The 72,089-nt window shown below is 44.2% G+C and overlaps 1 protein-coding gene and 1 long non-coding RNA gene across 4 annotated transcripts; one reads left to right on the top strand and one right to left on the bottom strand.

The window, feature by feature from the left end:
- Positions 1-19,555: 19,555 nt before the first annotated feature.
- On the bottom strand, positions 19,556-63,999 carry Fgf9 (fibroblast growth factor 9). Of its 2 annotated transcripts, none has more exons than XM_039093009.2 (3): positions 63,606-63,999; positions 51,504-51,607; positions 19,556-22,413 (listed from the first exon to the last, which is right to left on the bottom strand). In XM_039093009.2, the coding sequence occupies exons 1-3, from the start codon at positions 63,751-63,753 to the stop codon at positions 22,168-22,170; spliced, it is 498 nt and encodes a 165-aa protein (XP_038948937.1). In that variant the 5' UTR covers positions 63,754-63,999; the 3' UTR covers positions 19,556-22,167. The 2 variants fall into 2 exon arrangements, with proteins under 2 accessions (XP_038948937.1, NP_037084.1); NM_012952.2 differs by lacking the exon at positions 63,606-63,999 and adding an exon at positions 61,765-62,193 and having other exon boundaries at positions 21,886-22,413.
- LOC102550095 (uncharacterized) lies at positions 62,993-65,601 on the top strand. 2 transcript variants are annotated; one of them, XR_005493976.2, is made up of 2 exons: positions 62,993-63,130; positions 65,278-65,601. It is a non-coding gene; the product is annotated as an uncharacterized LOC102550095 (long non-coding RNA). The 2 variants fall into 2 exon arrangements; XR_596146.4 differs by lacking the exon at positions 62,993-63,130 and adding an exon at positions 63,159-63,294.
- Positions 65,602-72,089: the final 6,488 nt, after the last annotated feature.

Here is a 72,089-nt window from a genome sequence, read left to right as displayed (position 1 = left end):
AGAGGACTTAGGCAGTACCCCACGAGCAAACTTGAGCCTTGGAACCGCAGGTAGGACCAACTTTTCCCCTGCAAGAAACCTGCCTGGTGAACTCAGGACACACAGAGGCTAAATTCCTCTAGGACCGGGCACTTCCTGTGTTTACCGGAAGTCCCACACCCGCGGATCCCAGCCTGCAGCAGCTCTCTGCTCCCAAACCCTGTGGGAGAGAGACCTCACCGCCTGATCAGGTGGGCACTCCTGAGGCTGCAGAGCGGAGGAGACCACCAACACTGCTTTTCCCCTGCAAGAAACCTGCCTAGTGAACTCAAGACACAGGCCCACAGGAACAGCTGAAGACCTGTAGAGAGGAAAAACTACACGCCCGAAAGCAGAACACTCTGTCCCCATAACTGGCTGAAAGAAAACAGGAAAACAGGTCTACAGCACTCCTGACACACAGGCTTATAGGACAGTCTAGCCACGGTCAGAAATAGCAGAACAAAGTAACACTAGAGATAATCTGATGGCGAGAGGCAAGCGCAGGAACCCAAGCAACAGAAACCAAGACTACATGGCATCATCGGAGCCCAATTCTCCCACCAAAGCAAACACGGAATATCCAAACACACCAGAAAAGCAAGATCTAGTTTCAAAATCATATTTGATCATGATGCTGGAGGACTTCAAGAAAGACATAAAGAACTCCCTTAGAGAACAAGTAGAAGCCTACAGAGAGGAATCGCAAAAATCCCTGAAAGAATTCCAGGAAAACACAATCAAACAGTTGAAGGAATTAAAAATGGAAATAGGGGCTGGGGATTTAGCTCAGTGGTTAGAGTGCTTACCTAGGAAGCGTAAGGCCCTGGGTTCGGTCCCCAGCTCCGAAAAAAAAAAGAACCAAAAAAAAAAAAAAAATAAAAATGGAAATAGAAGCAATCAAGAAAGAACACATGGAAACAACCCTGGACATAGAAAATCAAAAGAAAAGACAAGGAGCTGTAGATACAAGCTTCACCAACAGAATACAAGAGATGGAAGAGAGAATCTCGGGAGCAGAAGATTCCATAGAAATCATTGACTCAACTGTCAAAGATAATGTAAAGCAGAAAAAGCTACTGGTCCAAAACATAGGAAATCCAGGACTCAATGAGAAGATCAAACCTAAGGATAATAGGTATAGAAGAGAGTGAAGACTCCCAGCTCAAAGGACCAGTAAATATCTTCAACAAAATCATAGAAGAAAACTTTCCTAACCTAAAAAAAGAGATACCCATAGGCATACAAGAAGCCTACAGAACTCCAAATAGATTGGACCAGAAAAGAAACACCTCCCGTCACATAATAGTCAAAACACCAAACACACAAAATAAAGAAAGAATATTAAAAGCAGTAAGGGAAAAAGGTCAAGTAACATATAAAGGCAGACCTATCAGAATCACACCAGACTTTTCGCCAGAAACTATGAAGGCCAGAAGATCCTGGACAGATGTCATACAGACCCTAAGAGAACACAAATGCCAGCCCAGGTTACTGTATCCTGCAAAACTCTCAATTAACATAGATGGAGAAACCAAGATATTCCATGACAAAACCAAATTTACACAATATCTTTCTACAAATCCAGCACTACAAAGGATAATAAAGGGTAAAGCCCAACATAAGGAGGCAAGCTATACCCTAGAAGAAGCAAGAAACTAATCATCTTGGCAACAAAACAAAGAGAAGAAAAGCACACAAACATAACCTCATATCCAAATATGAATATAACAGGAAGCAATAATCACTATTCCTTAATATCTCTCAACATCAATGGCCTCAACTCCCCAATAAAAAGACATAGATTAACAAACTGGATATGCAATGAGGACCCTGCATTCTGCTGCCTACAGGAAACACACCTCAGAGACAAAGACAGACACTACCTCAGAGTGAAAGGCTGGAAAACAACTTTCCAAGCAAATGGTCGGAAGAAGCAAGCTGGAGTAGCCATTCTAATATCAAATAAAATCAATTTTCAATTAAAAGTCATCAAAAAAGATAAGGAAGGACACTTCATATTCATCAAAGGAAAAATCCACCAAGATGAACTCTCAATCCTCATCTTTGGTTGGTTTATATACAAGTGTGCAATTTCTAGGCTTGAAAGTAAAATGATGCTATCTGGTGCTGGATAGAGGAGCCTTATTTTTTATTATGGCAGCTTGCTATTTTTGTAACATGGTGATTTGGTTGAACACAATAAAGTACAGTAGTAACTGATCTCCCCTTCTTCCTGGATGAGTGAGGAGATGATTAAATGTTGATGTCAGCATCCTTGAGCATATTCAGATGAGCTTCTGTTGAAAAGGATGCTGTGTTTGATTGTGGTCCGAAGCTTTGAAGCACTACTTGGCATCTTCTTCCTTGGAGGTCTCACTGTTTAAACATAACAGATTTGATAGCTTGTTGGTAAGGTGAGGTCCAGCTTGTCTCCACTAGGTCATCTTCATGTGAATCCGGTGGTTATACGGTTTTGTTCTAGGGATATTTCATTTTTTTAATAACGGTTTTAGCTGACATTCATGGAGAGAATGAATCCTTAGAACTGTGCCACTAGTGAAAGGAAATCCTGTCTAGAGTATGTTTCTTTACAAAGCTGTGTCACACCATCCTTTGGGCCCTCTGCTGGAAAAGTAGAATCAAGTCTCAAATAATGCCTTTTAAATTGTATCCTCTAGTATTATAGATGTAGGACAGTACTGTATCATACCTCTGTGGATGTAAAATAGCTTGTACCTGCTTTATGATACGTAGTAGTGACCGTGCTTTATCAGAGCTGTTTTTAATGATGTTGCTCAGAATGTTTTCTTTCCAGATGATGATTGAGAAGCTAATTTAAAAAAAAATGGTGCCAGATACCACAAGAGTAACAGAACTGTGCTGTTTTCTCGGGTTTTGTTTTTTTACTTTTTTTTTTTAATGGAGTGTGCTGGATGTCTCTACAGTTTTGTTCAGATGACTGCAGAACCTGGAAAAGCTGTTGCTGCTGTTGATGCATAACACACTATTATTATTGGTCTTTTTATATAAATATAAATATATATATACAGATATATAATTTGAATTTTTTGAAACTTTAGCTGTGCTGTCAACTTTGGAAAAAAGTATCCCCGTTTACTGTGTTGAGTTGGCACTGTACAGAAATTAACAGCCATATTGGTCTAGAAATGTTGAACTTAAGTTTTTTCCATTTGTACAGGGGTAACACACTGTATTAAATATGTAAGGTCTTAAAAAAAAAGAGATCTTTAGTTATTGCTTCTATCTCACTGGATACCCCATCCCCCATCCCCCTGCTTCTATGAGGGTGTTCTCCCACCCACTCACCTATCCCTTCCTGCCTCCCTGCCCTGACATTTCCCTACACTGGGGTACCAAGCCTTGGTAGGACTAAGGGCTTCTTCTCCCATTGGTGCCCAACAAGACCATCCTCTGCTACAGAATATGGATTTTAAAATACATCTTTGTTGTCTGAATCTGAAGGCTTTTGTGATAATTCTAACATTTATAAAGAAAACCTAAATATTTTGAACTGAGACTAGAAAAAGAGCACCTAATATACTTAGTAGTTGAATAATTAATACTTGTCTTTTTCCTTTGCCACCTCATTCATGTCAATGTGTACTTGAAATAACTGATATTCTAAAATGAAAAAAAAAAAAGAGATCCCTTGAACTCATTCCTCTTTCTAACTGAAGTTTAGATCCTTCCACAACATCTTCCCCATCACTCCACCCTAAGTCCCTGACAATCACATTCTGTTCCCTACTTGGGAATTGACTATGTCAATGTCACTTGTTATTTCTCTCTCTTGTGAGCCCAGAGCAGCTGGATGTTCTACCACATGTGGGGCTCCTTTAAATGCTCAGTTAAGGATCTTCCTTCTCATATTTCCATTGTCTTGGCAGCCCTTTCTACCCTGGGCTCAACTGCATGGGCAAAGACAAGTCTCAAAGGCAGTTTGTGCTCCAAGGCCTGGCTACCAACAGATGAGTAAGGGAAAGGCCGTCCATTCATAGACAGCCTTCCCTTGGGGAGTCCAGTGATAAACTTTAACAGGTAGGGGTGTCCTCGGGAGTCCTGAACTATCTTCCTGAGCATACCTTCTCTGTATAGAGGAAGGAATTAGAAATAAATAATAAAGAGAATAGAGAGCATTTAGAATTGTGACCAGAAGGGAGAGGAGGCCATGTTACTGGGACAAAGCCAATGTAGATTGGACACCTGGGCTGGATCGTGGGACTGTGTCACATCCCAGTGTAAATTAAACTAAATTGAGTCATTCCTCTTTTCTAAGTTTTTTTTTCAATTAAGAGGAAAAAAGAAAGAACTAATTATAGTATTGCAAGCCTTTAATCCCAACACTAGGGAGGCAGGGCCAGTAAGATCTCTGTGAATTCAAGGCCAGCCATCCTAGTCAACATAGCTGGTGACTGTTGCCATGACAGAGATGCCCCTGAGCATGGCAACAGGAGGAAGCTCTGGAAGAAAGGAAAGTAAGAAAGCTGAGACTAGGCCATTGCATCTCCTGTCTGGGATGGGACGAAGGCTAACAATACTGTGCCCACACTGACAGAGGACACCACTTACAAATGACACCCTGTATTCTACATCTGACCACCAGGGCAATCAGGAGTGGCACCCAGAAACCCATTTTGATCCAGATAAGTTGCTAGATGGGACTTGCCCTGTGGAGGAGGCTTAGTAGGTAGCATGCCTCTGACATTGAAAAAAAAAAAAGTAGGGCCATCTCTGGAAACCAAGGCCAAGCCAGATGTTGTATGAACTAGCTAATTTATTATCTATAGAACAGAGAAAATCATGGTCCTCCCTCTCAAGACACTTTGAGGGCTCCAATGTCAGGTGTATACGGATAGTGGCCATCTGATGTGTAGTAATGACAGGCCACGTGCTATTCAAAATGCAAAACCGTCATTTACCTGATCTGAAAAGCAACCTCTACAGAACTAAGGGAAGAAGATAGCAAGATAAGATATTGAGGGAGGTAATTCCATCCCCAGCCTCAAAATTAGAAGAAACGAAGGAGCTGAGATTCAAATCTAGGTGACCTGATTACACACCTGCTTTTTAAATGCTGTGCCAAAGCACCTGGTAGAAAAGGAATGCTTAGCAAATGGGCAGAGATGACATTTTATAACAATAACTATCCTTAAACACTGGTACCCCCGGATCTTCACCAGTCAACATCCCAAAGGCAAATGGACATTCTCTGCCCAGATTAGCAGCAACACAAATGATTCTTATCTTAATGGGCTCAGATCTTTTTAAGTAGCCCCCAGCACACCTGAACAGGTAGTTAATAAAGCCCACCATCTCCAGTTGATACTAAGTACAACACTGCACACTGCATAGCACAAAACAGCACGATCCATTCCTTTGAAGTAAGGTCTTTATTCTCGGTTGTAGAAGCAAAACCGAAGCTTTGAGCACACTGCCTCACTTTTGCACATAACTTGTTTGAAGAGTGTTTTGTACTTTTAAGTCTTATCTTAAATACAAAGACCTCCAGTCTGGAAGTCACTGTGTCACCTATCCCTCGTCACCTATATAGCAAGTGTCTGAATTCTTGCATTTGCTTCAAATGCTTAATGCCTAAGTAACTGATTGAACGGTTTATAATTTGTTCCTACACTTGTTACATGGCCCTTAATATAGTTCCTTGAGTATGCTCAGAACCATGGGGTGTGGTTCCCGATTTAGCCTCCTGACTGTCACGTGCTTCTGAGATAAAAACAGCTAGCCGGGCATTTTGAAACGTAACTGCTGTCCTGAACTAAAAATATGGAACTATTACAAAGCACTTCAGAGAGATGCCCTACTTGGTGTTTCATGGGTGGTTTCTTTTCTCGTTTGACTTTTCTTCTGCTTCCACACCTCCGTTAGCCCTTCCCGTACGTCAAGCCACTTTATCCTGTGAAAGCACAGTGTTAGTTTTCTTGTTGTCATGACCAAATAGCTGACAAGAAGCAACTCCGGGGAGGAAGGGCCTACTTGGCTTCAGATTTTGAAAGGATACAGTGCAGTGTGAACAGAAAGTCACGAAGCGTGGAGCTGGATGAGATCCCTCATCTACGCCCGTCTTAGTAGAACAGGAAGCAGCCTCGGGACAGGAAGTGAGGCCAGGCTACAAAGCCCACCCCTACTGGCTGACTTCCTTTAGTGAGTCTCCACCCCTGAGAGGGTCCACGGCTTTCTAAAACGCAAGTTATGGAGCAAGTGTTCAATCATGAGCCCATGGGGGACGTTGATGTTTAAACCATAATGCTCACAGTTTTCCAAAAGGAAGATTGGACTGGAATCTGGGAGAGAGGCTGTCACAAAAGATTCTGTCTTGCCCCATTCATCTTCATGCTCTCCGAGGTGCGCATCTTAGTACTGCGTCCCTTCCTCTGACTCCACCTTCCCACTTCTACTTAACTTTAGGGGAATTCCTTGACAGAAAACATTAGGTTGTGGTTGTTGGGAAATGGAGGTCATTTCTATTGGATTTCTGATATACCAGATCTTATGAGCAGCCATTGTCTCATCCGCGTGACGGCTTCAGATAGATCTTGGCTAGTTTTGGTTTTCTTTTTGTTTTAATCATTTTATACCGTATTTTCTGATTTGTTTGCTAGGTAAGAGTTGGCACTCAATAAACTGCACATGGGTATGTAACTTGATGGATCTGATATAGTATGCACCTGGTAAATCAAGATTCAAACAGATACACCAGCAGCAAGCTTCCCTCTCCCCTTGGGTAATCCTTTCTCATGCTTATCCTGCTTGCTCCAGGAAACCATTGATTGCTTTAGAAGTCTGTATTGGCTTCCAAAACAGACAGTGTCCAATCTTTTTTACCTGGTTTCTTCCCTCACCACAGCTATCTAAACTTTAGATTCTAAAGCCCTGGCTTTGTCCAGCAGTGTTACACTGTCCAAGGACATCGAAGTTCTTTGTTTTACATGAAGTGTACACTCGGTTCTTGCAGCTTCTGCCTATGACAAATGAAGCCACATCTCTGTATGTCACGGACTTGGATGACATCAGGTACGTATGTAGAAGCGCGGCTGGATCAGTTGGGAGTCTTAAGACTCTGCCAGATGTTGGGGTTGGGGATTTAGCTCAGTGGTAGAGCGCTTGCCTAGGAAGCGCAAGGCCCTGGGTTCGGTCCCCAGCTCCGAAAAAAAGAACAAAAAAAAAAAAAAAAAAAAAAAAAAGACTCTGCCAGATGTTTACAGAAGAAGTTGTATGTTTTATATTCCCAACAGTTGTATATGAGTGTCCCAGTTCCTGACGCTCACACCTCATGCAGTGGAGGCTTTAAGTTTTAGCTGGTTTTCTGACTGTGGCTTAGTTGTATTCCCTAGAGAGACTGGGCACGTTTTCAATGCCTCAGGACCCTTGAATGTTCTTTGGAGAAGCATCTGTTCAAACTTCCTTCCCAGGTGTGGTGGTTTAAATAAGTTTGTCCCGTGAGAAGTGACACTCTTTGGAGGTATAGCCTTGTTGGAGTAAGTGTGGCCTTGTTGGAGGAAGTGTGTGTAGGTGAGATGCTCAGGCTCTGCCCAGCATGGAAGAAAGCCTCCTCCTGGCTGCCTGGGGGGAGACCCTATTCCTGGTTGCCTGCTGAAGACAGCCCCCTTCTGCTACCTTCAGATCAGGATGTAGAACTCTCAGCTTCTCCAGCACCATGTCTGCCTGTATGCTGCCATGCTTCCTGCCATGGCGATAATGGACTAAACTTCTAAAACTGTAAACCAGCCCTAATATTTATCATTATACAAGTTGCCTTTGTCATGATGTCTCTTCACAGCAATAAAACCCTAACTAAGACACAAGGTTTTAGCCGAGTTGTTTGTTTCCTTGAGTTCAGAGATGTTTGCACATACTCTGCACAAAAGCCTTTATCAGAATCCACACCTATTAAGAATTGAAACTTCTCCAACGGTGTTCCTCTCAGGGACCTTGGCTATTGGGGTTGGGTTTTTTTTTCTTTGTCTTTTGTTGTTGTTTTAGACTCTTCTAGATCCCCTGCATTTCCATATGAATTCAAGAATCAGAATTTTTACTTATTTCTTCATTTATTTATTTATTTTTATTTTGGGCGAGGGATGCACTCATGCCAGGATGTTCCTGTGGAGGTCAAAGGACAGCTCTCAGGAGTCAGTTCTCACATTCACCATGTGAGTGTTGGGGAAGCCAACTCAAGCTAGCTGGCAAGCCTTTGCCTACCGAGTCATCTTGCTGGCTCCGAATCAGTCTTTTTAAGCTCTACAAATTGTGATGGGGAGATAGAGGAAGGGTTGGGAAGGGTTGGGTGGGAGGAGATAGGATAGGATTAATTGGATGGGAGAGGAGGGGAGGGGATGGGGTATAATGGGATAGGGTGGGGAGGGTGGGATAAGGTGGGAGATGAGGAGGTGGGTTGGAGGATGGATAGGAGGAGATGGGATGAAATGGAATAGGCTAAAAAGTGCTTGAGAGCATTCTCCTGGGATCGCCTTGGGTCTTGGTTTGTGGGAAGTTAACATTATAGCCTCTGAGACTGGCATGTGTAGTTCATTGGTGTTGAATCTTTGGTCACTTTTCCCCTAAGTAATCCTATCTTTCCCCTTACTAAATGACGTTCTTATGTCAATTTGCAATAATAAGATGTGGAAGTACATTTTATTATCTCAACATTTTTGCACATTGTCTCTGCACCCTGCAGCCTCCATGAACTCATGGTCTTTATTGTGACAGTTTCTCTGTTGGTTTGATCACGCTTTCTGTAGTCATAAGCTAGGATAGCTCTCTTCACGCTTTCTACAAAGCTGCCTTTTTTGGTGTCCCTTTCCCAGCAGACTGGATGTGGGGCGTCTCCAGTTAAGCAGAGTGTTGAGTGGGGACATCTTGTCTTATTCCTGATATTTAGTCTCGTGTACACAGCATTTTCTAAGTGCAGCCTTGCCATAGTCTGCTCAGGTAAGCTTTTCATCAGGTTACAGAAGTTTCTTTCATTCCTAAGTTATGGGAGTTTTACCAGAAATTAGTTGGATTGTTTCAAATGCTTTTTTTTTTTTTTTGCATTTCATAGTGATAATGTGGTATTTGGTAACAAAGCAAATTATATTGGCTTTTCATTAAGTCAATGGTTCACTCTTAAGGTAAACCCCATTTGAATATGGGGTTTTCTCCTTTATAAATATTGTTGGATTTAACTTGCTATAATTAAGTACAGAATCTATGTATCTTCAAGAGTGAACTATGGTGGAACATAGTTTTCCTGATTTTACAGTGTCTCACTTAATTTAAAAAATACCCTCTTCGGGGTTGGGGATTTAGCTCAGTGGTAGAGCGCTTGCCTAGCAAGTGCAAGGCCCTGGGTTCGGTCCCCAGCTCCGAAAAAAAGAACCAAAAAAAAAATACCCTCTTCAACTTTCTGAGTTTATTTTAAAATAACATTTAATTTACATTTTTACTTCTATCTTACTTTATGCGAACAGGTTTTTTATTTGAATTGTTGTGCCTGAACATATATCTATACACAATGTGCATGGCCAGCACCCAGGAAACCAGAGAAGTGTGTCCGATCTGGAACTGGAGTTACAGCTGCTGTGAGTGTGCTGGAAATGGAGCCCGATCACCTACAGGAGCAGACAGTGCTCTGAACCACTGAGCCATCTCTGCAGCCAGCCGTTTCTTTTCCTTAAAGGTTAGCAACCATTGCCAGGGTGGCCTTCTACACTTAGAGGAGTTCAGGGCGATTCCTCTTTCTTTTTATTGATTATTTGTGAATTTCACATCATGTACCTCAGTCCCGCTCATCTACCTTAATACCCGCCCTCAGCCTGTGAAATCTCCCCCTCAAAAGAAAACAAAAATAAATAAATAAATAAATAAATAAATAAGTAAGTAAATAAATTTAAGTAAACAAGCATTTCACTCTGGAAGTTGCCATGTGTCATGGTTGGTCACGCCGTACACCCTTTTGCCCAAACAGCCTTACTTGCAATGAGTCACTCATCTGGTTCAAGGCTACAACACAGCAGATAGGGAGGCAGCTCTTTTTTTTAATGACTTGTTTACTTTCATTTTACGTACATTGGTGTTTTGCCTGCATGTATGTCTGTGTGAGGAGGCTGGGTTCCCTGGAACTGGAGTCACACACAAGGGTGAGCCACCATGTGGGCGCTGGGGCTTGAAGCTGGGTCCTCTGAAAGGTCAGCCAATGCTCTTAACCATGGAGCCGTCTCTCCAACCCTTTGGGGGTATTGTTTTAATTAAAATTTAATTCTGTAATAAAACTACAGGTATTCATGTTACATGTTTCTCTTCCGATGGGCTTCAGTATTTGGTAGTTGGTGGGTAGTTGAGATAAATTCTCCATTTATCTAATTTGCTGAATGGTACCCTGGTACCAACTGCCCTTCGTACCCTCATTCCTGCGTCAACTTATCGCCTCGACTTTATTTTGTATTTGTAACATATGTCTTCTTTCTTGTTTTCCTAATCAGCGTACGGGAATTACCCATCTACCTTTCTGATAGTTGAATTCTATTGTCAAGACCTGAACAGCTTTACACTTACTGCAAGCTGTGTTACGGCTGACGATATGCTGGCAAATATTTTGCTTGGCTTGGTGGGATGCTCTAGAAACGTTAGGGTGGGTGATGTCTCTAACAGTGACGTGCAAGCCTGCTATATCCTTAATGGTTTGTTATTCTATGTGTTCTAGCAATTACTAGAATCTTAAGATTTACTTATTTTGTTCTTGAGTTTTAATCGCACTCAACTCACACAGGAGAAAGCTCTGTTTATTAGGTGTGCCTTTTAGATTGTTAAATATGCGGAACGGAACCATTTATCATTACAAAATCACCTTCTTTATTCCTGGTAAAATCTTTCACCGTGATATCAACCATGTTTTGTGTTAATATAGCTGTAGCTGCTCTCTTTTGATGATGTTCACGTGTTTCTTGTCTTTTGACTCTGAAACTGTTGATTTTAAACATTGTTTCTCATAGACGGCACGTGGGTGAAGATTGTGTTTGTAGGTCCAACCTGACATTCTCTACCATTTGTATTTGAAATGATTATTTGTATGGATAGAAATAAGTATATGCATGGTCAGACTACGACTCTGCTTTGCTGTTTTAGTCCCTGATTCGGGGCGACACCACACCTAAGTTCCTATGTTATACGACTCTACCTGTCCCATAAAAACCTTACAATAATGCGTGTGTCCAATTCTCCCCTCCTTGTTCTGTGCCCTTGTGGCTCTACATCTTAGTTTTGAATACACAATAAGTTATACATTTGTATTACTTTTGTTTAAACAGCCAATTATCAGTTAAGAGAATTAGCTAGGAAAAAATCTTATAGCAGTTTTAATTACCCTTATAACTACCATCCCTCGTGCTTTTCGCTCTTTCCAATAGATCAGTATTTCTATGTGGTATGTTTTCTCTTGTGCCTGAAGGATTTTAAGATTTTTGACAGTTTTAGTGTTAATAATTACCAATTACAACAATATAATTACTAATTAATAACTACCAGTTGCAGAATTTCTTGCAAGGTTAAGTCAAGTGATTATAAATTCAGATTTCTGGAAGTTAAAAAATAGTCTTCACACTTGTTTTGCAAATCCAGCTTTGCTGGATATATAACTCTAACTCTTGGCCCCTCCTCTGCCACCGTCCTCCCTGCATTGGTCCAGGTGACACTGCTGTCATTCTTACACTGGCTGGCTGCCTTTAATATTTTTCTCTTCGTTGGTTGCTAACCTTTCAATTATTTGATTAGGCTTTGTTGTAACTTTTCATGTTCCATATACTTGAGGTTCCTTGGGCATTTTAGCATGTTTATATTATTTTATCAAATTTCAAATTGTATTTTGAGACAATCTCACCCTGTGGCCTAGCCAGGCCCTATACACGATCTTCCTGCTGCAGTTCCCCAAGTACCTCTCCATCGAAAAATACTTTGGAAAGTACTTTCTTACTTGTTCGATCTCTCCTTCCCCCTCCCTCTCCTGCTCTCTCCTCCTCCCTCTTCCCTCCCTCTATTCTTTCCTTTCCTGGGGGCCCAAATTACTTACACATCAATCCAGTTGGAGTTGATGCCACCTGTTGAATCCTGTTCAGTTCTATAGAAATTCCTTTTCACTATGTCTTTCATTTTACATCATCTATTGTTAGAATTGTGAGAGGGTTCCGCTTTCTTATGCTACATCTGAATTGCCAGTACTCCCTTCTATTGTGACAGGCACATCACACACACATGCATGCACATGCACACATGCACATACACATAATCTAATTTACATCTTTTCCCGTACTTTTTGTATCTCTGATATTTTGGAAATGTGAAATACAGTTCTATCTGGTTTTATGCTTTTTCTGCTTACTTTAATGTCTTTGAGGTTGTGAGTCGGGCTGGATTGACTACTAGTGCTTGTGTCTGCTCTTCACCGTACTTCATACTTTCTTATTTCCTTGAATGGCTGCTGACTTTTCACTGGTTGCCAAACCAGTTGTGTGTTTTTTGTGTACCTCCTGGGTGCTGAGTATTTTTTTATCTCTATAAATACTATTTGAGTTTTGTTTGAAGATGAATATAAGTGACTTCAAAATAGTTTGATCTTTTTTAGTATTGCTTCTAAAATATCTTAGGTGAGACTGCAACAGAGCTTAGTCTAGAGCTGATGACTCCCCACAGCTGAGGCATGACCTCCCTCCACCTGGTGCTCTGTGCTTTTGAAGTTTCCAGCCTGTCTGGTAGGAGCAGGAACTATTCCTGGATAGTTCTGTCTCAGTCCTCAGATACTTTGCTGATATTCATACACTAATCAGTACTCAGCCCCTTTCTGGACAGTAGTAACTAATCAAACACATTTATAAATTGCCAGACATTTGTCATGTTTCCTAATATAGTCCTTTGAGTATGCCCAGAGCCATTGGGTGTGGCTTCCGAATAAGACAGCCTTATGACAAGCTGTCACACGTTTCTGGGATAAAAACAGTCATGCAGGAATTCTGAAACTTAACTGTTGTTCTGAACTAAAAATATAGAGCTAATCATTACAAATCCCAAAAAGGTAAAGTGTACCATGTTGACTTCATGTATGTCAAACCAAGAAGGGATTCCTCTGGGAACAATAGCACACAATGAATGGCAACCCAAAGAAGATCCCCAGTGGCCAAGACCATCTTTCAGGATAGTTGCTTTAATGGGATTGCTAGACTTTACACCCCAATCCTGGCTAGACCTTTGCCCAGGAGAGAAGTTGTGTTTAGCATAAAAGAGAGGGAAAAATCATGACAGCCTTAGGATGTTGGCACAAGACAAGTGCATGAGTGTACGCTTACATTGCACTGAAAATAAATTTGATAACTTTCTCTACTTTCATAATTCTGGAGTGTAAAATAAGTGTGTGTGTAAGCGCGTGTGCATGTGCATGCATGCGTTAGTATGTATATGTGGTGAATATGTGTATACGTATGCGAGAGTATGTAAGAGATGGTATGTGTGTATGTGGTTTTTTGCTGAACAAAATAATAAATTTAAAAAAAACTTTCTTTTACTTAATTTTAATTCTCCGATAAGCCACACATCGACTATAACATACATGTTGGATAATGAAATAAAAATTAAGCCTTAGTTATTGATGAATTTTCATGTAGTGTGACATTGTAATCCACAACTACAAAAAATTATTTTTATTATCCAAGCTTCAATAAAATGCTATTTGCAATTTATTTATTTATTTATTATTAATGTGCCTGAGGGACATAGGGGATAGGGAGACAGAGGGCGAGATGGAGGGAGTAAGTGTGACACTGTACATATGTAAAGGGTGGAGGAAAACTCTGTATAGTTGGTTCTCTCTTTCTACCTTTACATGGTGTGGTGGTTTGAATGAGAATGCCTCCTCAGGTTCATAGCTTGAATACTTGGTCCCCAGTTGGTGGCACTGTTTGGGAAGGATTAGGAGGTGCGGTCCTGATGGAGGAGGTGTATCACTGGGGCTGAGATTCAAGGTTCCCAAAGACTTTTGCCATCCTCAGTGTGCTGTGCTTTCTCTGCTCAATGGGCAGATCATGCTCTCTCAGCCATTCTACCTCCAGAGCCTTTGCTCTGCCCTCATGGATTCTAATCTTCCAATTAGACACTTTTTTTTTATAAATCACCTTAGTGATGGTGTTTTATCATAGCAATAAAGAAGTAGCTAAGGCATATGGATTCCAGAGGTTGAACTCAGGTCACCAGAGTTATGGGGCAAGCACCCTTACCCACTGAGCCATTTCACCACCCCATATTTCATTTTTTAAATTTTCTTATAAACTGAGATTCTTGTGTTTGAAATTATGTTATTATAATTATATATTATATTTTTATATCTAATACACAATATTGTTTGCTGAGATCAGCTTCTTAGGACACAAATGGAAAAAGAAAAATTTGTTGGTTATTTCAAGTCAGTGACCCACTTGAAACACATTTAGAACCATATAGAACGTAGAGTAGAGGCAAACACTGAAATCTTTGTGGTAATCTAGATACGGAATGGATGGTATTTGACTGTACCTATGGGTACACTGTTATCCATGTACTTCAACAGGTAGTTGTGCAAATACAATTTTCCTACTCAATAAATCTACCCTGGTGAGAACAAGCACTTTATATCTGCAATAAGAAAAAGATGGGAACAGGAGGATTCAGCCTGCTTGTGTGGGAAATGAGAGCAAGAAACAGGAGGGGTTCACTTAGGCATATTACACAAAATCTGAAGTTCTGTCTTTAAGGCAAATCATCAGCCCTGGTCTGGCTTCTACTTGGGTATCCTCTTCCCAAAGGGCCACCATAGCCCTCATCCATCTTTGGATGGCACTTCAGATGCTGGCATGGTGTATGGTTTCATAAGTATTACCCACATATGCATCAGACTCACACACCCAAGTCTGTCAAGAACGACACAGAAGTTTCTTTTCCTGTCAATATGCCCTTCCTTGACCACAGCTCTAATCCAATGAACTGTATTTCCTCATCCAAATTCAAGACTATAAAACTCTCTCCTGAGGGAATTGCAGAAACCATCCATCACACTATGGCCCATTCTGCTTATTCTGTGATAGACACCTAAACACATTTGTCCTTTCAAAGTGGGGAGTAGAGAAAAGAGCCCAAAGAATATAAGAATCCATGGCATTCCTTTTACTGTGGAAGAAAATTAAAGAATCTGATTAACTGCAGGTTTGTAACTCTGTTGAAGACAGACAAAATGTTCCTAGAACCAAGCTGCGTACTTTTGTGTCTCTAGAATTAGTCATGTGTCTGCTCATTTATGATCTAGTGAGATGAGACCTGCTCAAGCCTTGTCATTTAAGTTCAACAAGTTGAGAGACTCTGACTTGTCAAAGAGCATCACAAAGCTACACAGAAGAAATTTCTGGAAGTCCATTGCTTTCTCCCTTTGGGACTCCCAGGGAGGGATGAGTAGGGACTAGGCTACTCTGCTGGTTTCTAAAAGAACCCGTCTCTGTGGAAGAACTCATCTTCCCAACAGTTTGGATCATTCCATTAGAGTTCAGCCTCTTCAAAAGTCCTGACTGAAGCAGCAGAGTTTAGACGGGGCTGCTCCTGAGTTGCTTTATGTCAATATAAGCAAAATACATCGCTTCAGAAAATGACTGAAGTTGAGCCTGAGTATGTGGACATCCCAATCTAATTATGGCCTGAGTGGGTACCCCCTGTCTGATCATGAAGCAGGATCAGCCTGAGCATGTATGTATCTGCTCAGGATGCTGTGCCTGGCTCCTTTATTGTTGGGGGCAAGTTTGGTCTAGCTTAATTTTCATTTTTATATATTTACATGTATGTCTCTGTTTCTGTCTCTGGTCCTCCGCGACTCTGTCCCCATCTCTGTCTCTATCTCCCTCATGTGTGTGTATGCATGAATATGCATATACATGTGTACACATGCACACAGATGTGCACGTGCATATGCAACATGTGTGCAGTTACCCACCAAGGCCAAAGGCATGTAATATCTCCTGGACCTATAGTTACAGATAGTTGTGAGTCACCCAACAAGGGCGCTGAGAACCTAACTTGAGTCCTCTCAAGAGAAGCAAGTGCTCTTAACCACTCGCCAATATTTTTAGCCCTTGGGGGTTTTCTTAATTACATTTATCTGTGTGCTTGTGTATGTATGTATATGTGTGGTCATACACATGCAACAGCTTACTTCTGGAAGTCAGATGACAACTGGTGGAAGTTGGTTCTTTCCTTCCATCGTGTGGGTCCCAGGGATTAAACTCAGGATGTCAGACTCCCTGGCGAGGTTCATCCACTGAACTGTCTCACTGGCCCTTGAGGCTATGACTTTGTATCTGTTTATTGTTTTGTTTTTTGAATAGGTATTTTGTGAGTTTGGTTTTTAGTTTGAGATTTTTTTTTTTTTTTGAGACAAGGTCTCATGATATAGCCAAGACTATCCTGGAATTCACTGCACAGACCAGGCTGGCCTCTAACTCACGGCCTGCTTCAGCCTCAAAGGCACTGGAATCACAGGTATAACCAGCTACAATCCCCAGCGTGTTGTTAACTATTTCATTCCCAGCATTCCTTGTGCCACACAGCTATTATCCAATGCCTATTGAAGGAACGAACGGAGAGGCTGAACAGTTGTCCTGTTTTCAGTCTTCAGACTATCCTTAAAGGATGTCTGCTGCTGTATTCTTCCTATGATATTGAGCCAACGCAACAGGAAATTCTAAATGAGTAGTAGTCAGTATGGTTGGAGGAAATAGCTACCTTTGTCTGGATAGAAACCAGGGAAGTCCCAGAGGCCCGGGTGGTCAGATGCCAAGGCCAGGGCTCTCTCCATCTCCAGGATACCACAGTTCTCCACAAGGTAGATGAAACCCAGTGAGACCCTTCAGCTAAGCCACTGTGCTATCAGAAAAAGATGCAGGCAGCCCACATACCCCACAGACAAGGTACCTTTGTGACGCAAGACAAAAGTGAAAATACAGTACCTCCCAATTCACCTCTCACATTTCACCTTTGACCTTACCATCCCAGGACCCTTAGTCTGGATCATGCGCCCTTTACAGTTCACAGCCCTGAGTCCTCCTTATTACAGGATTCAGAATAAACACTACACCTTGGTGCCCTCTGATCTAGACTCTGTGGTTCCGTCTTATCACTGGCACCCCCTCCACAGGATGGAGAGATGGGAGCTGGGGAGAAGATGACAGGGAGAAATAGAGGGAGAGAGAGTTCACCAGCTGCACAGTCCAGGAACATTTGGAATATTGCTTGCCTCTGAAAGAGCAGTGCTACCAGCCTCACAGCCTAGGAACAGCCCCGAGAAGTAAGCAGTAGAACTCACACAAAGCTGTCATTTACAGCCCTGTGCATATGTCTGGGCTAGAAGCCAGAGGCAGTGGCCAGGTGGAGCCTACAGAATGTTTTTGCAACATCCCAGTAAAATGGTTACGAAAAAGCCTGCATAAATGTTCAAAAAATAGGTGTCTGCAAGTTGAGACAGGAGCGTCATCGATAAAGCTTCTCCCTCCCTGTGTGAGAAGACAGTCAGCCCCTGAGCTCTAGCCATACTCTTTTTACAACCTATGGTTTTAGCTCCTCCACCCCTACTGCCTAAGTCCAGACAGCAATGGGAACCAACCATAACCACAAACACATTTAAAAACATGTCAGGGGAACACAAGGGTCAAAGGCCAACCCCAACCTCTTTTTGCCATTGGCTTTTCAGATATTCCAATTCATATATTCAAGTATAAGTATTCCTAATTTTAATTAAATTTTAAGAATTCTTTTCATAATACAAGCTGAGACATTGAGGGAGAGCAAAGGGAATTCTTAGAATGTCCTTTCTATTAACCAAAATAGCCAAGAAGCCTCACCAACATTTGTCTGACCTGAGAGTGGCTTTGCACAGCTGTCTCAAGGCCTGACAGCCATGGTCATGAGTGACAACTTGTTCAGGCACTTACTGACACTTTCTTCCCAAAGAAAAATATGGCAGAATTTTGTTTTTAATTTCTGTAGCTTCTTTTCTAATGGGATTAGGTTGCATCATCAAACATTTTTCTAAAGACCCGAGGGCAAGCACACTAGAAGGTTTGTTGTTCTGTTTCTTAAGTAGAGGTGGGGGGTTGTGAATCTCGGTTTGAGATTCTGTTCAGACATTTTTAACCAAACTTCCATGATCAGGGTCCATTTTCTGCAAGCCTGAATCACTGGATCTTGGGTTGTGTCCTCCAGAAGGCCAGCGTGTCTTACAATTCTCCTCCATTCCACTCTGCAGATGTGCAGACCACACAGGCACACACACACTGGAGGGGGCCTTGGTGGCCCACACAGCCTTTGAATTCAGCTGGCACTTTGCCCCCCCACCATCACTGCATTGCTCTGGCGTGTGTGTGACCACAGAACGGAGCATCTAAATTTGGCACATTTCAAGGTCAACTGATGCAGCAAACAGACCCTGAGCGTGGACGGTCAGCATTGTTCGTTCATCTGTCTGAAAGAAAGAAAAAAGAGGGGGAGGGAAGGAAGGAAAGAAGGAAGAAAGGAAGGAAGGAAGGAAGGAAGGAAGGAAGGAAGGAAGGGAGGGAGGGGAAGGAGAAAGGGGGAAGGGAGGGGAGGGGAGAGAAAGGAAGAGAAGAGAGGAGAGGAGAGGAGAGGAGAGGAGAGGAGAGGAGAGGAGAGGAGAGGAGAGGAGAGGAGAGGAGAGGAGAGAGGAGGAGAGCTGTTCAAACACACTGCCTGTGCTCGCTCCAAGTTCATAAATCTTCATCACAGACGATTCCTGGCTGTTTCATCGAATGCTCACAGGAGGAGGAGGAGAAAGACTGTGCGCTGTTCCTCCACACCCTGCACGCTCCCCCAGCCCTTCGATTTATTTTCACTGCATGGGCAAGCAATAAAGGTGGAGGCTGCTTACGTCCCACTGGCTCACATAGGCAAAGGATCCGAAGCACCTCCAAGATGGACATCAAGTAAAAACTACCAGTTTTCCAAAGTCTGTAATTATGTATTTACACAATGTACATAATCCCGTATGTATTTACATACAATTACAGATTACCCAGTAAGTGACAGAATATTGCAGTGTTAGGAGATGAAATAGGGAAAATACCACTGACTCAAGCCATTCTTTTATCTACAAAACAGGACCTGGCAGGGCAGGTTCCAACGCTGACCTGGCATGTCCTTCAACACTGCTTGGGGACATTTGCATGACAGATGGGAAGGTGGTTCAGTCCACCCTGGCTAAGTCTTTGACCGTGATGCCAGTGTTGGCACAAACAAGAGAGTGCTTTGGCTCTCTGAGCATCTGCTTCTGAGCTGGAATCACCCAGCCCACGGTGGCATGGGGCTGCCATCCAACAGGCTTTGCACCTTTTATAGTAGAACTGAACCTGATGCAAACCCGAGCTGGGAAAAATCCATCCACTTCCCAGGGTGATCCACAGAAACCCTGAGCCATCTTCTCTCCCAGAATGCCTACTTACATAAATTGTATACATCAATATTTATTTATTTACAGACCGTTACAGTTTATTGTACTGGTTACCAAAAGCAGACAACATTTTTGCTTTTCAGAAAGGAAAAAAAAAAAAGTACCAAAACAAAGTTCAAGAATAGACATTAAAGTGGCATTTTCTGAGAATATATGAAATTTTTAGTTTCTGCGCAGTTCTTTATTCCTCTGGGCTGGTTTTCTAGAACCCCTGCTACTTTACAATGGTTATTGGCTTCTCTTAAAATCAATTTCTTCAGATGTTACAGCTATGACGACCTACCAACCTAACTCTTTCCTGTGGCCAAATGTCGAATCTTTTTCAGCAAAAAAATAAAATAAAATAAAATAAATGCTGATGGATGAGTGGAAATCTGAGTATGTGTACATTTTAGCAGCAAAGTGTTAAATAACAAATAAAAACCCTGCTCAAAATCCACCGCAGCTCCTGTTTAGAAAGTGAAAGGGGGATCCGAGGAACACACATACGGAGGAGGAGGCTCTGATCTTCATCCCATGGACCGACCGACCCGACCCACCCGTTTCACAGAGCGTCTGGCTCCTCTCTCGGTGACACCTTTCAGTTCCAAATACAAGCTCCTCCCTGGCGCTCATCAGCACCGTACATCACCGCACGCCCCAGCTTGGACCATCAGAGGGCTACGTGGATTTGCTCAGGACAGGAAGGCAGGCATTTCTAGACCACAGCAGCTACAGCCTGCCAAAGACATGCTTTCGCTTCCCGTGGAGAATGCGCATCCAAGCCAAACAAAGCCAGAATATCGCATCTTAAAATTAGCCACACAAACCCAAACACATTTTTTAGCTGTCGCTTTTGATCTCCCCACGTTAACTGGCTAGAAAGTGGAAATGCGTTATAGATTTCTTTTCTAAAAGATTGCTTTGAGAATTTGGCCCTTGTCACCTTAGCATGTACTGAGAGATAAATGGTCTCCCTTGCCCAATGGGGGAATTTTGGCTATCAAATAAGTACGTATTCTTGAGATTTTTGGCCCGTAATGTTTTGAAGGGTTTTGTAAACAGTGTTCTACATAGTACCCGCTTCTCTGAGCGCTCCTGAAGACCGATTCAGAAATAAAGCACAGGCAATGAGTACAGTACCCCTCTCGTGTCATTACTGATAAGATTTATTGGTTTCATGTTGCAAGTTTTACTTGAAGGGTACTAGCCCCATGTAATGATGACAGTTCACACCAAATGCAACCTCCATAAAAGATGCTATAATGGAGCCCTGGGGTCCTTGTATAATTCCATATTTGATAGCCAAGACACAAATAAAATGTTTACAAGAATGTTCCTGTTCATCTGATTTTTGCCTCAGGAAAAGAAAGCGAAGAAAAGAAGAAAAGGGAAAGAAGAGGAGGAGAGGGTGAAGGAACCACGTAAACGGTTTTTCCTCTCCCTTGGGAATTTTTTTTTAATCAGTGCCATGTTTAATGCTAGCCCTGTTGTCACAGAGGTGGACTGAAGTTAAAAAGCACAGTCCTTGATTGGCTTTGGTACATTCCACAACAGACTAGAACAAGTAAGACATACACCAACCCTCAGAAGTTCCAACCGCCAGTCACACAGAGTTACACTGAGTTACGAGAGAGGAAAATTACAGACACGAAATGAAGGGTTGAAACCCGGTTTATCTTTAATCCTCTGGGATAAACTATGAAACAAGCAGTCTGAAGAGTGAATCCTCAGTGTCATGAGCGATGTGCAGAAGTTTACAATAATAATATGGGCACAAAATAGATTGTCGCCTTTAGTACATTAGGGCCATTAGAATTCTCGTATACCTACTTGCATGAAGTTACCACAGGTTCATAGCAGACTTTGCCATTTAATGCCTACAGAGCCTAAAGCTTCCAAAATGCCTATCTGGCCTGTACATATTTCATTAAAAATAAACTCTATATAATAAATAAATATATAAAATAAATAAAATGTTGCCTTTGGAATTTCTATAAATAAATTTAACCTTTTTTCTTTTTTTCTATTTTTTTCCTTGATTTTTTTCTTTTTCTTTTCTTTTTTTCTTTCTTTTTTTTTCTTTTAAACTAAGAGGTCTTTGCTTTAAATTCACTGGGCTATGATACCAGCGAGAATGAACTGATAGTCTTTTTAAGTGAGACTGCACTTTCCACGCCTGTGGAAAGGCAGTGTTCCCTTGAGCAGGCCACCAGCCAAAAATCCTGATGAGTTGAAGTATGGCAGCTGTGCTGATATAGGATGAAGTTCAACTGATCAAAAATGTAAAAGCGTGTCTATTTCCCAGCATGCATCAGGCCGTTGTCCTCGTGGCGCGCTGCAGTCCCCCCTCTACTCACTCATGCACTCGCACCCTCTCCCGCAGCCTCTCTCCCCTGCTTTCACAATAAATCAAGCAAGTGGCCCTAGGCAGCCCTCCAGGAGGACCAGCCAGTAAGTGCAGAGCAAATCGGCAAGTCCTCATCCAAGCTCCCATCATACATATGCATGCGACAAAGTTTGGCAACAGTGGAGCTGAGGTGACGGCACTGCTAATCAATAAGAACCCACCGCATGAAAGCATTTATAGTGGTTATGTTTTAAGGGCTCAAGTGAAGACACTGTCTTTGTCAACTTTGGCTTAGAATATCCTTATATAGTTCAGGTACTTTGTCAGGGTCCACTGGTCTAGGTAAAAAATGTGTAAATTTCTGGTGCCGTTTAGTCCTGGTCCCTTCTCTTGGAGTCCCATCCTTATTTAATGCAACATAGTATCTCCTTCCGGTGTCCACGTGCTTGTACAGGTTGGAAGAGTAGGTGTTGTACCAGTTTTCTTCAAACTGTTCTCTGAACACGCACTCCTGTGTTAGTTTTTCCTGTAAAAAAAAGAAAGAGAGAGAAGAAGAAGAAGAAAGGAAATAAATACAGCAAAATGTAGCTGCTTCATTAAAAAGCAATGTTCTCCATTGTTACATACAGGTTGAGTCCCCACTATTCTAAGATCTTTGGACCAGAATAGTCTTAAACTACTTTTTCCAAATTGTGGAACATTTGCATTTGCATAGTGAGATATCTAGGATATGGGACCCATATCTAAACACAAAATTCACTTATGTTTCAAATATACCTTCTACGAATAGCCCGAAGGTAATCTTGCATCATATGTTTTCATTAAAATGTCTATAATATGGAATTTTCCACTTGTGACATCATGTTAGTGCTGAAAAAGAACATGTTTAAATATGGGGACATTTCACAGTTCAGAATTCCAAACCAAGGATGTTTGAGCCGTGTAAGCCTAATAAAATCACGTTTTATTTTAAACTCTATTTTTTTTTTTTTTGGTTCTTTTTTTCGGAGCTGGGGACCGAACCCAGGGCCTTGCGCTTCCTAGGTAAGCGCTCTACCACTGAGCTAAATCCCCAGCCCCTTAAACTCTATTTTTAAAAAAAAAAAAAAGTTGCAATCAAATAAGTCGCACATGAAATTAACAATAACCAAAACCTAGATGGTTCACTGACCTCCTGGACAGTCAGATTTACTGTCACAATGGGAGCACTGAGCTTCACACTGCATTTTGCACTTTTACTATCAAATAAATTTTCTGTACTTAGCCACCACCAAAAATGAAAACAAAAGTCCATCTTTAACTACTTCGATGCCCTTTGCAAAAACTCATTAATCCTATCAAGTTAATGACATTTGACTTTCTTACTCGAGATAGTTAAAGCACAAAAGATTCTAAACAATTTGAGGGATAGGAACTACATTGGATTTTTTAGATAATATTTACTGGTTTTTCCACGATCTAGCTATGCGAAGTAGAAATGTCAGGGATAAAGTCAAGAAAAAGGCAGCACCTTGATGAATACAAAATTTAACATGCAAACAATCTGCTGACAGCAGCCGGGCACTCTGTAGTGTCTTCCACATGCCAGTCACTATACTCACAGGACAACTGCCCACTGACCATTCTTATTTTTGCCAGAGCATTTGGACAGAGCCTCCCTGGAAGCATCTCACCGTTAATAGATTTTTGTGTACAGTACTTGCTATATCCAGTGACATCTGCAGTGTTACCAGTAAGTGACACCTTGGAGCATCCTGTCGCATGAATTACAGTCTAAAGTCTTCACACTCAAGCTTCAATGTGCCTGCACTCACCTGAGGTGTGTCTTTAACCCATGGGTTATATAAGCCTCTTAAAAATTCTGACCTCAAATTTTACAAAATAGAGATTCTCCAAATCCCTGGGAGAGCCAGCAGCAGCAGTGCGCACCAGTAATCCTAGCATTTGGTCGGCACAGGCCAAAGGATCTCTAAGTTCAAATCCAGCCTGCTCTACAGAGCAAGTTCAAGAACAACCAGGGATACACAGAAAAGCCCTGTCTTGGAAATCAATCAAAGAAGCAATATCCAATTCCTGGGAGAATTCTAAAGCAGACCATCCTCAGGGCATGTTTTAAGATGTACACTGCACCTTGCTGTACCCAAAGGACTGGCTTCAAGACATCCCACAAAATCTGTGGCTGTTCAAGTCCCCTTACATAAAAGTGGTGTGCTTGCATAGAACCTACCTCATCCTCCTGCAGACTTTAAACTATCTCTAGATAACTAATGAGAGCTAATGCAGAGTAAATACAGCAGACGTAGCTGTGCAGTGTCACTGAGGACACAGCTTCCTAAACTGTGGGATGTGGTCCCATATGGGATCACGCAACTGAATGTGCAGGTCATGAAGAGAGTTGACGCTAACTGTTAAACGTCTCCAAATGGGCAACAACCAAAACTAATTCAAACTCAAATTCAAAATGAAGACGAGCTGCTGTGGCAGCAAGGTCCACGTCACATCACGGAACCTCACCGCAGCCTGGCTCTGAGCAGCAGAGCATGCTGTCAGCCATGCGGGGCCAACCAGCATCGCCTGAAGCACCTTGGCTCTTAAATCCGATGAACTGTAATGTTTTCACCATGCATAGAAACTTTTCTACTCTTGTAAAAACAAAACCATTTAATTATGAGAAACAAAAACTTGAATATTTTCCACTTTAGCATGTAAGTTTTTCAAATTAGAACATCGTTGGATTGTATTACGTTAGAATGTTTGATTTTAAAAATCATTTATTTGAGTTTCATTAAACCTGAGTTGCTGACTTGTGTTTTATTTAAAAAAAATAATTTTTGGGTTGAGATTAGAATAGAATTTCCAACCATTTCTAAAATGATCTAAACATACTACTGACATTTTTGTACTGTATATTTATGTTAAAAGCAATGTTATTAGCACTGATGCTTATAAAATCAAAATGGTGATTACCTCTGGAAAGCACTGAAAGAGGTCTGTATCTGTGCATCAAATATTCCACCAAGGTTTAAGTCTGGGCAAACGTCAATGAGCACACCCACCTCACCAGCAGGCAAATTGACTTCATTTTTACATACAGGCCAAAGAACTGGTTTACATTTTCTTTGTGACATAGTATTAGCAAGGGTTTGATTTTTGTGCCTAATGTGTGTATGTATGTATGTGTGTGTGTGTGTGTGTACATATGGAGAGAGAGAGAGAGAGAGAGCGCTAGAGAGAGAGAGAGCGCTAGAGAGCGCTAGAGAGAGAGAGAGAGAGAGAGAGAGAGAGAGAGAGAGAGAGAGAGAGAGAGAGAAGCACAAATGGGAAATGTTTAAAGCCCTCATTTAGGGAAAAGGGGCAACAGTAATGTGTTTTGAGGGGGTTTCGATCCACGGAGAGCTGGATCTGATGCCTCCTGTGAGTCAGAAGGGACAGCCATGATGTTTTCTGTCTTGACTGAGGGAGTATTTCCAAACATAGTCAAGTCAAAACAAACCTTTTAGCCCACTGGTTCTTGAATCACCCCCTGATTTCAGAGATGCCAAGGAAAGCTAGACTCAATATTACATTCCCACAGCAAGAAAATCTCTCTGTCTTCTTAAATCCCCCTCTCCTCACCCTGAGCTCTATGAAAAGTGCAACCCCTTCTGCCCTCACAGTGTGGAGGTCATGCAGTCACGTGTGCCATGGTTACAAACAACACACCCATCACATCCCACTCCACAAACACACACTGGGCTGGAGTGTGAGCTAAGGCTGCTGCTGGGGAAGGGAGGAAAGAGGACTTTCTACCTCTGGTCTTAGCACTGCTCAGCTGAAACCTCTAACCAATACCTTTCTAGCTAGTTATTCTAAAACTAAAAACTAAGAGTGCTCTTACATCCTTTCTGTTGGGCTCCTGCTGGTTGCTGTCCAAATGGGAAAGTTCATGAAATCAGGGAACATGATGCTGGCTGGACGCTGCTCCAGATGCAACACTATCATTGAGAACATGGAAGAACGACACCTCAGACTCTCCTGAGAGCCGTGCTCTGGTAGCTGGAACTAACTGTCATGCTCACCAAATTGGCAGATGTATAGGCAAGAAGAAAAATCACCAAGAGGCTAAAGACGAAGCCTTCGTGAAAATGTGCAGCTACAACCACTTCATGCCCTCAAAGTACCCTGTGAATGTCCCCCTGGGCAAAGTGGTCATCACAGGGATGCCTTAGAACAGCTCTGAAACACAAACAAGGCCAGATAGGAGGCCATGGCCAATGCTGAGCAGTGGACGGAGAAAGACAGGAACAAATGGTTCATCCAGAGCTTAAGCCCCAGGCGTATTCTTTTTGTTTCCATCATTACAAATAGGAAAAGGTGACTTTTAAAATTCTTGCTTTGCTCTTGTCCACTTGGCACCTTGAATAAAAAAATATAAATAAATAATAAACCAGGCCCACGGGCTCTGTGGACACACATCCAACTGATGGCAGACTGAAGTCATTTGGAGTATCGTTTACATGAGGACCAGACATGTTACAATAGATGTTTCTAGAGCGTTAGGCAAAGATGGCCTGCAGGAAGGAATGTGTAGTATCTATACATTTTACATAAGAGACCTGAGCATGGGCATCGATGGGTATGTCAAGGGGGTCCTAGAACTAATCCCCTATAGATTCTGAGGGGCAACTGTCATCGAAAACAGATAAAGTCATTTGATCTTCTTCTGTCCCAGTCATTCAGAACTTGAGGGCATACAGCACACTTTACATATCACCAAAATACTGATGCTCTTTTATATTCATATATTAAAGCATATGACTTAATATACTAAGTTTAGAAAAACCAAATGGATAGACCCATGTTCTCCCATTGTTAAAAAAAGACAAGAGGGCAGAATGGAAAAGGATAGAATTTTACAAAACCAACCAACAGTCCAACATGAGGCATGCTTTGCCTCATTGTGGTTCTTCTTGGGGGAAGGGGGCTCATGCCATGGTCCATGTATAGAGATAAGAAAACAATTTGCATTCTCACCTTCCGCCATGTGGGGCCTGGAGACTGAACTCAGGTGGCCAGTCTCTTAACCCAAAGGCCTAATACATCCTCCAATAGCTCTTACCAGCTTCCTCTAAAGTACTCTTCCAAGTGGGCAAAAGGCATCAGCAAGATTTTTGATGCTGTTTTGGTTTGGTTATTTGGGTTTTGTGGTGTTTGGCATCAAATTCTGGGCCTTGTACACACCAGGGAAGTACTCTACCGCTGAACACCCTCCCGTCCCTCCCCTTCCTCCCCTACCTCCTCCACCCTACCCTGAGACTTTTAACCAAGTATCACTTCATCAGACAAACTTGTGTTCTTTGGTTGAAATAAGGGAAAGTAAAAGAAAAGTGTTAGCATGTTTGCACCAGGTTCATGGGGACAGAGTGGATGAGAGAAAGTAAGATTCACCCACAGCACCACCCACACACAGGCTGCTCCCACCGATGTGGCCTGAGGAACCTCAGCCTAGCACGGGCTTGCAGTGCACAGCAAAGAGCAGCATTCCACTCTTCCCACCTGTAAGTCTAGAAGGGGCTTCAGGACAGATGTAGCCACTCCTGCCCTGAGGAGCCAGCCTGAGCCTGACTCCGCCCACACACACACACACACACACACACACACACACACACACACACACACACACATCTTCATCAAAGTCCCTGAGACAAACAACAAAGGAGTGCGTTCAAGCAATCAATCAGTATTTCGGAGTTGACTTCCACCGGCACAGTCACCCCCTCCCAAACAAGTTAATTCCTGACTAAAAGCAAATTCAGGAAATTTTCTAAACAATTCTCTTCCATTGATGAAATGGAATAAAAAGTAGAATTCAATGCTAAGACCTCAGCAATATGAAAAATGGGGTGGGGAGGCGGGAAGTACAGATTCAGACTAAGGATTCTTTCTCTCCACTGAAAAGTGCTGAACAAATACTGCAAAATAAATCTTTTTTAAAAAAAATATAGAATGATGTCTCCTTTTTGGGAGCCATATTTCAGGAGCAGTTCCCGCTGGGTTTGCCTGTAGGCACACAGGCTGCACAGAGGCCTTTCTTTCATCAGAGACAAACCACAGGAACATCACATCAGCTGGTTCACACTCTGGGAGTCTCCTCAACCTTACCCCTCAGTCACTGAGGAGACACTGACAACCATTTCTGTCCCTCCCTGAGTCTCAATGGCCTTATCTTAAAAGGTTAGGCCAGGTAAGGCAGCTCTAAACTGAAAATCCAAACTACGTTCAGTGTCTGAATTTGGGGGCCATGGTGTCGGCCGGCCATCATGAAGTTTCCTATTGCAGAGTGTTTCCTATTTTTTCATTAGGGATGTCCAACTCTACAACTCTATAAATACTCCAAAAACTTCTGTCCAGTGCTTGTTACGAATGCTCTGTCTTTAGTAAGGACCCTGAGAGAGTGTGACAACAAAGATACCATCAGAGAATAGGGCTAAGCTCCAGGAAGCCCTCAGTGACAATGGTGTCCCTGATATAATGTGAACATCAGAACCCCTCAGAACTGGAGCAAACGGGATGTAGCCTGTGCCAGGTCCAGTTCCATGTGTGGGCAGTTAGCCCAAAGAGGAGCTGACGTCTCATCACCTGGACCACGGCCTCTTGTCATTCGATGGCGAAGGCAAGGGTGCATTTCCAGAAGTTCCACTCAAGCCACCACTCCCTTGGGACATGGCTGTTCTGCTCCTCACTGCACACTGATGATCTTGGGGTTCCTGGAGCTTTGTTCACCTCTGAGACACGGGGTGCTATTTCCCAAAGGGCCACCAACCACTAGGGCTATCACCTGAGGCAAGAGCTAGCTGCACCAGGCTGTGCTCAGGAAGAGTACAGCCACTAAGTCTCCTCCTTCCTCTTGTCTCGTCCACGATCTGTACTTTTATGCACACACTGCTAGCTTTGCAGGTGAAAAAGGAGGAGGGGAAAATGAAGCAGAGAGCAGAGGGAACAAACTTCTACACAGCCAGAAGATCCTCATCACACATTTTAAAACTATTGAAGGGGCTGGGGATTTGGCTCAGTGGTAGAGCGCTTACCTAGGAAGCGCAAGGTCCTGGGTTCGGTCCCCAGCCCCGGAAAAAAAAAAAAAAAAAAAAAAACTATTGAAAAACTCCTGTAAAAGTCAGGTAAGCATTGGTTTGATTGCACGAATCAATGGTGTGGCTCTCCTCTCTCACGGGCGCTTTAGCATTGTTTATACACACATAACTTTGGGAAACTGAGAAAACTTTTAAAACAGTCTAACCCCCTCTGACCACATTTTCCTGGTGGTCAGCTCAATGGTCATACAGCACAGGGCTCGGCAACTTCAGGTGAGGGAGGGAGGTCATGCCGACACTGAACTGCTAAGCCAACGGTGCACCTGCTATACCGCTCTGATAAGCAGCTTTCAGTGGAAACTAAGACTTTCACTGAAAAATAAAGCAGCTTCCCTATGCCACGTACATGTCGCAGATGATCTCCCCCTTCCGCTGGGGACTATGCCAGCGTGCCATTGCTGTTTTAGACAGACCAGCAAGATTTACAGTCCATGTCTTTATAACTACTTAGCTGAGACAAATGTTTTAAGTTATGTATTTCTAGTCCAAAAAAAAAAAGCATCTTTAATTAAAAATAGACAAATGCAAATTGGAAAACTAGAAAAATTGTGTTAACCTGCCTTTTTACATGTGTGCAGAAGGGGAGTGTGGGCCTTCAAATAAACTGTACACTTTTTAGAATTATAGGACGCAGATGTTTTAAAACTCACCACATGTTTCCAATGCAGACGGTTTATAGAGTATTCCACTATAAAGTGATCAATTCTTGTTTTATTGTATTTCCATGTTTTAAATTTTTTTTAGATTATTTAACTATAGCTGTTTATGGCATACCTATCTTTGAACTATTGGATTTTATCACTAGACTTGGGTGGAGAATGTGGATTTAATTCAAAAGTCTACTAAAGTCCATGCTTTGGAACAAAATCTGGTGAATGTTAGCAGCTATGGAAACCTCTTTTCATTTCATGTCATCAAATTCTGAGCAATGGGAAAAACTGAAATTAAAACTTCAAAACCTTTACCATTCCCGTTTAAAGCAGAGTATGAGATAATATGGGGAAATTTCAGTACAGCCCTGAGGACACCCAAGCACACCTAGGACACTGACTCACCTAGACACTAGTTTCAAATATTAGACAACAGGGAAGTAAGTAAGACACAGGCATTACTATGCTCAATTTGAATCTCTGCCCCCTTTCTATAAAAAGGAATTAGAGATGTTACAACATTTGAAACAGAGTAATAGTTCTTGTTGCAAACATACAGACTTATGCTATTTTTAAACATGATTTCCACATGACTGTACAGCAAGGCCTTAACCACACTATGTAAATTACTCCATTCACTCAACTCCAGGGTCACTTAAACAGCTGGCTGCTAGGATATAAACCACCAGAGCAGGGAAACTGCATGACAATGACTTAATTGCAAAGCTCCCGAACGTTTCCCGGAGTTAATGACTTTGCTGTAGTCATTCATTCTCATATCTAATGTTTGTTACAGTCGAGGTATTTAAACCTCCCTTAACCACAATGACTCTTTCTCATTAATAATACAGCAGTAAAGCCTTAATGGGAGCTGTTGCAAGGACCAGGGCGATTAAATATAATGACTAAAGGACCATTAATAAGAAGCCAGGTCTTTTAACCATTCTCTCCTGGGAGAAGTCCCCAACTAGATAGAAAAGGAGTGGGAGGGCTCTTTCTCTCGTGTCTTTAGATGCTCCAGTTCAGATCCAACCACCATGTCTCCTTAAATCCTGTTTCTCAAAACCTCTGTAAATCCCCCACAATTCTGGATAGACCTGCCTGGATGTCATACTCTTCACCATCTTTATTACCTCTGGGATTATGGGAACAATGGAGTTGCTTGCATCCAGGTCAATATAACAGGCAAGTTTTCCTACTGCCTTATCAAAATATACCAGAAACATATGAGAAAGGGGAAGAGCAGGGAGATCACGGAACAATCAGTAAACGTCCAGACAGGTAGGAGGAAAGCTACGCCAAGTCAGGAGGTTGTCAGAATTCGCTGTAATTTTCAAAAGAGATAAATGTGTTCAACCTGACTTAAACATCGCACAACAGTCTGGAGAGTGCTTACGTAATAGCAGGCGCAAAGCCCTGGGTTTAACAACAATAACCCAAAAAATGAAATGAAATAGATAATACACAATATATTCACAGTACCCCCTAAATATGTACAGTTTTATATTCTTTTTATTGGATATTCTTTATTTACATTTCAAATGTTATACCCTGTCCCGGTTTCCAGTCCATAAACCCCCATCCCCTCCTCCCTCCCCCTTCTTCTGTGAGGCTGTTCTCCCACCAACCACCCACCCACCTCTCCACCTCCCCACCCTGACGTTCCCCTACACTGGGGGGTCCAGGACCAAGGGCTTCTCCTCCCATTGGTGCCCAACAAGGTCATCCTCTGCTACACATGCACCTGGAGCCATAGGTCTGTCCATGTGGACTCAATTTTTATATTCTTATGTATTGACGAAACCATTAGTTTGAGCCCAGCACCGTGGTTTTACACCTATAATGACAGTTACTTGGGAAACTGAGGTGGAAGCATAGCTTCTGTCCAGTAGTTCTAGGCTCGCTTAGACAGTACAGGGAGATTCTCATCTCAACACATTTCATTAGTTAATGTTTAATTAAGTAAGAAATTTAAACATTAAATGTCTTCATGCATTTTTAATTCTACAAAATATATATGGAATTAATAATTACTATAGTCTCTGTATTCTTCCTATACCTAAAAGTAAAAGGAAAGAAAAGCTTGTCCTTTCCAGTGTGAAACTTTACAGAGAAGCAGGCCCAGAGTCCCACCCTAACCACAAAACTCTCTGCCATTGGTACCTCCTGGGAGAGGGCAACACTTCTGTCCAGTGGAGCTGACCCTGGCCATAGAAACCGAACCCCACGGCAGGCCCCATGTCCAAAATTAGTTTTCCAACACAAAAAGACTCCATGATTTTTGAGTGGTTTTTCTTCCTTTTTTTTTTTTCTTTTTCGATATGGTTTGGTGGGCTTGTTTGTTTGTTTATCTTGTAGGGTTTTGTTTTGCTACAGTTTGGTGGGCTTGTTTGTTTGTTTTATGCTGTAGGGTTTTGTTTTGCTACAGTTTGGTGGGCTTGTTTGTTTGTTTTATGCTGTAGGGTTTTGTTTTGCTTTGTTTTCTTTGTCTGGGAGGAGGATCTTGGGGAAGGGAAAGAATAGCATCAAAATGAAAAAAAATTTAAATGTAATTTTAAGAAACTAAAACAAAAAACACCTCCTCAGAATCAAGTTCCTTCAGTATTTACAAAGCGATCAGGACCTAGTCTGAATCTGGATACAAGCACACACGGGCACATGTACACAGAGAGACTGAATGCATGCGCATACACACACAAACACACATACACACATCTTCCATGTGTCGTGCTTGCCCACTATGTGGCAATAAGTCAGCTGCCAAGGACAGATCCACTCTGCCAAGTAGGACGAGCAGGATGGGGGGGGGGGGCCTTCCTTAGGAGACGTCGACAGAAGTAAATCTTTGTTCCAGTAAATCACACAACTCACAAACTTTCTGCTCATTTTCAAAGAGGAATTCCCACAGGGAAAGCCTTGCTCCGGCACAGAACAGAATACGAACTTAGAAAGTTTGCCTTTTGCTTTAGGGAGCATTTAGACAAGTGCTCATACATAGTTGATGTGAACCGAATTCTACAAACACACCTACCTATAGTAAAAGTTGATCAAACTTCCTTTAAGATCTAAGCGGAAAAGCAAACCGTAGAACACATGTTTTCACTGCAGACTCTACCTGGTATGAGCCATGACTTCAATGACCACTTAAAACACACACAAAAGGCGTAAGCGCTGTGAATTCACCAGTGGGAGGTTGTGTGGTGGGAATGGAGAACAGACACCCTCAAAGGGACCAGGTTGAGGGACAATGAAGAAAAACAAAGCTAGGCAGTGAGAGGTAAGTGAGGGAAAGAGATTCAAGGAGGACACCAGACAAAGACAGAGGAATCCAACAATGACTCCATGTCTGTGATAATCATCGGATACTTTGCTGGGAGGTGGAGCTGGAAAGTGAAAAATGAAGAGACTTTCCAAGATAAACAACGCAGTTCAGATTCAGCATACAGTTAGTGGAAAGAGAAGGAAAGGACTTCAAAGATCAGTGGGTTTAATGACAACGTAAGCCCGAAGATAATTTATGAAGACCTAAAGACACACAGAATTTCCCCAGAAGAGGCAGGCACTTCCCCAGAAGCACACACTCCTGAAGCTGACCAACAAGGCTTTGGTTTATTTCTCTGTAAAATAGGGGCATTGTACAAAGAAGTTTCTAAGGTCCCTTTTCTATCAGGACCCTCAGTACTAGGGCTAGAAGCCAGGGCTGCCTGGAACACTAGGTGTAAGCTCTGTACCTACTGCACTGCACCTAGCCCTGAGAGACCTAGGACTCTAATGACTGCGTCTCAGGAACACCAGAATGCCACTCATGGTAACTCTGTAGGGACAAATTGAATAGGAAACGAAGAGACACTTCCAAGGGGCTGGAAAATAGACAAAGAAACCAAATAGAATGTGCTGCCTGGGGTGCCCAAGTGGGGGAGGGCGGCAGCCTGCAAGTGCTAGCTGCAAGCTGTCTGGAGGACAGGGCTGATACTTCCAGAGATGTTTGTTCGAGGGTTTTCCACGTCCCTCAGACTCCCCCCCCACCCTCCATCTTTTTCCCCACACTGGCTTCAAGGAACAGGGCTCCTAGAAGAGCTGTCTCCCTGACCAGTGAACACCCACACTATGGCTTGCCTAAGAGAACTCCAACCCAGGAGAGAGTAACTGGTTAGCGATGTGTAGACATGTGGTATGGGTACAAGGCAAAGAGAGGACCCCACCACAGAGAGCTGCTGACACCAGGGACCAAGCCATTCCATGCGATCTCATGGGACTCTTGAATTTTTGCAGCACTTCTGACTGGAGCTTGGCTCCCTCATGCCCTTCATCCCACCCTTACCCACAAACAACCCTCTTCAGACTGGAAGGGAAGGGAGCCTGTCCCTGCCACTCTTCCTGCTCCTAGGACCCCCAACTCCTGGTTGCCACAGACACTCAGTCAGCCCAGATTCCTCTGGAATGAACTCCTTCTACCCAGCCTTGTTTTGTGACACATAAATGGCCATTCTTTTCTCCACACTTGCAGGACTATGTCTAATTATCATGGGACCCTCTGTCTTCTACTATATAACTGAACTTTCTTCCAGATCTAACTGGGTCTACCATGACTAACTAGTCACCCTGTTATTCCAAGACCCCAATCATACAGCAGGAAGTTATTCTCTTACACATCTATATTACAGTTCAACACTGGAGTCTGGCAGGACAGGAACTCAGAGACAGGAACCGATGCAAAGGCCATAAAGGAATGTTTGGTCACTGACTTGTTCCTCGTGGCTTACGCAGCCTACCCTCCTCCTCCTCCTCCTCCTCCTCCTCCTCCTCCTCCTTCTCCTTCTCCTCCTCCTCCTCCTCCTCCTCCTTCTCCTCCTCCTCCTCCTTCTCCTCTTCCTCCTCCTCCTCCTTCTCCTCCTCCTCCTCCTCTTCCTCCTCCTTCTCCTCCTCCTCCTTCTCCTCCTCCTCCTCCTTCTCCTCTTCCTCCTCCTCCTCCTTCTCCTCCTCCTCCTCCTCTTCCTCTTCTCCCTCCTCTCCCTCCTCTCCCTCCTCTTCCTCCTCCTCCTCCTTCTCCTCCTCCTCCTCCTCTTCCTCTTCTCCCTCCTCTCCCTCCTCTCCCTCCTCTCCCTCCTCTTCCTCCTCTTCCTCCTCCTCCTCCTGCTCCTCCTCCTCCTCTTCCTCCTCCTCTCCCTCCTCTCCCTCCTCTCCCTCCTCTTCTTCCTCTTCCTCCTCCTCCTCCTTTGCTTCATCTTCTCCTCCTCCTTCACCCTCCTCCTCTTCTTTCTTTATTCTCTCATACAATACATTCCAACTCGCCACCTTTCCTAGTTCACCACCTTCACCTCCCCTCTCCTCTTCAGTTTCTGTTCAGAAAAGAGCAGGCCTCCCAGAGATATCAGTTGAACACAGCATAACAAGATGCCGTAAGACCAGGCACAAACTCTCACATCAAGGATGGGTAGAGAAACCCAGTAGGAAAAGGGAAAAGGGTCCCAAGAGCAGACAAAAGCAGACAAAAATGTCAGAGACAGCCCCTCTTCCACTGTTCAGAGTCCTCAAGGGGCTTTTTAAAAATACTGTCATTCCATACCTGTCATCCCAGCACTTGAGAGTCAAGACTGTCAGGTGTTGGAAGCCAACTGGTCTCAAGTAAATAAATAAATCATTTTTAAATAAATTAACAAGTATTTTAACCTGGAAAAAATGATTTTGGTAGTTACTCTGGGTACTGTGAGAACCCAGTAACTTCACCAACATGTAAATGTTAATAACCATGGCAAAGAAAATTACAAATGAAAATGAAATCCCTAATAAAAAAATTCATTTACATAGGTAAAATAATAATAACTACATATGAGACTAAACTATTAGCAGGAAGATGATTCAGTTGATAAGTGTGCTTGCCTCACAAGCATGAGGACCTGAGTGAATCCTCAGCACCCAGATAAGAGCCAGACATGGATGGCACACACCTGTAACCCAGCACAGGTGAGAGTCAGACATGGCACATGCCTGTAACCCAACCACTAAAAGCCCTGAGGCTTGATGACTCTGAGATCCAAACTCAGTAAAAGATCCAGCCTGAAAAACTAAGATAGAAACGAAAGAAGACACCAGATGTCAAACTCTGGGGTGTGTGTGTGTGTGTGTGTGTGTGTGTGTGTGTGTGTGTGTGTGTACATGCACACACATTAATAAGCTATTTAGAATTACTCTTTAAGAGGAATCCATTGTTGGTGGGGTTGCAGACTGGTACAACCATTCTGGAAATCAGTCTGGAGGTTCCTCAGAAAGTTGGATGTTGCACTACATGAGGACCCAGCTACACCTCTCTTGGGCATATACCCAAAAGATGCCCCAACATATAACAAAGACACATGCTCCACTATGTTCATCGCAGCCTTATTTATAATAGCCAGAAGCTGGAAAGAACCCAGATGCCCTTCAACAGAGGAATGGATACAGAAAATGTGGTACATCTACACAATGGAATATTACTCAGCTATCAAAAACAATGCCGTTATGAAATTCACAGGCAAATGGATAGAACTGGAAAACATCATCCTGAGTGAGGTATCCCAATCACGGAAAAACACACATGGTATGCACTCATTGATAAGTGAATAGTAGCCCAAATGCTCAAATTACCCTAGATGCACAGAACACGTGAAACTCAAGAAGGATGACCAAAATGTGAATGCCTCACTCCTTCTTTAAAAGGGGGAACAAGAATACCCTTGGCAGGGAATAGAGAGGCAAAGATTAAAACAGAGACAGAAGGAACACCCATTCAGAGCCTGCCCCACATGTGGCCCATACATATACAGCCACCAAACTAGATAAGATGGATGAAGCAAAGAAGTGCAGGCTGAGAGGAATCATATGTAGATCTCTCCTGAGAGACACAGCCAGAATCCGGCAAATACATAGGCGAATGCCAGCAGCAATCCACTGAACTGAGAACGGGACCCCCATTGAAGGAATCAGAGAAAGGACTGGAAGAGCTTGAAGGGACTCGAGACCCCATATGAACAACAATGCCAAGCAACCAGAGTTTCCAGGGACTAAGCCTCTACCCAAAGACTATACATGGACTGACCCTGGGCTCCAACCTCATAGGTAGCAATGAATAGCCTAGTAAGAGCACCAGTGGAAGGGGAAGCCCTTGGTCCTGCCAAGGATGGACCCCCAGTGAACGGGATTGTTGGGGGCAGGGCGGTAATGGGGGGAGGATGGGGAGGGGAACACCTTTATAGAAGGGGAGGGGAAGAGGCTAGGGGGATGTTGGCCTGAGAAACGGAGAAAGGGAATAACAATTGCAATGTAAATAAGAAATACCCAATTAAATAAGGTTGGGGGAAAAATTACTCTTTAAGCATTGCTTTTTAAACATTCTTTAAACATTGGTGTTATGATTGACATTAAGTATAATTTGACTAAGTCATGAGTCTTAACTTTAGAATTCAACTTGCAAGAAACACAAGGCATTATGTCTCCCATGCAGTGAGATTCATCATAGGGCACAGATGCAGCAATGCCACATGGGTTCTTGAGGAACACTAGGGAACGAGTGTGAGCTGAGGACCAGCATAGCCAGTGCTAAGCTGGTCACATCACGGACACTGTCTCCTCCCAAGGTCAGCTCAGGAGGTCAGAACACTGATCAATGGGTAATGGTTGCTAGGGCAGTGGGAGTCATTTTCTCCAGTGTTATAGCCACTGGAAAGAGGCTATGCTCCTGTAAATAAACTCCCATTCATGCTCATACAGGTAACCCTATTAAATTTGGGGGGTCACATTAATATGGGAGTAAGGAGGCTTGTTGGGAAGAAGAAAGGGTTCAACAGAGTGAAAGGGAATCAAGAGAGTATGATGGGATAAATATGATCAAATATTTCATATGCTGGCATGAAACTGCCAGAGTAAGTGAATGAATGAATGAATGAATGATGAATGAATGAATGAATGACAGAACACAACGCAGAGCTGGTGAACAGCGAGACTAAGTCTCCAAGCCTAAGGATTCCACTCCTCCGTGCTTACTGTCCATGTTCTAAATGCTCATAAGGAAAGTACAGACCAGAATCTCCCATAAAGCACAGCCAGAACACAGTATCTGAAATATTGTAACTTGTATGGAAAGTGAAACAATAGTGGAACAGGATCTGAAGCCCTGTAACTTTTAGAACAGTGGGAATGGAAAGCAAAGGAGAGAGGAGGAAACATGAGGATGGGAAAATGGAGAGGAACCGAACTTCCTTCTGGGGGCCAAGGAGCTTCTTTCTCAAAGCCAATGCCACAAGGCAGTCAGGTAGGCTACAGTCACCTGGCACCGTGTGAACCAATCACATTATGTATCACCAGGAGAAGGATATCCTTCCAGTGACCTTGGCCAGTCTCTTCTTTGAACTGGGTTTCCAGAACTTCCTTATAAAGGAGACATAAATATCAATGGGTATTTTGATGAATAATATTTTAAAAAAAACAAATTTAGAGAAATCAACTGCTGTCTGGATTTTAAGCATTTATAGGAAGAAAAGAGGTGACAGCTCTCAGTGTGTCCCTGCCACTTAAAGCCATAACCTTGCAAGCTTGGGGAAGTCCTCTACAGCAGGGGTGTCAAGAAGGCAGGCTCTTTTGTCTCAGTTGGTTGTCACAGTGCCTCTGAGGCACATCAGGCCAACAGGTTGACAAATGATGTTTCCTCACAACTTCACAACTTTGAGGTGGTTCCTCCTGGAGGCACAGCAGGAACATGTGGCCCAGCACTTTAGAGGCCGCCCCAGATCAACAGCTCTCACTTGCCTCTAGTGGAGCCAGTTTTCCCTGAGGCTTTAAGGCATCTCCTAGATGGACCACAGGTAACCTCCTTCGAGTAGCTATGATGCTGACGGGGAGGACCCCCCTGGCATCAGCTGAGATGAGCAGAAAGGAGATGGAACAGGGCACAGTTAGCAGCCAACGGTTCCAAGCACCACAGCCTCTGCCAGGAACACCTGCCTGTTTCCTCACTCTCCTCTGCCATACTCGCTCCTCCTGCAAAGCTCCTCCTGCAAAATCGTAAGACCTTTCCTTTTGAATTGCATGAGAACATTTATTATACCGATTCCTGGTTCTTTTTGTTTTCACTGCAGTTTTGTTTGGTTATTCTGTGAGCCTGAGGGCACACATGTGCCACCGCATAGATGTAGAGGTCAGAGAACAACCCGTGGGAATCGGCTCTCTCCTTCTACCATGGGGCTCCAGCGATCAAATTCAGTCTGCAAGGCTTGGCAGCAAGCGCTGAGCCATCTCACCACCCATGTAACTCTTGCTTTCCATGTCTGATTTCTGAACAAAGCCCTGGGTTCTTTTTAGCACCCACACGAAGAAGTGCAGACATGGCCACCATTGTACACCCATCCAATGCTCACTACTCCCAGGAGCTAACATCGGTAAGGTCTCCTGGAGCATTGAACTGGTGCTCCTGGGAGGAACACAAGATGAGGTTCCCATGAGCCTCCAGTAACAGATTTTGTTAATCTGTCCATGCATTCTACGTGTGTTTCTGTTTAAAGATGCTTACTTAACATACATTTCGGATTCTTGACCATCTGACCCACAGCAACATCACCAAAATCAAGCCCCGAGGAAGCCTCTCTAAAAACAAGTTTGCTTCACAGAACATACCATACACACCCTGTGGGGCTTTTATTAGCACTAGGCAGCCCTTTAGCACTTGCTAAGGACATTTTATGAGCCAAAATCATCAACAAATGGCAAGGAATAAAAAATTCACAACACTAAACAGATGCCCTGGAGAGAGGTCCAGACAAGAAAGCAGGGCTTGACCTTTGACCTCAGCCAGGAATAACTGTAGAGAAGATCCACTGTCTTTCCTTCTTCTCTGCACACGTCTGCAAATATGCATGAAAGTGAGACAAATGTAGATTTGAGGGTTATAAGCAAAATTTAACAATTACGTAAATTCCACTGAAGTGGCTGGCTCAAATCAGCAGTGATAGGCGATCAATAATGTTCACTGAGTTTTGAAAGAAACCCAGCAGTGAGCGTGAAAAGGTGGATGCAGATGTGTATGTGGCTGAGCTCCACTTAAGAGTGAAGGTGTCTGGAAAGAACCTAGATGCCCTTCAACAGAGGAATGGATACAGAAAATGTGGTACATCTACACAATGGAATACTACTCAGTTATCAAAAACAATGACTTTATGAAATTCATAGGCAAATGGATGGAACTGGAAAATATCATCCTGAGTGAGGTAACCCAATCACAGAAAAACACACATGGTATGCACTCATTGATAAGTGGCTATTAGCCCAAATGCTTGAATTACCCTAGATGCACAGAACACATGAAACTTAAGAAGGATGACCAAAATGCAAATGCTTCACTCCTTCTTTAAAAGGGGAACAAGAATACCCTTAGGAGGGGATAGGGAGGCAAAGTTTAGAACTGAGGCAGAAGGAACACCCATTCAGAGCCTGTCCCACATGTGGCCCATACATATACAGCCACCAAACTAGATAAGATGGATGAAGCAAAGAAGTGCAGGCCAATAGGAACCGGATGTAGATCTCTCCTGAGAGACACAGCCAGAATACAGCAAATACAGAGGCGAATGCCATCTTTAAACCACTGAACTGAGAATAGGATCCCCATTGAAGGAATCAGAGAAAGAACTGGAAGAGCTTGAAGGGGCTCGAGACCCCATATGTACAACAATGCCAAGCAACCAGAGCTTCCAGGGACTAAGCCACTACCTAAAGACTATACATGGACTGACCCTGGACTCTGACCTCATAGGTAGCAATGAATATCCTAGTAAGAGCACCAGTGGAAGGGGAAGCCCTGGGTCCTGCCAAGACTGAACCTCCAGTGAACAGGATTCTTGGGGGGAGGGAGGTAATGGGGGGAGGATGGGGAGGGGAACACCGATAGAGAAGGGGAGGAGGAGGGGTTAGGAGGATGTTGACCCGGAAACCAGGAAAGGGAATAACATTTGAAATGTAAATAAGAAATTAATAAAGATGAAAAATAAATAAATAAATAAATAAATAAATAAATAAATAAATAAATAAATAAATAAATAAATGGAGAATGCCAGCCTAACACTGGCAAGAAGACATAAAAAAAAAAAGTGAAGGTGTGTGAATAAACGGCAGTGTGTGAATGGAAGAGCATCTAGCAGGCAACCGAGAGAGAGAGAGAAAGAGAGAGAGAGAGAGAGAGAGAGAGAGAGAGAGAGAGAGAGAGAGTTAGTGAGTCCGTGAACAGGAGAAGGAACAATGAGCTGCAAATGCGGTGGGAGATGAGTACTGAGGAATAACTACGCAGGACAGTAACAGACTGAGCCCTTTCTCAGAACCACGCTGGTCCACTGCATCCCGTGACTCAAGAGCAGCATTAGCAGACTCCGCCTGGAGGGTAGTTTGTTTCTGACACAGCAGTACTGAGGTGGCACTGACAAGGAGTATCTGGATTCAGAAGGAAGGTGGGGTGGGGAGAAGCAGGAGAACATGGAGGACACAGGCTTGTGTCTCTCCTGTTGTCATCTGGCCATGCACCCCAACTATACCCCAACTTACACACTGACTGTGCTTCCCCTGTAAGCACCAAGACTCAGGACTGGGGAAGCGGAAGTTAGACAGCAAAGCACAGGAACGAAACCGCCAGTATGTAGACCTACTGTGTATGTCAACTATGTACAGGAACTGCTCAGAAAGCAGTTCGTTGTGAATTCTTAGGGGTTGTCATCAAAAGTATTCTTTCAATCAGAACTCCCTGACAAGTGCAACCACTGTAAAGTCCCCTAACACTTGCTGTCCAGGAAAAAAATCTTGCAGGAACCCCAAAGCACCAAATCTGTTTGTTCCAAATGGCTACTTAGAAAATAAACTGCAGGAAGGAATTGCAGCTAGGTAGGGAGAAGGAAGGGATGGAAAGGGGAAAGAATTTATTCAGTAATACATGTCTAAGTTCCCTGCGTTTCTTTTCATAGCTTGAAAGCTTGTCTATTTTCATTGCTGAATAATACTGCATTATCTACATGTACCAGAGTATTCTTAGGTTATACCAAAGCTCACTTATACATTTATCTGCTAAAGTGTATCTTAGTTGTCCCTAGGCATGGAGAAATATAAATAAACCTGCTAGAAACGAAAAGAAAAAAAAAGGAAAGAGATTTGGAATCTCACTGGAAATCTCACATCCATCTAACACTCATTACGTGTCAACTACGTTCAAGCCTTTGCTTTACATATCAGGAGTAACTTGGAACACTAATGCAACCAATCTTGGGTTTAGGCAGTGGCCACTTTATCAAAACTACTTCCCAAACCCATTCTTCCCTAACCAGCATCTGACAGGAAATGGAGCAGAACTTTGAGGATGGGATCAATGTAGAACAGGAAATGGCAGTGAAATAGCAGGGTAGGTGGAGACAGAAGGCAGCTCAGGTAGGGAGAGCACCTGTCCCTGGGAAGCCTTCCTTAGTCTGCTCCCCGGATCCAGAGCCACCGCCCTCCGACCTTTTGGAAGCAGCTCAAGAGTCAATCGGTCTCCTCTGGGCCATGACTTGTTGGCAGAGTACTTACTTGCCTAGCATGGGTGAAGCCTGTATTCCGCCTCCAACACCACAAGCAGAAATAAACAAACAACTGAAACCCTTCAACAACACATGAGAACCCCAGGTCAAGTGCACCAACTCAGCAGCAACCTGACATGTCCTGAGTGAGTCCCGAGTAGTCAAGGTGGCTACTCTGCCCTGCCAATAATGCCAACCTAACTGGAACTAAACCCCAACACTATAAGACCCAAAGAGGATTTCTCAGTACCTAAAGGCCAGGAGTCTTGTCACAAAAGAAACATGAGTCTAAAACATTCCTTCAAAATCCCATCTGTGGAAAGGATGTGACGCTCTCTAGCATGTGGCTAACTCTGGATAAAATAGTATTTATTCACACAAACAAATGGTCATAGTTTTGAGACAGGGCATCATTTAGCCCAAGCCAACATTTAACTCTGTTTAGCCTCCTACACACTGGGATTTCAGGCAGGTACTACCACACCTCATTTTTGGAGTGCTAGGGTTGAACTTTGTATATATCTAGCTTTTATTATACATATCTAGCAATTACTGTACCAACTGGGCCACATATTCATGAACGGTCACCCCTAACATGTATATATGTGTGAAATGAGATTTTCTGACTTACCTCACCTGTCACTTGCTGTCTTCTGTGATCTTAAGTTGGCAATCCATTAAAATCTTACTCCTTGTCTCTGACATAAGAACACTGAGAACTAAGATGATCTCCCAGAGAAACACCCTTAATCAGCTAAGAATTATGGCTAAATTTCCTGAAAACTGGCCATGCATTTATGAACCATAAGATAATGCTTTATCACTCAAACCATCAGCTGAAAAAACCACCCATTCCCAGAGCATGTCTGATATCTGTTGATCATTCAATGAATGAACCTTTTCATTTCCTTCCCATGAACTTCATTGTTTCAAGATTGTGAATGGAACATGTCTAGGCACCTCCTATCAAAGGAATTTGAAGTGAACCACCAGGAAAAGGAATCAGTATGTTCGATGGCATCTTGCCATTTCCTAAGCTATACTGTTCCATGAACACACAATGCTGTCCTGCTTGTTCAAAAGCTGCCCCGGTAGAGCAAGTGTCAAGGTAGAGAGATAGTCCAGCATGTCCCAGCCCTTTCCTCTGGCCAGCTACTCATATCTACAGCCACACAGGGATGGGAAGATCTCATGAAACGAGCTCTAGAAGGGCCACTTCCTCTTCATCTCAGTGAAAATGAAGGAACAGAAAGTGAAGGGAATATACTCAGGATCTTTGTGCAAACCTCATAGCCACCCATGAACGCAGACAGCCCTCCTTCCACACCGGTGGGCCCTGCATCTGTATGTTTAACCAACCACAGAACGAAAACATGCAGGGGAAAAACCTTCTGTGTACTGACCATGTACAGACATTTTTCTAAAACAGCAACAGTACAACTATTTCCACAGTATTTACATGGTAGTATCTATTACAAGTCATCCAGGAATGGCTTAAAAGGGAAATGTGTGCAGGTTCCTTTTATATAAAAGGCCTGAACAGCCAAAGATCCTGGCATCCAAAGAGGGCCCTGTGACCAATCCCCCATGAAAGGGATGGAGAACTGGATTTGGGTCCAAAATGACCTTTAGTACTAAATGGTGCTGCTTCCCATGACTGGATAAATAGGAAAAGAAAAAGGCCTACTTGGTCCTTGATCCACCATGTAGGTTTCTAACAAGTGAGGGTCACTGGGTCTCACAATAATTCAAATGGGGTAGGAATCAAGACTTCTCTGTCTACATACTCAACTGTAAGGGCAGGCCAGCTAACCATACGCAAGGCTAAGCCAGGGCTACAAGGACCTCCATCGTCATAGTGAGAAGACATCACTGAAGTGACATCATCCGAGTGTTAAACTACAACATCAGTTTGCGGCCTATTGTTCTTATAGGCCTATATTAACATAAAGATATCTTGGATTTCAGTTGTCAAAGAAGTGTAGGCATAAGGGACTCATACCTGGTTTCATGGTTTATATGTACACATAGTAACAATAAAGCCAATATAGGTTTCTTGGGATCTAAGATATAGTCATTCTTCAGTACTCCTGAGTCCACACCTATGGTCAAGCAACCACAGATCAATTTTGTTAGGCCTGTATATGTACAAATATTTTTTTCTTGTCATTCTTCACTAAACACAATACAAATATCATCTCCATAGAATTTGGGGCTGTGTTAGACAATATGGGCAACTGTACTTATGTACAGTGTATCAAGTAAAACAAACCATCTGAAAATGACTGGAAGTCTACAGGAACACGCACACGGGTTCAACAAAGGCATTACACCATGTTATATAAGCAGAATTAAGCATCTACAGACACCATTATCTGTGGATGCCCTGGAAACAAATCCCTGACATATAACAATATGCTCCCTGGTTCTTCGTGTTTTCTTGTTGCTGCTCCTTTTTAAAGGAATTGACCTGTTCCTCAGTTCTGGGACAGATGTGGCTGCAAGGTTCCCTATACTGACCCTACAACATAGAAACATCGTGCAAGAAATTATCTGGCCCATATGTCTCCATTCAGAACCAACAAGCCCCTGTCCCAGGAATGTATTCAATTAAAAGAACATTTATGTTCTTTGGAAGCACAGTTGTACCATTGTACCTTGGCTACAGATTATATAGATTCAAAGAATCCAGGGTCCAACTGTATCCCTGGAAATACAACCACAGTACCAAACACCTATCTGGACAAGCACCCGAGGGGGTGCTGTAGAAGGCCTCAGGAGGCTGGCCTGAGTCTGCCCAGCACCTGCAGGTTCTGGGCCTCAGAGCAGATCATGTAGACTCTATTGTTTTGATTTGGTACTTGAAGGAGATGGCGGCCCTGGAAAACCTGGTTATTGTAAGTGCACAGCCCCACAGCCTGACGTCCCAGCACACTCTGTCTGTGTATGAGGCTGAAGCAGGCTAAGAAATTGGGTCAGTGAACATTCACCACATGCCGACTGCACACACTGTGTGTGACTGAGCCTCTGGGAAACAGAATGCTTATGGAGAGACTCTGGCTTCAAAATCTGCATCTAGTAAAAGACCAATAAGAATGAAATGTGAGGCCAGAGATAAACCAGAAATGCCAGCCTTTCTGTCTGGTGCTGTCCTCTCGCTCGCAGCTACACTCCCCACACTCTGGGTTAATTTAGTGAGTGCTACCTTTTCCTAAATGGGAGGGCCAGATGACTCCAGTTTCTTGAAGCAAACTCATTTTTTGAAAGCATTCTTTTTAATATTTGCTTGTTATAATCAGTTATTCTTGGTGTTTTAAAGTACCTTGATAACAATTAGATAATTTAGATTAAACCACTAACAGTACTAACCTGAGCCATAGCTCTAGTCTCTTTGAAATGAATAAAGGTGACAGATGCAAACTGAAACCCCCAGTTGTCTAGTCAGGTGGAGGCACATGCATGAACATGCATGTAACCTAACGTTCTCTCCGAATTTCAACCAGACAGGATTTTCTGATCTTTATAAAGCTTAAATGTTATATGCCCTAACCTGTCTTCCACACTTTATTGAGACTTCTAGCCATCCCTCAAAATCCACTTTAAATGCTACAATACACATTTCCAAGTAGTTCTTTAAACTCCCCTCTGTGGCTCCAAGACATTTAAGCATTCTTCAATTACAGTAAATCTTACATTGCACCAAACTATTTACAAAGCTATTTCTCCTGCCAGATTTCTGAGCACTGCTCCACGGTGTGGACTATATCAGAGGGCCAGACAGCAAGTTGCTATGAATGTCTCTAAAAGATATGAATGAAAAGGACACACATGAATTGGGACCTGAGAACAATATCCAGACCACACCCAATGTAAAAATTATTCAAATTCTCCTTTTAATTAAAGTGTGACTCATTAGCAACACAGTTTTTCCGGCGACTACATTGTCACATTGGCATCCCCTCTATTTTTCTAAGAAGTTTCACCCATTCACTTATGTCTCCTTTAATCTAGCCCTAGGATGTGCTTAAAACCAGGGTGGGTTGGGGAGAGAGAAAGAGAGAGAGAGGGAGAGAGAAAGAAAGAGAGAGAGAGAGAGAGAGAGAGAGAGAGAGAGAGAATGAATGAATCAATGAATGAATAATTAACCCCCAAATACAAAAGTACATCACTACATGTTGCAGTGGTTTGTTTAACAGGAGTGATTCCTGTTTCCCCAAACCTACTTGCTTTCTTTCGCTTGTTATCCACCTTCTCAACGCTTTTTAACAGATCTTCCCTTTGGTAACTGAGATGTGTGTCCCATCACACAGGTAAGGGTGCTCACCAACACCATTGCCTGTTTCTTGTCTTCCTTCGATCTCGTGGCCTCTGAACAAGCTGTTTTGGTTACTTCTCATTCCCATGGCCACAGGGGTCAGAATAACCACAAAACCTAATGGAAATCACGAAAGGGCCCAAAGGGAGCAGAGTTCTCAACCCCACTCTCCAAATCTCCCATATGAGGACACAGCAAAGGGAAAACCCTGCTGCCCAGGGAGCTCTCCTCCCAGCTCTGCCCAGTGGAGGAGAAAAGATCTTGCACAACCATTTTGTGTGGGGGTTGGGGAAAGAGATCAGAGGCGAGACAGAGAAGGCCCAGGAAATGCAAACTCTGGACTCTGGAGTCCATCCAGAGTGCGAACCTCAGCTGAAGGGTCAGGCTCGTGTGCTTCATCTTAGAAGAGGCGAACAGGAGCAGGAGGCAGAACGGGAGCCGGGCCACGCTCTGCTGCTATCTCTGCTCCAGCTGCAGCTGCATCCCCTTTGGGCTATGCACACCAGGGACAGCATGGGCACGGCCCAATTAGGCATAGGGCTGAGGGAAAGGCTCCTCCTACAACTAGGATCCTGAGTACACTCATTGTACAGATGGAGAAGCATCAAGGTCGCTATCTGCACAGCTTGTAGAAGAGCTGGAAAGCAATCACCATGCTATTCATTTCCCCCCAAGAAGCATTTACTGAGCTCCTCCCTCCTCAAGGGTCACTGCTACGTACTAGGTAACATTAGGAGGTAAAATGAGGGGTGGCCAGGTCCTTTGGATCCGCTATGGGAAACACGCTGGACTACCCTACCAATCATAGTGCTGCCTGCATAATGATGGAGGTGTAAAGCAGCTCCCAGGACAAACGAGACACGCTAACTAGAATACGCAGAACCACAGCTGGGGTTGCAGGAGGCTCTGCAGAACGGGTAATATTTCCACTGGACCTTAATTAAAGGGTGCTATTTCATCAAGTGGAGAAGGTGAGACAAAGGTATTCCGGACGGGCACTACCTTACCCACATGCACAAGCCAGACTTCATGACATCTGGGGAACAGTGGATAGATTCAAATGACATGCAGAAACAGATAGGCAACCTGACACCAGCGATGTAGACCCAGGCAACAAGCTCAGTGAGAAGTGTGGAATGCTGTACAGAAGGGCAGCGTGTGCTTCCGGGGAAACGCTGAAGACATCTCAGCAACCTGACCCTCTGATCAAGTTGCAGAGGGCAATTCTGACATCACTGTGGAGAAGGTATTGATGCTTAGAGGCTCCGGGGCAGGGGAACATCTGAAAGCATGCTTCCACAGAGAGATCACAACACACAAGTGTCTCTGACAGCACTCTGTCCTAAGAGGGATCTCTATCCCAAAGACGCTTGACCCAGAAGACAGGTCCTATGTGTCCCTTGCTCTCCCTCACTGGAATGCACAGCTAGGACTGCCAACTGACTGTGGCCATGGGGAAGGAGGGAAGAAGTCTACTATTTTTTTTGTTTAGTTTGGGTTGGGGTTCTTGTTGCTGTTTTGACACAGGGTCTCACTGTGGAGCACTGGTCAGCCTGAAACAGTACACCAGACTGTCTCAAACTCAACCCTAGTGCTGCAACTAAAAGCCTGCGCCAGCACACCCAGCTAGTGCTTGGGGTTTGGTTTGGTTTGGTTTTTGGTTCTGTTTTGGGCATTTGTTTGATTGAATGATTGTTTTAAATAAAAGAAAGTATTTAATAGGGCTATGGCTCCTACGCTTACAGTCCATGGTGGTGGACCCATGGTATCTGGCAGGAACAGCTGAGAGCTCACAACTCAAGTAACATGACCTGTCTATGTAGCCCAGATTATCCTCCAGCTTGCAGCAATCCTCCTGCCTCACCCTTCTAAGCATTGGGATTATAGGCATGTGCTACCACAGCCTACAAACCCGCTTCTAATCACATACTGTTTGTGCTCAAAAGCCCTAGAGGACACAGCTGGGACTGACAGCTGAAACAGTTCCGCTTCCAGAAGTGACTGAAAGGATCCACTTGGGAAAAAAACTCAAGCCAGTGCAAAATCCTGCAGATGGCACTGCTGAACATGGAGTTAGGTGTGCTCCCCTTGTCAGCCAATAAATCTCAGAGTATGAATCATGCTGGCCATGTCATCTGACAGTCTAGTTATTGGTCAGCTGGGGAGAACTTTCCAGAGGGGCGTGCAAGGCAGCCCTTAGAGCAGGGAGCAAATGGCATCTACATCTACACAAACACTTATTCTGACGCATATTTTATGTTAGTGCCTATATGAACTATATTTCTATATATAACTAAGACATTTAACATTCATATCCTGAGATTAATACTTGCTAGATAAAAACACCTTTTTCCGGTATTGGGCCCCTGCCAGGTGTTGTACTACATGACTGTAATCTCAGTGCTGGGGAAGACGATGCAGAGTTCAAGGCTATCCCAAGCGACAGAATGAGACCCAGTCTCTAAAAAAGTAAATAACAATACAGAAATAAAAAACTCTATATAGTCCGTTCAACCCACTGAAGGGCAGTATGTCGTTCTACATACAAACAAAATGCCTTGTATTGTATTCAACTGGGATTGAATTAATTAAATCCAAAAAGAAAAAAAAAAATAAGAGCATGTCAAAAAGAGAAAATCATTCTGTAGACTTTTGTTTTAAAACACTTTATAATTACATCTTACAGATCTATCCTTGCACTTAAAAAGTACCAGCAAAGTACTTATTTCATTTAGAAAATAAGTAATTGTATATATGCCAAGACCTGGATTTATGAAGCTAGATTAAATTCTATACCAAACAAACATTTTTAAAATACTTTATTCTCTTTTTCAAGAAGAACTTCTAAAAAGTACTCAAATATCCAAACCAAGTAGGCATAGTGGAAAATTCTTCTAAAGTAGAAAAAGTACATCCTATGACTGTAAAAATAGTGTGAGTTCTTCCCAGCCAAAATACGGAACCAGCTTCATCAACACATGTGTGGACAAGGAAATGTGGCACACGGCGCAGTGAGGTTTTGTTTAGTTATAAGGAAGAATTTATAACTAAATAAATTTGTAGAAAAATAGATGAGCTTGAAAATCATGTTAAACTAAATAAGCCAAACAAAGATCACAGAATGAGAGTCTGGGTAAGAGTGGGGGGGGGGGAGAAGTCTAAAAGGTGGAGACACAGAAAGGAGAGAATACAAAAGAAAAAGACAAATATTGCATGCTTTCTCTTACACATAAGATCTAGATTCAACAGTATTTATTATACACATGTATGTATATGACACAAAAACAGGAAAACTGGGGCTGGAGAGATGGCTCAGCGGTTAAGAGCACTGACTGCTCTTCCAGAGGACCTGAGTTCAAATCCCAGCAACCACGTGGTGGCTCACAACCATCTGTAATGGGGTCTGATGCCCTCTTCTGGTGTGTCTAAAGACAGCTACAGTATACTCATATAAATAAATTTTTTCTAAAAATCCCCATCTTGTTTAAAAAAATAAAAATAAAACAGGAGAACTACATGAGGAAAGAGAGAAAATAAGAAGGAAGGGTAATGAAGGGGAAAATCCAAACAAAGTTTAACATGTGTGCAAAAATATACTAATAGAACATTCTTCTGTATACTTAAAATTCATTTTTTAAAACTTTTAAATGTGTAAAATATTCAGGTTATACAGGGTATAATTTTTCCATTTGTAATACTGGGGTGAAACTTTGCACTATGTGTGTGTACACATATTTTAAAAGGAGGATACGGGGGCGAGAGATGGCTCAGCAGTTAGGGGCACATGCTGGTTCTGTTCACAGAACCCACAAGGTAGTTCACAACCATCTGTAACTCCAGTTCCAGGGGATCTGATGCTTTCTTCTGGCCTCTGAAGACACTGCATGCACATGCCATGTATGCACACATGTAGACAAAACATTTATACAAAGAAGTTTTTTTTTTAATCTAAAACCAAAACTAGAATATGGGTAATAGAGAGGTGTATCTAGGACCATGCTGTCTTACAATTGTAATAACTGAGAACTTCAGAATGTTTTCTTGTCTGAGCTTCCTCTACATTCCAACTTTTGTAAGCACTAATCCAAGTTTTTATAGTTCAAGTAACTTGAATTAAATGGTCACCTGACCACCAATAAATAGGCCTTAATGTACATGATAATGTAAACCTTAAAGTGTTTTGTTCAAAACACTGCTGATGAACTGTGTTCCAAACAGTAATTAATGATCCAGTCATCCTATTCAATGTCTAGCAAAAATACTAAACTCCTACCCTGTTCCATGCAGGTGACATGTTCCAACACTATGAGAACTGGGAAGATGCATGAGAACTAAACCAACCACCCTTTAGCAGAGCAGAACCAGAGACTTGATGTCACTCACAGCTACACCCCAGGATCAGGCACAGTTCCCGACCACTGGCAGGTTACAACAAATACTCCATCACCATAAGGACCTTCCAAGCTAGTAAGGATAGAAAGTGAGAATGGGGAAACAGAAACTCATAATGCTCGCACATAATTACAGTGCTGCTGGACCCTTAGTCACATACAAGACTCTCTGACAATAATTTCCACCTCCGTCTCTCCTGCATAATGGAAATCTTGTGTTGTTCAGAGAAAGGGTTTGGACTCTCACTGCACGACCTATTTCTAGTTTTAATTACAATGCTTGGCAAAGCTTGGGGATCATTTCAATTCATTTCAAAAATAACTCCCATTCAATACAAGAAGATGGATTTTTCACACTTGTGAATTTTTATTTACTTGATAATGAAGATGGCTTGGCAAGTAAATAAAGCATTTTCTTGGCAAATTTGGTCTAGTGAAGATACAGAATTGTAATGAAACAACATGCCTCAGAAAGTAAAATCTCCCATTCGCCTTCCAGACTCAGTTTCCCTTTTGATTCTTCTTCAACCTAGCAAAAATGGTGTTATCAAAGTGCCTGTTGTTACTTACTGATCCATACAGCTCCCCCTTCTCGTTCATGCCGAGGTAGAGTCCACTGTCCACACCACGAATGCTGACCAGGCCCACTGCTATACTGATAAATTCCAGAATGCCTGTGAGATAAACAGCAGACAGGAGAATTAGAGCCCCAAAGCATCTCCCTAGAGCCGCAGTATGCCCAGGGGCTTCAGTCAGGAAACAGGCCCAGCTTCCGACTTGGAGCACCTCAGACACGACTTCAGCCCTAAAAAACTGATGTTCCAAATAAATTCTACTTTATCATAGTCAAACACTAAATTATCACAATGGGACAACCTTTACCTAATAACTAACACAGTTTAAATTTTTTAGAATAACTAAACATTCTAAATGACAAGTCTGATGAAATCAATGTATATGTCCTAATGAGCTAAGAGTATACTTGAAAGGGAAATGATATATTTCCATTTTATATATGTAAAATTAAGTATTTATATTGGGAACTTTGAATTTTTATTTATTGTTCTCTGGGCCTGGGAGAAATAAACACAATCACAATTTGTATATTGCATACATAAGTGCATATGTGAATGTGTACATGTATATATTACATATGCGCAAATAATTTTTCAAAATTCTATTCAGAGAATAATATTATGTGTCTAAAAATAATAGTGAGGTGCTAATTAAAGCCTTCCCCAGCTTATCCAGAAAATGATCTAGTCCTCAATTGAATAACCTCCATTTGAAAGTCATAAAGTGCCAAACACACACCTCAAGTGTCTCTGCTTAAACAGGGTGGTGATTCTTTTTCTGTTCTTGCCTAAACTTCAAAGAATAGTTAAACAATTAAAACATCTTAATAATGGAGGAGGAAATGCTGGTCCATAAAAAGAAAAAAGAAAGAAAGAAAAAATGCTCCCGATTAAAATAGGCATGGAATACTCTTTCCTCAAATCAAATCAATATAACGATCCCTTTCACTTCCTTCTTTTGCCTTGCTTACCTTACTAAAAATAACACCTAAGCTGGGCATCAATCCAGAGTTTTATGGCCACACAACAGCAGCTTCAGTCTCCGAGTCTACTGTTGCTTTAAGATGGTCATCCCGCAGGATACACAGATGCTGCTAATCATCTCTGTGCTTGGCCACACTCCCACTCTGGCTATAAATTAAAGTGCTACACTTTGTGTAGATCTTGTGGCAGTGCATACCAAATATTTTATACAGCTTATTTTGAAAATATCTTCAGTCATTGAGAAAGTGTACTTACATCTAAGAACATAGAAAAGGGAGGGAAAAAAGGCTATGGTAACAGTATAAGTGAAATATATATAATATATTAATATATATTAATATATGTTTAAATTTTTAGAATAACTACATATTATAAAAGTTTGGTAAAAATCAATGTATATATGCTAATGATCTATGTAATATGATATATTAATATATTAATATATTAATGTATATATTATATATAATAGTATGTTATATGTATACTAAAGTAAGGCTCCTGTGACTAATGAAAAAAGCATTTATATAGGCAAAAAACAATAACTTTTCCATCAATCATGAACTAGACTGGGCTGTTATGAAATGAAGACTCTGACTCCATAAATGTAATAAAGGGTTCAGTCAAAAGGAAACTCAATTACAAGGTGATCACTCACTCTTGTACACATGGTATCACTCACTCTTGTACACATGGCATCACTCACTCTTGTACACATGGTATCACTCACTCTTGTACACATGGCATCACTCACTCTTGTACACATGGTATCACTCACTCTTGTACACATGGTATCACTCACTCTTGTACACATGGTATCACTCACTCTTGTACACATGGCATCACTCACTCTTGTACACATGGTATCACTCACTCTTGTACACATGGTATCACTCACTCTTGTACACATGGTATCACTCACTCTTATACACATGGTATCACTCACTCTTGTACTCATAGTATCACTCACTCTTGTACACATAGTATCACTCTTGTACACACAGTATCACTTGTCCTTGTAGATGTACAAAATGTTACGAAGGTCCTTATGTTATGCTTACAGAAAGCCTGCTCACATGCTTTATTCTAACAGAACAAAAGATTGTAATAACAGTAAAATCACCCCTTACATGTCAAGTTCTAACTTGTAACTTTCTCTGACCAGACACCAGACACAAACCAGTGTATCACTAGCCTTCCCTCCTTCACAAAGCAAATGGGAAGGCTGAAGAGGCAACATCTCCTTGAGATTTATTGAACAGGAGATATACTTAAATTATGATGCAGTCATTTTATTTCATGATACCATTTCTAACCCTTATGACTCAAAATAATCAAAATTGAAACACCTTCACATTATTAAGAAACACATACAAAACTCTTTTCTCAGTATCCCCCACAAAAGTGCACCCTAATCAAGGCCGTATAAATCCTGAGATTAGCATAAGGACTTACTTCATGCCTTTCATTGTAAAATGAAATACAGGAAACATTTCACCCACTTTGAGGATTGTGCAATTTAATTTACCAGGTCAATGAGGAAAGGGTTAACCATAAAACTAAAAGCCATTCCTGTCCTCTTAGAGGCCACACAATGATCTGTCTCCTCTACACACAAGGCAGCTCTGAGAGCTAATAACCCACCAACAGCTCGACCAGATCCAACAGAGAGTACAATTTCAAAAACTACCTCACTGACTGGTCCATGAATAGCAAGAACAGTAGTAATGACTACAGTAAGGATCATGTAACAGCCAAATGCCTAAGCATGAGAAGTCGGCTTCTCCAGTCTTTAGGACAGTCCTGGGCACTGCAATGTCTTCATCCCCAGAGTACAAAAGGACAATTGGAATTTCCTCAAGTCACTCAGACTGGAAGACCTGTTTCCATGAGTTCTGTGCACATTGAGCAGTTGGCCCTAACTTTTTGGGGTTTGTATCTGTAATTTCTTGCCACTTTTATACACTTATCTCTGGGACTATTACTTAATATGAAGATGAAAATATTAGTATTTTTATCTTGTTTTTTTCTAGTTATTGATATAATAGCTAAAACACATATGCTTTTACTTTTTTAGACAGTGACCTATTATTGAGGGATTATATCAACCAACCATCATGCCGCTTATTAAATATAAAACTATGAGAGAAATATGTAGCGTAGGCCCTGCCTCCTGCTCAGTGGTCATCCTTTCATCATTATCTGTGGAGAGACATTCCTTGCATGCCCGAAGCCATAGCACCCCAGACCCTATTTATACTGTTTTATCCTGTATATATATACTCATGGCAAAATTTAATTTACAAATTAGCCCCCCTAGGGGGTTAATAGTAACTAATAAAAATAGAGCCAGTAATGGATAGTGTAATAAAAGGTGTTTAAATTTTTGAATTATTTCTGAAATATTCCATTTAACATTTTCAGACATAGTAAAAAGTGAAGCTAGCAGAGGAAGGGGCTGCTGTAGTGAGAAGAACCAATAAACTGACCCATGGTGACAGTGTGGCTCACATAGTGGGAGGCAGATATATAGGGAACAGGTGGACACGAGACCAGTGGTTTGTTCAGTTACAGAAGAACAAGTCAGGGGAGTATCATAAGAAAAAGAAAATAGAAAAATCTGAAATGAGTCTGGGGAGGTCTCCCAGCAAGAAGCAGGACCCAGTGAACCCAGGTGGAAATACTTTGTCACCTCAAACCATCATCCATATCCCTGAAGCTCCTTTAGAGCAGGGACCTAAAAAAAAAACAAAAAAAACAAAAAAAAACAAAAAACAGTCCAGATTTTTATGAGGTCACCCCTATAACCCAAGGGCAAGCAGAACACCCAACCGTGTGAGTCACAGTCCTTCTCCCACACCCAGAAAGCGCCAGTGTGGTAAGGTCAGGGAGTCCTGGCAACAGGGTAGCCAGACCCCACCCCATGCAGACTGGAATCTTTATCATTCCTCGTACCACCTTGTCCACAGTGAGCTCTACGATTCTGCACTCCAGCAGATCAAGCCCTCAGCTGGTACCAAGCAAGTGCTGCCAACCGCTCTGAGGTCAGAGCACTCCTTACACTAATCTGGTGACCTGTGCAAAGCTGAGTAACCAACATGGACAATACTAGGTCAGTGACAACCTGGGAGACTGTTCTAAAGATGGGATGTTTCGAGATCAAGGGGAGAAGGAGGAGAGGAGTAAAAAGGAAGGAGGAAAAGGAGAATAATGAGTTGGCCTAAAACTGACATTTTGGCCTCTCTCTCCTAGCACACACAACCTAATAGGCTCAGAAAAGCCATAGCAGGGAATGGTAACTGGGTTGCAGGTAGACAAGTGACATTTGTCCTCTCTCTTCCACCACAGAGAACCGTTTCTATAAGGACCCACGGGGGCTGATAAAGCCAAAGTTCACTGGTCACACACTTCTTCTGGAAGAGTCCCAGATTAGGTCTCCCTCTCCCCAGTCTCCCTGGCTACTCGTGACTGGAGTGCCTAGTTCTGTTCAGCTGTGTCCCTAACTGAAGGTTAGTCAGTCCACCCTCCTAAGTCCACTTACGCTGTGCCTCACCTCTAAAGCCAGCCATAGGAAATGGGAGAGATGACAGACAGAAGCTGTTGTACCCTAACCTGTGCCCTCTTTAGATCAAACAACAAAACCAGTATTGACCGCTTCATTGACCACCATCGCAAGATGATAAAACCTTATTGTCACACGATTTGGCTGCAGGACATAGAGAACTCAACCTCAGACTAACCAGGAAACGTCCATTCTGCTGGCTAGTTTTCACGGTGATGAGGGGGTCAGACAGACCACTGGAGAGAAATATCAATGGTTTTACCCTGTGTGCTACGGACCTGCCAGGTGAGGCATGCCCACCAATGTGATAGTGGCACAACCATTATAGGAATAACCAACTTCTCTCTGCCTTAATTTGAGACCTGATTCGTAGGAAAGAACTCATACCTGACCCTATAAACCTAGTCAACGGCCTGTGACTGGCAACCACAGGCCCTGGGGTAGAATCTGCTACTGGGATTTTTGCTAAACTATCATGCTGTCAAGTTGCCCTTTAAATATTCACTTTGGGTTCTAACTAAGGCTTCTTTTGCAGTGGGAAGCTGATAATGCAGAGACTCCTAATTAAATCACTTAGAATAAGTGACTGAACGCTCAGCCCTAAAGGGGACATCTATAATCACCACCACCCTCTGCAATTCAGAGAACACCTGAGAGGAGGGGGGGGGAGCCAAAAGATAGAAAGGATGCTGTGAAATGCTGTCTTCTGGACATGACATGACTGTTAACATGAGGTTACCTGCACAAGATTTGCATAGGATCAAGGCAGTCAGTGTCCCAGCATGGATGGGAGACAGGCAGATAACCTCCCACCCCTGGCTGGGGAGCCTTTGGCAGTTAGCAGCTGCTAACAGAGGAAGAGCCATTTTTCTTTGAGGGTGTGGCTGGGCTGCCGGTGGGTTGCTTCATTAGATAGTCCCATACCCAAGTGTATATAGGGGCCGTACTGACTGGACTCAGAAAGAGGAAGAGGTAGCTGGAACAGTCACCACCATGACGTTAGGGACCTGTTAGAAGTATCCTGGGATAAACTAGAGGAAGGAAATAAGAGGCGGATATGATCAAAATACGATTCATTGTATAAATATACGCAATTATCAAAGATATATATATTATATATATATATATATATATATATATATATATCAGTACAGTGGAGTAGACAGTGGTCCAGCTTCTCCACAAACTGAGGCAGAAGAAGCTTAAACTCAAGAATTCCAGGCCAGCCTGGGTACCATAGTTATCCTGGTGACTATGTTGAAATAGAAACAGGAGAAAGAAGAAACTGAGGAGGAAGTGGGAAGAAGAGAAAAGAAAATGGGGGGTAGGGGAGAGAGAAAGAAAAAAAAGGTCCAGATTTTACAGAGAAATATGGTATGGGGGTTACCAAAAGGGGAAGGTGAAACTGGACATGGTAATACCAGGCCTGTAATTCCAGCATTTGGGAGCTGTGGGCAGGTGGATCAGTAGTGGGCTAGCCTATGCTACTTAAGTGCCTGTCTCAAAAGTGGGTGGAGGGAGTGGCTAAGCTCCTCTTCCACAGCTTCACACACCCCATAGTAGTCACATGGAGCCCCAGAGGGTCATCACACAGCCTGAATCTAGGAATCCCTGAACCAGCTTGAACAAAGCTGTGTCCCTCGGGAAGCAGCAGTTGAATGGATAGCCCAGTTTCCTGCAGCAAGCTTAAAGGCGGCTCTTAGTTATGAAGGCTTTCCTCTGTGCAGTACTGAAAAAGCCAAGGCACAAAGAATCGAACTTTGTTTTTTTCTGCAAAACCCTGCAAATACGGTTTAACTTCGTTTTATTATTATTATTTTAATCACACCATCTTCTTTCTCCCACCTAATACCACCAACATCTGACACCCTGCTCCTTTAACAGGCCAGGTCCTGCCCCTCAAATGGCTCACAAGCAGGAGTGCCAATGTAGGGTTCTAGAAGCATCTTGAGTCACCAGCCCCAGACCAGGAGGTAGGCCTGCTTCAGCCTCCACAGGCCCAGCGTTCACTTTTTCATTACTCTGAACTGCCTACTTAATTTCTGCTCATTGTCTTAACAGCTAGCAAGACCAGAAAGCCCTTCCAAGTAAAAAACACATACTTGCTTCCCAGGCCATCACTCAGAGACAGGACCCATGGTCCCCTCCTCCCAGCTCCCATCACCCCCAAGGAAAAACAAAGGACTCCTTAAGTTCCCACCTTCAACTCCCCGGCCCGCCTGCAGCCCTGCAGCGCTGAGATTCCCTCACCCCCAGGTCCCCCGCACGGCCTCGGCCTTGTCCCGCCCCGCCGAGCGTGCCAGCAGCGGCAGTCACCTGCGGCGGCTCGGGGGCGGCAGAAAGCATTGGCCCAGCACGTTTCCTTCTGCCGTTCCTTTTCAGGTAGAAAACGCACCTTCTATTTTAATCGAGGTGTAAACCCACCCCACCTACAGCTACTCTGAAACCCAGGGAGAAGACGAAGTCCCCAGGGAGGAGCCAAGGAGGCGCGGAGGCCCTGGCTGCGGGGAGGGGGTGGAAGGTGAAGCCTAGGCGGCGCGGACGCCAGGTGCGCCCCGCAGCCCATCCGCCCCGCCCGGCTCCGCGCCGCCGGGTCCTAGCGCCGACGCAACTCCCTGAGGGCGGGGCTGAGGAGGCAGGGCGCGGAGGCTCCCGGCACACGCACGGCGCTGCAGAGGTTGCTAATATTGGGACCTGCCGCAGCAGCAGCAGCGGGAGACCGCGGCACTGCTGTCACCCCGGGGGCCCGCTTCTCACTGCAACCGGATGAAAGACTTAAATAACCCTCCTTCCCCACCCCCACTGCGCACAACCGCCCACTCAGCTCCATCCGAACGAGGGTGAGTGGCACCGCCAAGAGCCAGGCGCGCCCTTCCCCCCCGCGGCAGACACCGGGCCGACCTGCTATACTTGCACCCGGGGTCCCCAGCATGGGCCGGGGCTTCCGCTTCCCTCCTAACAACACCCCCCCACACACACACACACACACTGTGCGGAACCCGAGAGTAGAGATGTCACTTCCTTGGCGACACATTCTCCAACCTCTAGGATCGGGGCGGGGTGAGGAGATTGGGGCTTTTTGTTCCATAGTCTGGGTTCTGCGGCGGGCGGTACCTGCAGTCCTTGTCCGCTGACCCCTGAACGCGCGCGCTCCCCGCCCTTGCAGCCTAGCACAGAGACTCAATATCAGATGTATCAAGTGCGCGTGGCAAACGTCCTATCTTAAGGGTGACTACTGCATTTTTAAAAAGAAAGAAAGAAAACTGGGAGGTGGGGGCGAAGGTACGTGGAGGGGCCCGGAGTGTGAGGGCTATCACTTGACCTGGGCCCAGTTGTGAGGCACCCCTGGTTGGGACCCGGTAATTCACACAATAAAGGTGGATTTGGCTGGTCGCAGCGCCCCTGCAGCCCTGCGCTCCGAGTGCAGCCGGCCTTCTGCTCCCGCAAGACTAGATCCGGATGCCTTCCCTAGGCTAGTGGTTAACAATAGCATGCCACCCCCTGCACCGCCTGGCGAGGCCCTTTGTCACCCCCACCCCCACCCCTTCCCCTGCGACTGTGGCCTCGCCAGGCCAGGGGCCCCCGACCCACCTCCCAGACCCAGCGGAGCCCTACGACTCTCCCAAACCCCGCTGCGCGCTTCGGAAAGAAGGGGGGTGGGGAGGGGACCCTGCATGAGACCGCGAAGCTCAGTTCCAACCTCCAGTCTGTCCTCGGTCCCCGCCACCAACTCTCCGGCTGCGGTGCGCACCTCCGGCGGTTCCCACACCGCACACCACCACCGCGCTTCCTCGGGCGGCGGCTGTCAGCGCCGCCAGACCCGCACTCACACACAAAGAGAAAGCAAAGGGACTAAACGAGGGCAAAAAAGAAAAGTCGGACACCCTACACGCGGTCAGAAGGGAGTCGGCCCCTGTCTTTCCTCCCCTGAACCCCAGCGGTCCCCGCAGTACCGAGGGGCGCACAGGAGCACCATGGAAAGGGAGTTAGAACCCGAGCGCTCTTAGGACCGCGCGGAGCCAGAGCGGCGCGGGGCCCGGGGCTGAGCCCGCACCTGCCGGCCGGGAGCGCGGGAGGACCCGGCTCCAGCTGCCCCGGGCATCAAGCGGGCTGCCCGGGCATCAAGCAGGCTGCCCCGACCGCCAGGACACTCTATCTCCGCCACCACCGGCCTCCCGCTGCCTGTCTTGCTCGGAAAACCCGGCTCCGTAGCAGCCCTTAAGGTGGCCAGCTAGACAAGCACTCCAGTAAAGTTTAGTCTTCCCCGCGACAGCCAGCAGCGGCGTTTACTTACAGGGTGGTGGGAAGATAGTTAGGTTTCCAAGGAATCATCGCAGCGATGAGCTACACTTTCTGTTTTTAAGCAGCGAGGGGACACAAGTCAGTTGGCCATATTGACTGGGTTCACTTTCGACCCCAGCCTCAGTAGTGAATCAAGGGAGAAACCCTGGGCCTCAAGAATTTGGACTATCTTCATCCAGGCCTGGACCTTCCTCACCTCCGGGCAACATCCACAGTCCACGAAGCTAGCACGTAGTTTAGATTTCCTCCAACATCTGGCATTAAGGCATGAGGAAGAAAAATCACCACAGGACTTGGTTTTACGACCTAGTCTAAGTGTTGTCAGGTGGGTTCACTCAGGAGTTAACTCCTTCCAACAGTCTGGTTGCCCAAACTGTCGATTTTTTTTTCTTTTTTTAAGTAAAGGGGAAACCTAGATTCCACACACCCCGCCCCCTCCCCAACACCAGGCAGAACTGTGTTCGCTGACTTAGCACTGCACCACCACTGAAGGTGCCCCGCCAGGCACGTGTGTGGAAGCATGAAAGTGGGCAGAGTCCCCACCTGAGTCTGCAGCCTTCGGTGCTGAGTCACAAGTACCCTGCTCGGAACACGAAATCTTCGGAATGTCCTTTGAAATGAGCCTGCAGCTTTTGCAAGCACACGCAAACACTCACACCAGAGCCACCCAGGAAACCCACACAAGGCTACAGGCTGTGGAAATTATAAAGCAGAGGTTGGGAGTCAATGGATGTAAGAGCCGACACCCCTAGTGGGATTTCGGCCCCCCACTCGGGTCCTTTTCCCCCCCCAGGAGCTTCTGCCCGGATGTTTCGGATCTAAAACACGACCTCAGTGCTCCCCACAGAACAGCCAGCAATCTTCGCCTGCGAGGCTTTCAGACCAGCACCAGGAATAAACAGCACGCTTAATTTACAATTCAGGCAGAATGCTTATTAGAGGAAATGGAAAGGGAGAGAAACTTAATTTGAGCAAGATACCGGCTACCTACAGAAAAGTGGACGCAGTTTAAAGTTCTTAGTGATTAAAGCTTTAAACTCGTGGAAATGGGTCCGTTAGAAAGAAACTTCGTAAACCTTATCTTCTCGCATATCTAATGAAAAAACTTGGGATTTGGGTTATATTCATACTCACTACCCCCCCCCTTTAAAAAAAAAAAAGAAAGAAGAGGAAGAAGAAGAAAAGAAGGGCCTTCTGAGTGTGGAGTTGCACCAATGCCAGCCGCAGATCTGCAATTCCGGAGGCTTTTTCCCTCCCTGGGCTGGCAAGATACTCAAAGGTGTGGGGGGTGGGAGGATATGAATATGACAATATAGCCCTTCCAGCATCCCCGTCTAACCACCGCCTTCCTGGTAGTTAATAATCTGAACGTGTCACCGCGTGGACACTGAGGGGTTAAAGGCATACCTACCGAATCGGCTGTGGTCTTTCCTGGTTCCCTGGATAGTACCGTTGGGGAAGATTTCTAAGTGAAATCCAGTCCTGCAGTACAGCTGCCTCCGCCTGAGAATCCCCTTTAAATGATCCAAGTCCGTGACTGCGGGTCCCCGGGGCAGCCCCCCTGCTTCGGACTGACCCAGGTGGTCACTTAGCAACACCGGACTGTCCACCGGCAACACCGGTACGTTCCCGAACGGTACCGCGTCCTGCACACCGAAATAGCTCCCAACTTCACCTAAGGGAGCCATCAGAGGACTCGGCTTTTAATCACAAGAATAAACAATAATGATGGTATCAACCAGGAGACACTAGGCGAGGTATATCCAACTCCCCTCCCTTGCTGCAGTTGCAGACAGAGAGGGAAAAAGGGTTCTTTTCTTCAATCCATCCAATGCATAAATAAAAGTAATCGGCTGTTTCTCTGGCACAGGTTCAAGGTCAAACCACTGATAGTCTAAGAAGCCACCACTTCATACTCACACACTGACATTGATCAACACAGCTATGCATCGCTACATACGGAGCCTCGACTCCCAGCGGGCAGAAAGGTCTTCATCCCATCCGACCGTAATAAGGGAAAAAAATCCGTAGTTTCTCCATTTGCTTAGAGATCAGAATGACCATAGCAACGTAAGTGCCTGGGCGATATTACAGGGATTTTTAAGATGCTCGGGCTACGTCAGAATTTACGGATCCTGACTCCAGAAAGGCATGCGCTGTTTTTACTCTCTAACCGACTCTGCAGACATCAGCATGAATCCTTCAAGGGGAAAAAAAAAATCTCACGTTGGCGGCGGCGACAAATCTCTCCTCCCAGTCCCTCCTCCAAAAAATAAGGATAATATAACAAAAAGAAGGAAGAAAAAAACTTTCGGCGTCCAAAGCTAGTATCCAGAACGCTACAGAGGCTCTGCGGAGGTCCAGCGGCTTGCAATGAGGCGAGCGGCAAGCGGCGGGCGAGGACCGCGTCCCGGAGCTCGCGTGCTGCCCGGGCTGCCGCGAACAGGTGTCGCCGCGCGGGCCGCGCAGCGCCGTGGCCGCGGAGCGCTCCTCCTGCGCAGCCCCCGCCGGCGCGCAGAGTGGCGCAGGCGGCGGCATTGGGCCGGGTTTAAGGTAGCGCGGCGGCCGCCCCGCTCCGCCCGGTCCTAGCGCCCGCCCTGACGCCCGAGCCGCTCTGCCGCAGGCCGGGCACAGGCGGGCTGAGCGCGGGACTTCACGGGGAAACCCGAGTCCTAGGAAACCGGCTTTAGAGACGCCGGAGACGCGGTGCCAGAGAGGGGAAGCAGCAGCCCTGGAGACGTTCGGCCGCCTGAGATCTAGCTCGCTAAAGGCACAGGGTCAGAGGGGAACTGGGAAGGCAGTTTTCGCGCGGACTCTGTAACCTTGAGGCTCATTATAAAATAGACTGGAAGGGAAAGGTTGGTGTAGGGAGCTTGGCTGGACAGGGCAGTTTCTCTTTCATTCTTTATCCAGACTCACAGACGCGCAAACTATATTGCAGGTATGACAGTTGGGTGTGAGTCAGATTCTTCTCTCTCTCTCTCTCTCTCTCTCTCTCTCTCTCGCTCTCTCGCTCTCTCGCTCTCTCTCTCTCTCTCTCTCTCACACACACACACACACACACACACACACACACACACACACACACACACACACACACACTGGTGGACCCACACTCGGGTTTGTTAAGGAGTTCTGGCTCGCATCTTTGGGTTGTTCGGGTCCTTGCCTCCGCCCCCCAGGTTCCTGAGGCTAGGAGCAAAGGGCACCCAGGGCTCCTGAAAACAGCCCCTGTCCTTGAGTTCGACTCACGCCCCAGATCTGAGTGCGCGTCTTCGGGGAGAAGGTTCCAGTGAGTTCTCTCTCGCCCCCAAGCCAAGCTACTCAGGATGGGCTTTGCCACCCTGAGCTCCACTTTGCCTGAGAGAAGCGAAAGGCACGAGTTCCAGGCTTGTTCCATGGCCCGAGGCTCTCTGCATAGCCTAAGAGCAGGACGGGAGCCGCCGCCTGGGCACTAGCGCTGCTTGCTGCTCAGGGCTCGCTCGCTGCCGCGGGTGACTTGGAAGCCGGAGCTCTGGTCCCGGGTCAGGGCTTTTGCTCGCGGCCAGCGGCCTTCGAGCCCAGCCCCATGCAGGGACAAAGAAACGTACTGCCCGGGGCAGACAGGGGCAGGGCCCGCCGGTGGCGCTGTCCGCGCCCTGCCACCCACCAGCGCCCCGGTCCTCTGAGCAAGGCGTCCCCAACACAGGCACTGTCCCCGCAGCCCGCCCGAAGGCCCCGTCTCCCCCCAGCCCCCACCCCGCTCCTCTTTGTTCACATTGTCTTAGACTCTCGGGTCAAGATGGTGAAAGTTGCTAAGACTTGAGCGCAGCTCCCGACGGCGTGCGAGAGGGGAAGAAAAGTCCAAAGACCGGAGCCCTGCGGTAGAGAAGCAAATAAAAGGCTTTTTCTGGGGGAGAAGTCAGCCTATGGCGGCGAAGCCCTGGGGCTGGCCCTACTCCCGACCGGAGGGTTTCGCCCCAAAGACAGAGGCAGCAATGAATTTGCAGATTTCGCTGGTGTTGGAGGTGCCCATCCCTGGAGCGACCTTCCCCTGCCCCCCGGGTTAGAAAGCAGGCTCCCGCAGGGCCCCAAGGGAAAAGCGTGGGGCCAGGTGACCCTCCCCTCTGTCCACTCCCACACCTCTTTGCCGCAATCCGGGGTCATCGGGAGTCCGGGCACTGGCTTCGTGAGTCTGGCTTATAAGTTTCCACTGCAGAAGAACCCTGCTGTGTGGTATTTACAGCAGTCTCATCCGCGGTGTTAGAGAGCAGGCTGTAACGCTAACTGCCTAGTGGCAGATACAAGAAGCTGGGAGGAAGTGACACTTCTCATAAACCATTAGAGTAGCTCTCAGTAATCACCCCAAGTCGCCAAGGGCCCTGGATTAAGCAGGGGCGCTGCTAGACCCTTTGTGTACAAAGTGCCAGGTTGATTTAAGGTGAAAAAAATGTAGATCGAGAGAATGAAATGCAGACAGGAGGGCGCTTTATAAAGGGATGGAGAACAGGGCGCAGACATTTCCTCCGAGGACTGGATTGAGACCGTTTTTTTCCACCAGCTGTTTCCAACCACTTTTTTTTTTTTTCGGTCTGAATTTAGCCTCTTAGCCTATGAGCAAAGACCATTTCCGCCTCTGGGTCCTGGAGCATCCTGTCCCTTTAAAAGTGATGCAGCAGTAGGAGAGAGTAAAGTAGCTGACCCAGCACTTTTGTGGGTAGAAACTGCAGGCAGCCCTTCGCAGCTTTCCCACTGCAGTTAGTTTAGCCCTTCTCATCTGCATCCCCAACTCTGGCTTGCAAGCTGCTTTCCTGACCCCCTGCCTCTTTGCTTGCCCATCAGGTCTCTCTGCTGCTTACATTTGGTCCTTTCCCTACACAGTGATAGAAACAATGACCTTGCTGTTTCCCTGACCTTATCACGTTTTTGTTTTTGTTTTTTCCAGGCAGTCACTGGACTCCCAGGGCTAACCTCTTCAAGGTTGCTTCAGAGCTGTACCATAACTACAGGCTCTCTACATCAGCTTCTGGGCTGTTTTTAGCAGTACTCTTCAATGATTCACAAGATGGTGGCTTTGCTTTCTAGACACACGTGGTACAACCCACTCACTGGCTCCATTGCACCTGCCTGGGTGACTGACCTTAAGGGAAAAAAAAAAAAAAAACTCATAGATGCTCAAGCCAGCTGCCCTTGCTATAGCTTTCTCCTTGGTTTTCTGCACATGGGCATTGAATAAATTCTAGTGGGTCCCAATCCCCAAATTCTCTAATGCTGTTTCTCCTCTGGTGCCTTAATCCTCTTGTTTCTCATTTTTTCCTCTTACCTACTTTTTCTATCAGGATAGCATCTGTCACTTTAGTGCCTGGGCCCAGACTGGAATAAAGGATGAGACCTCTAGGAGCCTATAACAAGGAATGAGTCTACAGATCTGTAACATGGCGTCCAACATTCTACCTATGCTTATTGTGGTTATATGCTGCCCCCCTCTTCATGGGCCCTCATGAGTTGCTGTGCACCCTGGCTTAGATACATATATGTAAAATGACTGATAAGTCATAAATTTTCCACACATTTGAAGCAACCTTAGTTCTTGTCATTTACCCTTCTTTTGTTCATTGATGGTGCGAATGCACATGCACGTGTGCATACACACACACACACACACAACCAATCAGCACAGAATCCTTCCATTCCCTCAAAGCAACAACGACTGTATAACCAGGTCACGACCCTTCATTTCCTATCTCTTCCATTCTCCCATCCCCACCAACAACCCTTCATGCTACTAGTGGCATGGGGTGAAAGGGAAATGGTTTGGGTCCCCAGACTGACCTCATGGAAAAGTTTCAACTCAGTAGGCTTGGAACCATTGCAGCGAGCCTGGCTTGCTGCCAGAGCTGCAGACACTCCAAGTGCTTTCTTGCTTTAGTCATTTTACTCTCCAAACTGACTTGTGATGGTAATGCTATTTTGTTACATTTTTCCAAGGAGGAGACTGTGGTTTACAGAGTCTAAGCAACACACCTATCACCCAGGTGCTAACACATGGCAAACTCAAGTCCATTCACCTCAGAGCTGCATGGCACAATAATACCACGCATTATAAGAGACACACTATTCTCTTGCAGGGCGTATGGTTCACACCTATAATCCAGCACTCAGGAGCTGAGGCTAGGACATTGAAAGTTCAAAGCCACCCTGGGCTATATAGCAAGACCTACCTCAAAAGCAACCAAATATAAGCTGGCAAGTGTGTCTTTACCAACTAGCTATAGAGGAGTAAATAATGAATGTATGTACTTACCAGGCTATGGTCCCGCGTATTAGCACAGTCAGATACATGATATAGAAACCAGGTAGCAAAAGAATACAAGAAAGAAGATCACCAGAAACAGAACTTTAAAAAAGTACAAGAATCATATGAAGAAATATTTTTAAATCTCCCTATAGACACCAAAAAACTTGAACAAATTAAAAGACATAGATAATATTTCTGAATAGAAAACTAATCTCAATTTTGAAACTATATAATCCTTCCTAGACTCATCTAAGAGCTTATCATGGTTGCAGTAAAAGCATTGTCAAATTGTTTGATTAGCCACGTCGACCCTAAAGAAAATCTATAAAATTCACTTGACAAATTTTTAACAGGAAAATTGAGAGGTTAACTGATTGAAATATTTTTAAATTCCAGAAAAAAAAAACAACACTATAATATAAACAACTAGATGGGAAACAATACTGTGATTTTTTTTTTAAATCCGAGTACACAGTAGCATTTAATATAAGATAATTAATGAGGAAATTAAACCAGTGAGTTCTGAGAGAACAGAAAAGGCAACTGGGTAAAGAAGTGAGTTTTCCTTCACACTTGAAATGAGGTTAGAGCTCAAGTGGAGCAAATACTTACGTGAGGAAACTCTCGCAAGCGCTAAAGGAAACTGTGCAGACTTTCCTTTACACCCTGAAGAGTAAAAGCCTTTCTAATTGGACTGCAAGGTTCAAATGCCTGAAAAAGAACAGTGAAAGCTGTAACCACACACAAAAAAATAGCTGCAGAGGAGGAAACAAAATTCAAAAGAAGAAAAGGTGAAATTTAAAAAAAAAAAAACTGCGCATCAAGTCGAAGGACTAATTTCGCTGTCTATGAACAGCCTGTGGCTGATTAAGAAACATACAGCCTCTGCTGGACATAGTGGCACAGGACTGGAATCCCAGCAGAGGGGAAGTGGAGTAAGGGATCAGGAGTTCAGGTGTTCAAGGCTGAGCATAGCCACTCCGGATGGCTAGAGGAGACCCTTTTTCAAAAGACCTAGGGAATAATAGGAAGAGTGATGATGGTGAGGATGATGGTGAGGATGATGATGACGATGATGATGACGATGACTTCAACGGTGGTGGTGTTGCTGATAGTGATTAAAATAATAACACCAATAATGGCCCGGTGTCTAGTCTGATATGTTAGCCTGGACATCATCACTCCCATCCATAGAGAGAAGAGGCTGAACAGGCTGAAAGTCAAGAGCTCATCTTAAATGCTCAGAGAACTGAGGTCATGAGTCAGGCAGACATCAAGTCAGTGCTTCCAAAGCCGAAGAGAACGGTAGCAGCCCACACCTGGGGCCAGGTGGTAGAGTTACTTCGTTATAATTCCTGGAGGTTGAATGTGCAAGAGTTTTTTGTTTTTTTGGTTTTTTGGTTTTTTTGGTTCTTTTTTTCGGAGCTGGGGACCAAACCCAGGGCCTTGCGCTTCCTAGGTAAGCGCTCTACCACTGAGCTAAATCCCCAGCCCCGCAAGAGTTTAAAAAAAAAAAAAAAACCATAGGGGCACAGTCTCAGAGCACCCTCCCCCCTTCCCTGTAACTCAGATGACCCTCCCCCCTTCCCTGTAACTCAGATGACCCTCCCCCTTCTCTGTAACTCAGATGACCCTCCCCCCTTCCCTGTAACTCAGATGACCCTCCCCCCTTCCCTGTAACTCAGATGACCCTCCCCCCTTTCCCAAGTTTATTTCCAGAAGTTTTCTCAGGTTCCCACAGTGAAGATCTGAAAAAGAATCCCTCCTACTTGCTTTGGAGGAGACAGTACCGTTTTGGAATCCACTCAGAGCTCCATTTTCCTGATCCCAAGGAAACTGTTTTTACCCCTGCCTATCTAAGGGAGACACCCAACTCCAACATCTCCCGCCTTGAAAATCCCCACTCATTAACAGACAGACCAAACCATAGTGATTTAATACTGAACACATCCCTCCTCCATAGCTATGATGCTTTTCACTATCAATTTGATACAATCTGGAATCACCGATAAGGAGTCTTGATGAAGGATTGTCTACATTAAATTAGCCTGTGGGGTTGTCCTGATTAGGTTAATTGATGTGGGAAAACCCTGCCTAAAGGTGGGAAACACTATTCCCCTTGTTTGAGTTCCAAACAGTACAAACTGAGCATGGGCATGCATGCATTCTCTCTACACTTGACCGTGTGTGTGTGTGTGTGTGTGTGTGTGTGTGTGTGTGTGTGTGTGTGTGTGTGTGTGTGTGTGAGTGTGTATGTGTGTAATTGCTTCAAGTTCCTGCTGCCCTGGCTTCCCTGTTGTGATGGACTGGCCTTCAACTATGAGCTAAATAAATCCTTTCTCCGCCAAGTTGCTTTTGTCAGAATATTTAAATCACAGCAACAGAAAAGAAACCAGGGCCCTGCTTTTCTGCAGGGGTGAAAACATTGAAAAGAGAGGAAAGGACTGCAAGATTCAGGTCTTACATTAAATGATTCCTAGAGGAGGCAAATTAATAACCCTTTAAAACATAAAAAGATGCACAGTCTGCATGATGCAGTTACATCACTTTTCAACCCCAGCAAGCACTAAGCAGTGTTTAATAGCTACTGTGGAGTCTGAAAGTCTAGAAACTCTTTAGAGTAACAGTTTCCCCGCTTCCCAGGACATTCCTTCATTAGTTATTCTCCTCAGAGAAAAGTCTTCATCCCTGTTTCCTCCATTCTCAGTTTTCTCCAACTCAAGCTTAGTCTCTACCCAGGCTCTACTGGAATATCTTATTGGTATCTGTCTCCAACTCTCAATGTTGTTAGTGCTGTTAATGAGGTCCAAAACTTAACGACACTTCTGTCTGGATCTGAAATGTCCCTCATAAACAAGGACTTGTTTACAGATTGAAAGTACTGCTTTAAGAGGCCATGAAACTTTGAAGAGGTGAGACCTGGGTGAGAGAAGCAGGCTAGCAGGAGCAGTCTCTGGAGACTTCTGTGTAGGTCTTGGCTTTCTGATCCCTGGACTGTGTCCCTATGAATTGCCACAAACCAGTGTCAGCCCTGTATACTAATAACCAGTGTCTCTGTATACTAATCTTGAAACTAGGAGGCATAATGTTGTGGTAGAGTGCTTGCCTAGCAGGCACAGCGCCCCCAAAGTGATCCATCCACAGTTCCTTCCTCAAAATGACAGAATCTTCTAGCTTTTCCAAGTGTCTTGTGTATTGTCGTTCTCCATGTCAGCTTTCTATGCATTCTGCAGTGTTAGTATAGTGCTAAAGGTCTTGCACTTTGCTCTCCATTAATTTGTCCCATACCCTGCCTATGGTCCGGGTGAACTGAGGCACCTGAATCAGCAGAGTCATCTAAGTACAAAGTGTCCCAGAGAGCTGGGGGGTTGTGGGGGAGATCCCAAGTTCTCCCAGGGCCTGGTGTGTCTCTAACCACCTTCTAATTTAAAGACATAAAAACAAACAGAAAGTTACTCATCATGCCGGCTAATACAGTACACTTGCACTTGGCTTACAGAAACACATGAATGTGGACCCATGTTGAGATCTAGAGTTAGGGTGGGATCCCCACCTTAGATTTCGATAAAGATAAATTCACAACACCTCAGGCACCATTTTGTACTGGATGGCTGCTTAGAGGGAACAGGTAATCAGAATTAGCATTTCAAATTTCCCTAGGCTATATATTGCAGCAAAAAAAGAACACATTAATTCTATGAATTATGCTATCATGGAAACCCAATTCAACAACCACCCGAGCTTCTCAGTGTTGCAGAACCCAGGAGACCTTTCAACAGCGAGACTATGCAACTTCCTTTTGTTGGTGGTCTAGGTTGGATTGGGTTTTTTGACCCAGGGTCTTCCTATGCAGCTCAGGATCACCTGGAATTCTTTCTGCCTGCCTCTGCATCCCGATTACTTGGAGGTAAGCATTTCAGGCATGAACCACAGCTAAGAATGCTGTCATAACTTAACAAATCCCTTTTGGCTGGAGAAAGGTACTTGATATTTGGCCCACTTGGTCTTTATTATAGCGGTCATCGAAATGGATGTGGTAGCCATGAAAAAAAAAAATCTAGAAAGCAGTTATCCTTCAACCTCCCTCCCCAGTTTGAGTACAGCATAAAAAGAAAAGGAAGATGAAGTGAGAGAGTGAGTTTCTTCATGAGCAGACAGATGTAAGAGGCCCCTATCAGTCCTTCACTGGCATCCAGTCAGGAGTTACTGAATAGCGTGGGCTCAAAGACAAATAAGAACATATGACCTTGCCCACTGTACCACACAGAGGTGACACTGGGATATTACTATCTGCAGTGTACAAAACCACTTGAAGGCTAAGGAAGTGAAATGGGTTTTAGAATGCCAACCCAATGACCCTCCTCCACTCTTCTCCATGGAGTTGAAGTGTGCTCGTGCAGGATTTAAATAGGCCAGTGTTTTATGTATGTTAGCGTGGCATTGTTTGCTTCAGCTGTGTTGAGTACACCGTCAAGAGACAAGACCTTCTTGGTGCTTCTGAGTCTGTCCACATGGGAAGAGGAGTGTGCATTTGAGTCATTTCTCCCCTCAAAAGCTAGGTGACCCAAGAGGCAGTGTCCATTATGAATCCCTCAGTGTTTCCTAAGGATGGCTTAGCCGCGCATTTGATGGATTTGCTCACACAGTTTGCTTTACGTCTTTCCCTTGGATTAGATGACCTGGCTCATTTGTCTGTTTGTTTCAAGTCCTCTCTCTTTTTTTTTTTTTTTTTTGGTTCTTTTTTTTCGGAGCTGGGGACCGAACCCAGGGCCTTGCGCTTCCTAGGTAAGCGCTCTACCACTGAGCTAAATCCCCAGCCCCTCAAGTCCTCTCTTATGTGGATTTCAAACACCACAGTAGCCAGTGGACAAACCAGAGACACCCCCCAAATCCATGACCCTTTCCTCAACAGAAATTATTGCCATCGAGAACATACACGGGACTGAAATGTCAATTGGAGTGTACCTGAGGAGGAAAAGGTGCACATCACTGGGCTGAATTCAAGGAAAATGTGATGGTGGCAAAGCATTGAAGCACACATAGAATATTTATTTGTTCCTGGTTTTTTTCTCCAGTAAAACAAGATGGAGTGGAATAGGCTTCCGAAGACCATAGATTTTTTTTTTTTCCACCAAGAAAGGAAAGATCTTGTAACCAGGCATGGCGGTGCACGCCTGTTGTTCCAACATTTGAGCGGCAGGAGAAGGATAGAGTTTGAGACCAGTCTGGGCTTCATGGTGAAAACCCATCTCAAAAAATAAATAAATAAATAAATAAATAAATAAATAAATAAATAAATAAATAAATAGCGAGGAAGGAAAAGTGGATGAGGAGAAGGAGGAAGGGGAAGATAACGGGGAGAAATAATTTAAAAGAGGCTAGCAAGCTAGAGCATCTTTCTCAGAAAGCCTCCCACCAGGCAGACTGTGCGTGCTCCTGTGGAATGCAGGGCCTGGGTG

This window comes from Rattus norvegicus, chromosome 15 (assembly GCF_036323735.1).
Source record: "Rattus norvegicus strain BN/NHsdMcwi chromosome 15, GRCr8, whole genome shotgun sequence".
In the NCBI taxonomy this organism is placed as follows: Eukaryota; Metazoa; Chordata; class Mammalia; order Rodentia; family Muridae; genus Rattus; species Rattus norvegicus.
Note: the sequence above shows the minus strand (reverse complement) of the source record. Positions and strands in the feature narration are given on the sequence as shown.

Coding starts and splice junctions, on each gene's coding strand:
- Fgf9 (NM_012952.2), bottom strand. CDS start 62,041: ATGGCTCCCTTAGGTGAAGTTGGGAGCTATTTCGGTGTGCAGGACGCG. Junction 51,608..61,764: donor GAAAGACCACAGCCGATTCG/GTAGGTATGCCT, acceptor TTTATCTCACAG/GCATTCTGGAATTTATCAGT. Junction 22,414..51,503: donor AGGGGGAGCTGTATGGATCA/GTAAGTAACAAC, acceptor TTTTTTTTACAG/GAAAAACTAACACAGGAGTG.